At 44.7% G+C, this 71,602-nt stretch overlaps 4 protein-coding genes across 8 annotated transcripts in view; 2 read left to right on the top strand and 2 right to left on the bottom strand.

The window, feature by feature from the left end:
• Positions 1-3,652, top strand: part of LOC117645048 (mucin-5AC-like) — a 6,961-nt gene extending 3,309 nt beyond the window's left edge. The window contains exons 4-6 of one of the 4 annotated variants that reach the window (XM_034384943.1): positions 564-1,477; positions 2,061-2,180; positions 3,220-3,652. In XM_034384943.1, the coding sequence (XP_034240834.1) occupies positions 564-1,477; positions 2,061-2,180; positions 3,220-3,436 (1,251 nt within the window). In that variant the 3' untranslated portion in view covers positions 3,437-3,652. Of the gene's footprint in view, positions 1-563; positions 1,484-2,058; positions 2,194-3,216 lie in introns of those variants that run through there. The other 3 variants (XM_034384941.1, XM_034384942.1, XM_034384944.1) reach the window with 3 other exon arrangements.
• A 22,543-nt stretch (positions 3,653-26,195) lies between these two features.
• Positions 26,196-55,265, top strand: LOC117644584. Its single transcript, XM_034384156.1, has 4 exons — positions 26,196-26,430; positions 30,898-31,038; positions 54,440-54,744; positions 54,936-55,265. Exons 1-4 carry the CDS (start codon positions 26,302-26,304, stop codon positions 55,087-55,089), a joined length of 729 nt encoding a protein of 242 aa, XP_034240047.1. The 5' UTR covers positions 26,196-26,301; the 3' UTR covers positions 55,090-55,265.
• LOC117644585 lies at positions 28,829-29,447 on the bottom strand. Its single transcript, XM_034384157.1, has 2 exons — positions 29,021-29,447; positions 28,829-28,940 (listed from the first exon to the last, which is right to left on the bottom strand). Exons 1-2 carry the CDS (start codon positions 29,258-29,260, stop codon positions 28,872-28,874), a joined length of 309 nt encoding a protein of 102 aa, XP_034240048.1. The 5' UTR covers positions 29,261-29,447; the 3' UTR covers positions 28,829-28,871.
• Positions 55,266-69,322: 14,057 nt separating the features above from the next.
• LOC117644586 (carboxypeptidase B-like) overlaps positions 69,323-71,602 on the bottom strand; it is a 12,560-nt gene continuing 10,280 nt past the window's right edge. For both annotated transcript variants that reach the window (XM_034384158.1, XM_034384159.1), the window contains 4 exons: positions 71,291-71,454; positions 71,144-71,206; positions 70,793-70,874; positions 69,323-69,609 (listed from right to left, as the gene is read on the bottom strand). In XM_034384158.1, the coding sequence (XP_034240049.1) occupies positions 69,407-69,609; positions 70,793-70,874; positions 71,144-71,206; positions 71,291-71,454 (512 nt within the window). In that variant the 3' untranslated portion in view covers positions 69,323-69,406. The remainder of the gene's footprint in view (positions 69,610-70,792; positions 70,875-71,143; positions 71,207-71,290; positions 71,455-71,602) is intronic.

Genomic DNA, 71,602 nt, shown 5'->3' on the forward strand with positions numbered 1-71,602 from the left:
TCTTGTGCGACTAAGACCTAAGGCCTCCGATAATGAACAATTAAATGCATTCTGAACGGCGTGGCGTGAAACATTAACCACCTAGTACATGTTAACCAATTGTGGTTTCATTCCAAAATGGGGTACTTAGGAAAAAAGCTGGAACGGAAGTGGAGACGAAATCAAGAAGAACAGAATATGAGTTCACGAGAATGAGCGTCTGCGTCGCCGTTCTGCCGCTTCCGCGAACCTATATTCTCATGCAAGTCCGGCATTTATTATTCTTGATTTCTTCTCAAGTTCCATCCCAGCACGCTAAATGCTAATGTTATGTACAATTTTGTACGAGACATCATAGTTTTTAGGGCACACGAAATTTTGATACGAATAACTGCACATTTTTCTCAATGTTCATACAAAATTTTGTACGAATTTGTACGAAAAGTTGGTCTGCTCAAAAAACTGTGATGTCTCGTACAAAATTTGAACAAAAACATTTAAAGTGAGCTCTAATCCGAAGTTCCCAATAATGGAGAGGACAACGACAGGTGACCTCACAGTAACGCAGTGGATTCCCCTCGCAGCGTTCAACCACGTCACGCAGGCCGACAACGCAGTTGTCCACAACCCCCAGCAGCCGGACCACGCAGCTGCCCACGGGTGCGAGCAGCCCCAACACGGACTCGCCCGCGCCTACAAGCAGCCCAGCGACGAATCCACCTCCGCCTACGAGCAGTTCAGAGACCGCAACCCCTGCAACCAGCGGCGCAACGACGCCTGCGACCATCCCGGAAACAGACCCTACGACACCTGAGACCAGCCCGAAAACAAACCCTTCGACACCTGCAACCAGCCCGGAAACAGAGTCTACGACGGCAGGGACCAGCCCTGAAACTGATGCTACAACGCCTACCGCCACCCCGGAAACGGATCCTACAACAACTGAAACCAGTTCGGAAACAGTCTCTACGACGACTGCAACCAGCCCTGAAACAGACCCTACAATGCCAGGGACCAGTCCAGAAACTGACGGTACAACGCCTTCCACCCGTTTGGAAACAGACCCTACAACGCCTGAAACCAGCTCGGAAACAGATTCTACGACGCCTTTAACCAGCCCTGGAACAAACCCTAAAACGCCAACGACCAGTCCAGAAACTGACGCTTCAACCACTCCGGAAACAGGCCCTACAACGCCTGAAACCAGCCCGAAAACTGGACCTACAATGCCTGGAACCAGCCCTGAAACAAACCCTACAACGCCAGGGACCAGTCCCGAAACTGACTCTACAACGCCTGGTACCAGCCCGGAAATAGACCCTTCATCATCGTCGACAAGCACGGGAACAGACTCCACGACGCCCACCACTAGCCTGGAAACAGACTCGACGAGCCCGGGAACAGGATCCACCACAGGCAGCACGGATACGGTTTCACCTTCGATTGGAAGCACTCCAACGACAGGTCCGCCTACTTCTAGTCCGTCGCTCACCACTTCTACACTGTAAAAAATTATTGTGAATTTACGAAATTTTTTTTTACAAATTCTCTGTAAAGTAACAATAACATTTCGTTATTTTATGAAATTTATTCGTAGAGACCGTTTTATGAATTATTCATCACAGAAATCTTCTTAATTTTATGAAATTTGTTCGTGAACACCGCCTTATGAAATGGTACGAACAAAATACATCTCAAGCGTGACTAAAATACTACAACAATGTCACAAAAACATGAAAAGTTTCCTAAAATTACAACAAATGCTTGGGTAATTCCGTTGCACAAATCGCTTGTAAGATTACGAGATATGGTGATGCCTTCATCATTTTACAAGATGTTTCATAAAACAAAACAAAAACGCTGAAATAAGTTAATCTCCATTTAATCAGCGTGACAAGGTAGAACAAAAGCGGTCCACGTCATTTTGAGCGTGTAAAAAGTTTGTAATTTTACAAATTACTGCGTGAAGAATAATTCATAAATCGTTAAGAAACAAAAAGACGTTGTAAATTTACAGATAATTTGTGCAACGAAATTACCCATAAATTGTTTGTAAATTTACGAACTAATTTTTTACAGTGTAACGGCTTCGAGACTCAGCCTCCCACTACGTCGAGTCTCCCTCCATTGACTGGACCCACGATTGTTCCCACTACAACAACGCATGCGCACAGTACTCCGAGCACAAGCGGAACTCCCACCACACAGTGTGACGGATTCGCCAAAAAGAGGACAAAATTAATAAACATGAAACCGTTTGATCAATTTACACCCAAATTTGTATACCAGGCTTTTGAAGAGCGCTGAACAAGAATTGAGAATCAATATTGCTGTACAAAGTGTTATTTTCTAAATATCACACTTAAAAAAAATATTTTTAAGTGTATATTTTCAAAATTTAGTCTACACACAATATTGAGGTCACTGAAGTCGAATATAAAAGTAGTTTTCATCAGGAGCACACAGTTTTGACTTAGCACGACGTACACTTTTACTTGCTGTAGTCGTTAGATCTAGATGAATTTGAGGTTAGGAATCTCGAAAAATTGATATTTTTCGGAGAATTTCCTTGCTTTTGGGCGTGGCTATTAGTTTAGAAAAGTCAAACATTCATTTCATGGCGCCAGGGGTGTGGTGAACGTGTCTGATAGCGTTAGAACGCCTCACCTTAGACGGCGACACGCTGCCATGTCCTATATTTAAATGCTCCCGGAGCGTCGGGTAGCGCATATTAGCGCCCAAACTCAACTTGTTCCTGTAGAGGAAGGTCTAAGCTTCAAGTTGACACCAAAATTACCGCGGGACTCGGCGGGACTCGGTTTGAAACTCCAAGAGAAAATGCAACTTCTTATAACTTTTGTCGTTTTTCTATCATATTGTATGGACGCGATTTTCAAGCGATGTTGAGGCAATGATGGCTGTTCTATACAGGCAAATTGAAGAGAATGAAACACCCTTTCCAGTACACTACTCGGTTTGCTGCTAGCATGATTCGTTTTCCCTGTACGCATCCTCAAATACAAGCAATGAAACACTGCTGCGAGCTCGCCCCGGCAGCGCTCTCAAAGCGCTGATTTCGAAGCCACGGCTACGCTCTCCTGTTGGGAGCATCGACAAAATTCAAACGGCGTTTTGCAGATTAGTCTCTTGTCTACAACATGCCCTAGTCACTTCCTCTGAACCTCATACTTGAAAAAATGAATTTTGTCCCCGTTTCGGGGCATCCGTCACACTGTGCACCACCCTGCTGACCACATCACAGGGCTCGTCCACGCAGTCGTATTCCACTTCAACTAGAATCGGTACTACGCAGGCACGCACCACCGCCTCGGGCACAACGCCGCACGCTCCTGTTACGCAACAAAATAGCGCAGCACGTCAAATTGTGCTTGGGGACTTATCTATAACAAATTTGAAAATTAACGGAAGTCTTTTGAGCTTTGGCAAAAGGAAGTAGATTGTCAACAGCTCCTTTCTTCCTTGCATGGGATTATTTGATAAAAAGACTTTGATTTTAGCCTTTCCCGGTAGTCCTTTTTATGATTTTTGAAGTACTCTTTGAAGGCTGCTTTTACTCTGTGTTTCAAACGAGGACCATGCCTCCTAATTTCTGGTTTTCTAATTTTTGTTTCTTTGGTCGGTAATATTCCTCATTAAAGTCATCTTCGCTAGATTCCTGTCTTTTTCTTTTAATATTTGTATCCTTCTTTCCACCTTTCTTCTTTGGTTTCAGTCGTATTTCCAAAACGGTGAAATTTGTCAAATTTTCACCAAAATTCACAAATTTTACTACCCTTAACAATGCCAAGATGGTTCTCCAACACTTTTTGATGCTTTTCCCACATTGCTGAGTCTTCAAAACCACCTCAGAAAAATTTTAAGGAAAAAGTTTGATTTGACTATTTTTTAAACTGCTACAAAAAATAAACCATCCAAAATCTTTCCAAACAAATTTACATGGTGAGTCAGGGGCCGATACAGAATCGATTGATACCACTTGGGTCGAAATCCGACGACCTCGATTCCAAACCGTCGTTGGATTCACGTGGAATGTCCCTGAAGACATGGAAAGGTTCAACGACGTGGAGCGGCAGGTATTGAAGCAATCGCACTAGTCAGGTTTTGGCCATTTTCAGCTGCTAGCCCCCTTAAGAGCAATAACTGTAGAATGATACGCACGGAGGTTCAATCTTCGCCGGCTTTGGGCTCGGCGGCCCTGCTTGGAGTTGATTTTCAAACGATCAAACTTACATAACCATCTTAACCGTTTTAAGTTTGTCTGAAAACAGCAATAAAAACTTGAATTATCTTGACCACAGGATTTTGCAAGGGTAGGGATTTTGCCGAGATTTCACAAGAGACCACGTCAAATTTATTCCAGATTGATGGTATTTCGCTGCATATCAGCAGATTTTGGCAGGATTTCGCTGAATTCCACCAGACTTCGAAGGGATTGCACGAGATTGCTACCGATTTCGCGCAAGATTTCGGCCAAGTTTCTCGGGATACTGTCGCAACCAGGGTGAGGAACGGAAAACTCCCATCGGACAAAACACTACCAGCAGCAAGTACCTGTCAAAATACCCTGCGGTTCAGATTGAATCCTTACTTCAGACGTTGCAGGCACCAAAAGACTTGCTGCGTAGAAAGGGTAATATGTCACCATTCCTCGTCCTTGAGACTGCGCAGCGAGCCAAAGTCACCAACACCTGTTCTTTTGACAGCTTTGTGCAAATTTTGGCTGTCGCAGTCCTAGAGAGCTAATTTGTTTAATACGTGCAACGCCTTCCCATGACCCCCTCCGATTTTGACCAAAATTTTGTTCTGAGATGCCCTTATGGTAAGAAAAAACATCCTAAAATATTAGGTCGCTAAAAAATTTATTGGCCGAGAAAACCAATGTTTTCTAAATTTGCCACTTTTTTTACTTAATTTGGGAGTTTCTTTACTACTCTGAGGTTTTTGGTGCTAAGTGGCTGAAAATTAATATCCTTATGTAAAATTGCCCAAGGAACAAGAATATGGTCACAGATTTAACCTACGACCGATATCTTGAGAAATACGTACCCAAAACGACCAAATTTTACTGAAAATACCCAAATTTTGGGGAAACGGTCAAAAATATTTTTTATCCACGATCCGTTGACGCCATCTTGTAGAAAAAGAGCTAATAAAGCCAATGAGCACACGCCCATGTTTGTAGCTCAAACCGTTTAGAAGCTGTAAGGCGTCAAAGTTGGAGGTTTTTTGAGGGGGCCTGAAAACCGGCCCTTTTGACCTCTGCGCTCAATGTCCGGCACCCGAGCCGTACCAGCCATGATCCTTGCTTTCGAGGTGAGGTCTGCGTGCGCAATGGGAGTCAAGAAGAGGGTGAAGCGGCACAGCGTTTCTGAACAGGGTCCTCTTTAGAGCGCCTGAACAGCCGAGGGTTGGTAAGCTCACCAAACGGCGCTTGGAAAGCACACGCCGCACCGTGGGCTCGCTCAAGGCCGCGAACAATGCCATTCGGTGTAAGTCTAAAACTGTCGCCCTCGACAAGCTTCGGATTCTGTTGGCTGCCCCTTCCTTCTCTCTCTTTCCCACATGGTCCAAAGCCGTGGCCCACGACCCCTCAACCTGCCCCCAATACCGGATATATTGTGTGTTGATTCAGATGAATTTCAAGCTTTTTGTCGGAAGCTGTCGCCCTTTGGGAAGCTTAGGAAGTTCTTCGGAATCTGTCGGCGTTTCCCCCGGCGGTTTTCTCACTTTCCCAACCCTGAGGGGTTGAGGGCGATTTAGCTCCATAGTATTATGACCCAAATTTGGGAGTCATGATCATGACTCTTTCATTCTCAGTGTAAAATGCTCTTTAACTAGAGACAAGTCAATAACAGTCTGAGAGTGCGGTCGACAGCTCGAGGGCAACGCAAGGTTCACACGTTCACACTGGTCAGAGAATTAAGGGGAGTCATAATGAAGTAAGGGAAATTTAAAGGGGCATTAGAACTCAGGGAAAACCGTAATTAGGTTAGGGAAAATCGCAACCAGGATAGGGAAAATTTGAAAAGCTGGCATGAAGTGTAAGTAATGCGTAGTAGGGGTGCTTGCTTAGCTCATGCGTTTCGCTCCGGAAATCATTAATATCGTATTTAATACCTATTTATACCTATTTATTGAACCTTGCGAATAAAACTTGAGAAAAAGGTCAGAGAAAATATAAAGTTTCACCCTTTCAAGAAGGCCAAATTCAGGGAAAACGAAAACGGGAACCTGTTTGAACCTTCAGACAGCGAGCTAACGCCTTCGAACAGCTTTGGATTCTGTGTCGGCCGCAATCTCCACCCTCCTCCTCTCTCTTCTTCTTCTTCCTTTCCCACATTGCCCAACTACCGCCCTCGACCCCTCAACCTCCCAAACACTAAATGAATTGTGTGTTGTTTCAGACGATTTTCAAGCTTTTGTTCGGTTATGGTCCCAAGCTGTCGCCCTCAGGAAGGTTCGGAAGAGAATCGGAGGGTTGGGAAAGTGAGAAAACCGCCGGGGGAAACGCCGACAGATTCCGAAGAACTTCCTAAGCTTCCCAAAGGGCGACAGCTTCCGACAAAAAGCTTGAAATTCATCTGAATCAACACACAATATATCCGGTATTGGGGGCAGGTTGAGGGGTCGTGGGCCACGGCTTTGGACCATGTGGGAAAGAGAGAGAAGGAAGGGGCAGCCAACAGAATCCGAAGCTTGTCGAGGGCGACAGTTTTAGACTTACACCGAATGGCATTGTTCGTGGCCTTGAGCGAGCCCACGGTGCGGCGAGTGCTTTCCAAGCGCCGTTTGGTGAGCTTACCAACCCTCGGCTGTTCAGGCGCTCTAAAGAGGACCCTGTTCAGAAACGCTGTGCCGCTTCACCCTCTTCTTGACTCCCATTGCGCACGCAGACCTCACCTCGAAAGCAAGGATCATGGCTGGTACGGCTCGGGTGCCGGACATTGAGCGCAGAGGTCAAAAGGGCCGGTTTTCAGGCCCCCTCAAAAAACCTCCAACTTTGACGCCTTACAGCTTCTAAACGGTTTGAGCTACAAACATGGGCGTGTGCTCATTGGCTTTATTAGCTCTTTTTCTACAAGATGGCGTCAACGGATCGTGGATAAAAAATATTTTTGACCGTTTCCCCAAAATTTGGGTATTTTCAGTAAAATTTGGTCGTTTTGGGTACGTATTTCTCAAGATATCGGTCGTAGGTCAAATCTGTGACCATAATCTTGTTCCTTGGGCAATTTTACATATGGATATCAATTTTCAGCCACTTAGCACCAAAAACCTCAGAGTAGTAAAAAAAACTCCCAAATTAAGTAAAAAAAGTGGCAAATTTAGAAAACATTGGTTTTCTCGGCCAATAAATTTTTTAGCGACCTAATATTTTAGGATGTTTTTTCTTACCATAAGGGCATCTCAGAAAAAAATTTTGGTCAAAATCGGAGGGGGTCATGAGAAGGCGTTGCACGTATTAAATAAATTAGCTCAGACCGTCCGACATTTAGACCCTTTATTGAAGAATGTGCCAAAACCTCCTTTACTATGCAGGTAGCATGGGCGCTTGCTCATGATGGAGCCCTGAGTGAAACGGTGCGTCTTCGACTTGAAGCTCTTGCCGCAGCAGGGAGAACGTCTGGACGCGATACCGTGCAGTGTGATGTTGAGGGGAACGCACAGCAACTGATTTCGTCTCTGGATCTTTTTTTTTTTTTTCACAGACCATTTCTTGGCAATGCTCAAAGAAGCACATTTAGGAAACTGTGAGGCAACAGTTCATATGTGATGAAAATCTTTTGTCTTGTAACGGCATCGAAGTGCTTTCAGACGCAATTTTCATGGAGCAGAAGAGACAGTCCCGTGGGCCAAGATGATTTGACACATCGTACCGTAAACCGGAGTAACTTGAGACAATATTTCACGTTTTTTGAACCGTGTGCACTCTAAATGTCTTACAATGAAATTTGACCTATGTTATTCGTATGTTACAGTGGATTCGGCGCAAGCATAATACGAAGCAATATTTCTTCGTAATACGAATCTTTTCTGCTTTTTCATTGTAAGATACAAAGAAAAACCTTCGTAATACGAAGAAAAAACACCTTCGTATTATGATTGCGCCATTTTCTTCGTATTATGGGAAATTTCTTCGTAAAACATTTGGAGTGTGTCCACGATACTTCTCTCACCAACCCGAATCCCAACTATGTTTAATTTCACATGATAACAAACGGTTTGGACTCCATTAATTTTTTTGGGGTCACCGAAAAGGAGAGTAGGGCCTCTTAAGGGGGCAGTAGCGTCATTTGCACGTATTTTGACGATTTTCGAACCTCCTGTTAAGACGTTAATAGAAAGATAAGTATGAGAGACAAACGGCAGGAAAAAGAGGAAAGTTTTTACAACATTTTCAAAACAAAATATTTTGTTTTAGCATTGAATTAGGATGTTTTGTGTTCTATGCAAAAATGGTCTGCAAAATTACATAGTGTCACTGCGCGCACGATTGCAGCCAAAGTTTTTAACTTTTTACCAATCGGTAAAATGCATCTGAAAAAGCATAAAATTGCCCATAAAATGACCCTTGGGTTTCAATATTGGGCGACTCCCACTTGCGCCGCATCCAAACTGGGGTCCGAGAAACACAGCTGAAAGGTAAGTGAGGTGATTTGCAGCTCAGTGGAGCGTATCATCCTTTTGAGGGTTTTTAACGTTGAATATATCTACCCCTCTCTCAGTGCGAAGTTCTTACTTTAAGTGTCGCACCCACTTCAATTTTTTGCTCATTTTTTGTAAACTTTGCCTCTTTTGATTTTGCGCATGCCTGCTACCGTAAACCGGGGTAACTTAAGAAAATACTTCACGTTTTTTGGACCGTGTGTCCACAACACTTCTATCAACAACCCGAATCCCAACTATGTTTAATTTCACATGATTACATTCGGTTTGGACCCCATGAAGTTTTTGGGGGTCACCTAAAATGAGAGTAATGGGCCTCTAAAGTTGTCTCAAGTTACCGCGTCATTTGGGGTAACTTGAGACACACCTAGTTTTACTTTGCTTTTTCTCGGAAGTGGGTTTTTGCCAGTCCATACTGATTTTCTGAGACATTTAACTCATTTTCAATGAAAAGTACTACTTGTGGAATATATTAGAAGATTTTTTATCCTTATATTAAGATTTTTTTTATCAAAGTTACACATGGTAATTTGAGGGATAACGGCACTTAGGAAGCGCAACGATTCTCCCATTTCACATCCAGCTCGTCAACTAAGTACAGCGATTTTCTCATTTCACATCCAACCCTGACACCTCTTTAGACAATTTTCTTTATTTCTACGTACTCCATTCCTGCAAAGTCAATTTTTAAAATTTACTCAAAATCCTTGAACTATTTTTACCGTTGTTTTTCTTCAAAAAAATCGACGGTTTCTTCGGCTATAAGTCGTCCGGTTTCAATGACATTTAGCGCGTTGGAAAGGTAATTAAATTCCCCACCTTTTGAGACTTCAAGATTTATTATGTCTTATCTGGTCCGTGTGTAGTTGCGAAAACACTCCAACTCTAAGCTGCATATCCGCTTGGGATCCTCTGCGTCCTCTGCACTGTCGAAAAAAGTGATTCCCGATCAAATGCGGCTTGGTTTTGATCTTAGAACGGGGAGGTCCGTTACTTCAAACCACCCTGCAGTACGAGGTGCCAGAGTCAAGTTACGCCACTCAACTTCCGTGTCTCAAGTTACCCCGCACGGTTACCATTTCCTATCAAAGTCAGTATTACCCGATGAATGATGGGTTTCCCTCAAAACCAATGCTACATTTAAAATGTCGAAATAATAGGGTTGAAAGATACTACAGTCAGTTGGGTCTCAACAAGACGTGTTTCGAGTACCAAGGGAGACTTGTAACACTTCCCTAAAATTGTTAAATTTACTTACATTGTAAAATCGTTATAGAACTGACCAGCTTGGTCCTAACCCGCTGTTCAAACGCTAAATCGTCTTTCCAAACAAGTATGAAAATAACAGGAAAAGTAGCGATATACATCGGCAACTTTGGCCCGTCCCGTGCAATAACAAATGTGTGAATTTCGCCTTTGTTTAACCCTGACGGGTTTGAACCTGAGTCTGGGGTCAAAATATATGTTATTTTCGTCATCAGCACCCTCAAAAACATAAGAAACAATGCAAAACCTCGAATAAAAAGAATGTTCGAAATATACCCCACTGGGATTTGAACCCGGGTCCAAACTTCTCCTAATCGCTTGAAACTGGCACCGTTGGTTTTGTCTCGTCACCCCGATTCCAAAAATACCCCTACAAGCCCTGCTAGCTGTATCCGTTGCCGAAATCCTCCTCGACCCCATGTAGACCGTGATGCACCTGCAGCAGCGCCCCCGGGGCTCGGATCGGATTTGCTGCCACCGGGCGGTTCTTAGGGTCACCCAAGGAGGCTGCATACCAAATTTGGTCAAGTTTGGACCACGGGAAGTCCTCGGACGAACGAACGGACGCACAGCATGCATCACACTATATGCCCGTCCCTCCGTCATTTTTTTACAAAAAGTAAACGGGACGGGCCAAAAAGTGCTAGGGCAGTTTTGACCTCCGAATGTGCCAAGCCAGGTGGCAGCTCCAAAAAGGTGGAAAAGCAGAAGTGTCTCAGGTTACCCTTGCTGTCTCAAGTTACCCCGGTTTACGGTATCCTACCTTTCAAGAGGCACCACTGATTATTGTTGACTGTTCCAGTGAAAATGGTGTCAAGGTGTTGCTGAACACTATTCCCACTACTGTCTCCATTTTGCATAGGCCTTTTGAGCTTCTCGGCATTGTGGCCTATCAAGCAAACCATTATGTCTGCGACTGTCGACACTCTATTCTTTGTCAAAAGTTAAAGAACTTTAAGAAGAGCCAAATTTTAAAAAAAATCTTCGATGCATTCTTTGGGAATCCGAGTTAAGGTGCAAAACGTACTTTGTTCGGCTTCATTGCAGCATAATGGACTTCTCTGAGTAGGATGCGATCCATGTGCAGTCAAAATCACATATGCTCTTTGAAGACAACTTTGGGCCATATAAGGCCGTTTTGGCAAGTTTGGACCAATTCTGGGCCACTTTCTTGAAAAAAGAAAACGCATTTCTTGGCCCGAAAAAGGGGTTAGGGGACCCAAAGCAGCGGTTCGAGCAACCAAGTGTCACAGGATTTCGCGAGCGATTGCCCCGTCGTGTACACGCCAAGCGTGGATAGTCGGGGGTGGCACAGCATCGCGAGGCCTGTGTTACAAGCCACGGTCTGGCGTACACCTTCCTTCATTCCCCTGCTTTATCCTGTTAACGATTTTTGGCCCGTCCCGTTTATTTTTTGTAAAAAAATGACGGAGGGACGGGCATATAGTATGATGCATGCTGTGCGTCCGTTCGTTCGTTCGTCCGTTCGTTCGTTCGTTCGTTCGTTCGTCCGAGGACTTCCCGTGGTCCGATCTTGACCAAATTTGGTATGCAGCCTCCTTGGGTGACCCTAAGAACCGCCCGGTGGCAGCAAATCCGATCCGAGCCCCGGGGGCGCTGCTGCAGGTGCATCATGGTCTACACGGGGTCGAGGAGGATCTCGGCAACGGATGCAGCTAGGAGGGCATGTAGGGGTATTTTTGGAATCGGGGCGACGAGAGAAAACCAATGGTGCCAGTTTCGAGCAAATCGGAGAAGTTCGGACCCGGGTTCAAATCCCAGCGGGGTATTTTTGGAACATTCTTTTTTTTTCGAGTTTTTGCATTGTTTCTGATGTTTTTGAGGGTGCTGATGACGAAAACGACATTTATTTTAACCCCAGACTCAGATTTAATTCCCGTCAGGGTCAAACATAGGAGAAATTCGTACGTTTCTTAATGTACGGGACGGGCCAAAGTTGCCGATGTATATCGCTACTTTTCCTGTTATTGCCTACGTAATTGACCACATGCGGCGATGATTACCTCGAGACGCACGCAGGATTCCTCTTTCAATTATGGACGTGAATGCCTCCAATTTAGGCACTGGCCCATCACATCGATCCCGGCTGGACGACAGTACACCCGCTGATGTCGATGAAGGCTGGCGAGCATCCGAGTTCCAAGAGCGTACGCACGAGCAGTTACTGCTGAGCGATTCTCACGTTTCGGGGTAGTTTTGGCGTCTCTGATTTGCCGAAAGTGAGAAATATCCAATTAAGTTTTTCTGATTATTGGGGTCCTGGATGATACTACAGTTATGGCAATGGTATTTATAGTAAAGACCTTGTACTATCTTCCTAAAAACATGAGCCATAAGGTATTCCCATACGTTTTAGTGGGTGTTTTGATCACGGAAATTACGTTATCACGGAAGTTACAAAGTGTGAAAATCAGCTTTAACGGCTGACTCGGGCTTGCTGTGGCTTAAAAGTCGTTCCAGGGTCAAATGATACTCTAAGCCCGACATTTCAGCGGAAAATTTTTTCACCTAGTGTTGTTGCAACATTGGGTAAAGGGTGCCACGGAAGTTACAGGTAATTGTTGATACACGCCATTTTATAATGCTCTAGCCTGCTTTGAGACCGTGTACAGCATCTTAGATTTCCGCGACCCATGCAATTATATCCCAGGGACTCCACTTTGATGGCTTGTGTCATGGAAAGTTAAAAGTTTGGCTTGGGGAGAAGTCCAGAGCTGCCTTTTCAAAATTTGTGTAGTTAAATTGAACATACGGAGGACATTTTTCGTTGCAGCATAAGTACCTTTGAAAGAAGTCTGGCGTATTGGTCTTCGGTTGAAATTAGCTCGAGACATGCCAAGCTTCGAATCCCCATCGACAGTGGGCAGCATTTTCGAACCACACCGCCACACTGGGGGCGGAAAGTTCGAGTATGTTCTCTTTGGACAATCACGGAAGTTACATTTGGGGTATTCCAAACGCTACGTAGACCAATCCAACGAACGAGAACTTTTCGAAATGTGTGCGTTTAGTGGGCAATGGCCCTCCCTAACATCAGAAACAAACCCCATGTCGATATTTGCGCTCGTTTGGGCACAGGAGTCAGAAGAAACGAAACTACCCCGAAACGTGAGAATCGCTCTGCTAGTATTTTATTTACTCAGGGCCTTAATACCTTACCATTAACACGTGAGGGGAGAACCGTTTCAACAGCACTTCGGGACGTTTCACCGCATTGGATCAATGTCTTCTGCGTGGCGCAGATCGAGGGGGCAAAAACTCAGGATTTTCGTGTACACATGATTCGAAAAACGCAATGATTCGCATGATTCACGTAATTCCCATGATTTTGAATAATTAGCGTGATTTTGTCTGATCTGAAAATTTTATCTTGATTGCGCGTGATTCTGTGTAATTACGCATGGCTTCAATTGATTTCAGGGCTGATTATGCCTTATTTCGCGACGCACCAGGGTGATGTTGAGCGTGATTATGTGCAATTGTGTTAGGAAAGAGATGATTTCGGACTGATTTTGCCTGGTTTCATGTCATTCTGCCTGATTTCGGTCGATTTCAGTGATTTTGGTTGATTTCAGATTGTTTGATTTCGCGTGATTCTCAATGATTCGCGTGCGATGTCTGGGGCCGTGTACACATGGTTGCGCGAGTTTTTGCCCCCTCGGCGCAGATGAATCAGGAATAGTAACAGGATTCCATACTTTTCCGTATGAGTTATAGGATCACCTAACCGTCAAATCGAATCGAATCGGTTATTATGTCTCCTTTACCTTGCCTACTACAAATGGCTCGGCGCAGGTGCCAGAAACTCACCACGACAAGCACCTTGCTCCGTCCCTAGCAATGGAGTTGGCGGAGCTATTTCGATGGTGGCAGTCACTTATGTTCCCAGTTCGGAGAACACGGTTGGCCCGAGCACAGAGTTTCGCATTGGGTTCCAAGGTATGTGACATCTCTACAAACTGAAGCGTGTACTCAGTAGGCACATGCAAATGCACTCCAAACGTTGAACAGTGAAGATTCTCCATACTGTGGAGAAAATGTTCCATGTTATGATGGTGTAAGCTGACTTCGTAACATACCATTGAGAATTTACTGTACGTTATAGATATTTTGATGAATTTCGTTGGTATTAAGGGGCCCCTTCCGCCCCCTCCACAGGATAGGGGACGGAAGTTGTGGACTTTCTTCCGTTTCGCGATGACACCCTAATGGTACAAGGCGAATGCATAGTGTACGCACGGTCAGCACGTGTGGTGCAATGTTAATGCATTTAGTGAGATAATAGTGTATTGTCCAGCTCTTCCCTGAGCGAGGATGTAAACAACATTCAAAGAAAAGAGTCTTAATTCTTTGAGGAACGCTCTTAAATGAACTTTACACATACGGCACAGAAGAAGTGCTAAACGCGGCTGCGTGGTCCATGTTACCCGCTTTCACGGTACACTGGTGCGGGGAGAAATCGAACACCTTGTTTCCTACAATAATCGCATTGCCCAAACATCCCACCAAAGTGGTCGTAAGAATTGTATTTGAACAGTGGTAATACGAACACGCCAGTTGGCAATAAGGTACTTCGGAGAAAGCCTAGACCGGAAGTCAGCGACAGAACGCGATAAACAAAAGAGCGTCGCGCAGCCGTGCTGAGCGGTGGTGGGGGTCGAAATCGGCGGAGTGGGGGCGAAGGCGGCGCGCGCATGCTACCCCCACTCTGCCCATTCCGGCCCCCACCACCGCTCAGCACGGCTGCGCGACGCTCTTTTGTTTCTCCCGTTCTGTCGCTGACTTCCGGTCTAGGTTTCCTCCGATGTACCCTATTTCATCAGCGGGTGGAAACTCCCTTAGCGCGGCTGGGACCATGTCTCGGGCGGCTCGCCACGGCCCGGCCGGCCGCCCGGCGCCCGAGAATGGGCTGCACCGGCCTCTATTATTGCTTAAAAATCAATTAAAAATTTGACTTTTTGAAAAAGTGGCCATGCTAAGCCACAATTTAAGGACCAAGGAATCGTTTTCATTCATTGGATTTGACTAACAGACATGTTATAACAATGAATTTCTCTCCGAAACTTTTCGGCGGCGACGCGCTATCCTGCGAGCTACGGCCATCCTGCGCATAGCAAACTTAATCCGTTTCGTTCTCAGCAATCGTTCATCGCATTGCAAATCCGAGGACAGATTCGGAATCTGCGTGAAATTTCCTGTGGCGTAGGGCGTATCGTTATATTTAAGACTCTCAAGATATAGTGAAGTTATAGGAGGGAAAATAACCTAAAATGACCTTGAAAAACCGGCAAATTTAACGTATTTTTTCTCATTATAACTACACTTGATCTCGAGAGTTTTAAATATAACGATACGTCCTACGCCACAGGAAATTTCACGCAGATTCCGAATCTGTCCTCGGATTTGCAATGCGATGAACGATTGCTGAGAACGAAACGGATTAAGTTTGCTATGCATAGGATGGCCGTAGCTCGCAGGATAGCGCGTCACCGCCGAAAAGTTTCGGAGAGAAATTCATTGTTATAACATTTCTGTTGGTCAAATCCAATGAATGAAAACGATTCCTTGGTCCTTAAATTGTGGCTTAGCATGGCCACTTTTTCAAAAAGTCAAATTTTTAAATGATTTTTAAGCAATAATAGAGGCCGGTGCAGCCCATTCTCAGGCGCCGCACAGTGTGACGGATGCCCCGAAACGGGGACAAAATTCATTTTTTCAAGTATGAGGTTCAGAGGAAGTGACTAGGGCATGTTGTAGACAAGAGACTAATCTGCAAAACGCCGTTTGAATTTTGTCGATGCTCCCAACAGGAGAGCGTAGCCGTGGCTTCGAAATCAGCGCTTTGAGAGCGCTGCCGGGGCGAGCTCGCAGCAGTGTTTCATTGCTTGTATTTGAGGATGCGTACAGGGAAAACGAATCATGCTAGCAGCAAACCGAGTAGTGTACTGGAAAGGGTGTTTCATTCTCTTCAATTTGCCTGTATAGAACAGCCATCATTGCCTCAACATCGCTTGAAAATCGCGTCCATACAATATGATAGAAAAACGACAAAAGTTATAAGAAGTTGCATTTTCTCTTGGAGTTTCAAACCGAGTCCCGCCGAGTCCCGCGGTAATTTTGGTGTCAACTTGAAGCTTAGACCTTCCTCTACAGGAACAAGTTGAGTTTGGGCGCTAATATGCGCTACCCGACGCTCCGGGAGCATTTAAATATAGGACATGGCAGCGTGTCGCCGTCTAAGGTGAGGCGTTCTAACGCTATCAGACACGTTCACCACACCCCTGGCGCCATGAAATGAATGTTTGACTTTTCTAAACTAATAGCCACGCCCAAAAGCAAGGAAATTCTCCGAAAAATATCAATTTTTCGAGATTCCTAACCTCAAATTCATCTAGATCTAACGACTACAGCAAGTAAAAGTGTACGTCGTGCTAAGTCAAAACTGTGTGCTCCTGATGAAAACTACTTTTATATTCGACTTCAGTGACCTCAATATTGTGTGTAGACTAAATTTTGAAAATATACACTTAAAAATATTTTTTTTAAGTGTGATATTTAGAAAATAACACTTTGTACAGCAATATTGATTCTTAATTCTTGTTCAGCGCTCTTCAAAAGCCTGGTATACAAATTTGGGTGTAAATTGATCAAACGGTTTCATGTTTATTAATTTTGTCCTCTTTTTGGCGAATCCGTCACACTGTGCGCCGGGCGGCCGACCGGGCCGTGGCGAGCCGCCAGAGACATGGTCCCAGCCGCGCTAAGGGAGTTTCCACCCGCTGATTTCATTGTATCCCTCAGATTTGGTGTCTGAGGCTCTTCACGGTGCTAACCCAAATCCGTAGAGCAGTATGCCAAGTGAACCTCGTCACTCCATACTTGCAAGGAGGACTGGGGGCGGAGCCAGCCAGGAAAGATATAAACAAATGCTCTTTTGGCTAGTGATGTGGTCCAGCGGCCCGCAGCCCACACTGTGCGAAAAAACCACAGTGAATCCCGTTAATTTTTTTGACGGGATTTACTGTAGTTCAGAACACAGGATTTACCGTGCCTGGCTACAGTATCTACTGTACCTGGTACAGGATATTCCGTACTCCACTCCTGTGGTACAGTAAATCCCGTAGAAAGTACAGTAGATCCTGTTAAAAAAGTACAGTAAATCCTGTACTCTGAACTACAGTGACCGCTGTACTAATCACTACAGGATTTACTGTGATTTTTTCCCACAGTGCAAGGTGGGTATGTACGTTAGGCGTGGATTGTCGGAGCTGGCGCAGAATCTCGAAGGAGCCTCGGTCTGGCGTACACCTACACTGTACATTTTGGTCATTTAACGTCTTGAACGTGCCGCCACGAAGCTCCTAGTCATGACAAGAGGATTTCTTTCATGGGTTTTAGTGACATCAAAGCCTACGTCCGACAATCCTCCACAGGTGTTCCATTTTACTCCGATTCCACGTTTCGGGAATAATAGGGTACTTCGGAGAAGATTCAGACCGGAAGTCAGCGCGACAACGGGAGAAACAAAAGAGCGTCGCGCGGGCGTGCTAGGCGGTGGTGGGGGCAATAATGGGCAGAGAGGGGGTAAAGGCGGCGCGCGCACGCTGCCCCCACCATGCCTGAACTGACCCCCACCACCGCCCAGCACGGCCGCGCGACGCTCTATTGTTTCTCCCGTTGTCACGCTGACTTCCGGTCTGAATCTTCTCCGTAGTAGCTCATTGCACACTGCTTTTCTGCGTTGAGTGGGAAGCGGTACACGCGGCTGTGCTGCAGTGCTACGGTCGACGGTGAGGAGAATGGAGAGGGTGGTGGTGGTGGAGATGATGACGATGACGATGGCGGCGATCGTGAGGGCGGCGGTGAATAGGGTCCTTAGGAGATGAGCTGGGCCGGAAGTTGAGTAGAAATCAAGAGGAACAAACGCCGGACTTAAATGTGAATATAAACCTTCGGAGGTGGCAGGCCGGCGACGCAGACGCTCATTCTTTCACATTTAGCATACTTAGTTCTTCCTGATTACTTCTCAGTGACACGGACCACCGCCTCGGGCACAACTCCCCAGGCTCCTGTTGCGCAACAAAATAGCGCAGCACGTCAATTTTTGATTGGGAGCGTATACTAATTTGAAAATTAACGGAAGTCTTTTGAGCTCTAGCAAAAGGAAGTATAAATAAAATCTTTGACCGGTAAAATCCTTCATCAAAGTCATCTTCTCTAGATCTCTGACTTTTTGTTTGTTTGTGTACCTTCTTTCTTCAATTGCTAGGAACACACTGGTAAAACAAAGGCATAAAAATTACGCCCTTTAGGGCATAAATATTCTTTTACGCCCTTGCAAGGGCATACATAAATCGTTTTATGCCTTTGGGAAGGGCGTAAATGGTATAGGAATTTCAAGCAAAATTTTAATGCCCTTCCCAAAGGCATTAACGATTTATGCCCTTTAAGGGCGTAAATCGTTTACGCCCTTAAAGGGCATAATTTTTATGCCTTTGTTTCACCAGTGCAGTGCTAAAGTTGGGCTCCTACCGGAAATTCTGCAGGTCTCTGTGTTATCTGGCCACAGCCCCCAAGAAAAGCCAAATTTTGCTGGGTTTCACCCCACATTGAAAAAGAAGTTTCGCAGTGCTAGCTACATTGTCCTCCTTTAGAGCTCAAGCTCGCACTTTTGAGAGGCCAGCATAGATTGACGGACTCAAGTCATGATAATGTTCTGGAACGACTGCCATTACCACTTTAAGAGACTTCTAAGAAGCAGTAAGGTGGACACAGGACAATCGGCCTTGATAGTTGTAGAAAAAAGTAAAGAACACATTACTCTTCCGCCTCTTGTTTTCTTTAAATTTTTTCACGAAAGAAATAACATCGGACTGCACACGGTACGAACGGAACCTGGTTTTCCCAGGAACTCCCTGCAAATCGCCATGCACTCCACAAAAAATGTCCTGTCAACGCCGTTAATTTATTACCAATGTTTGCTGTTATGCAATTCACGGCGTTTCCTGTGAACTAGTTCACGGCGTTTATTGTGATCTCGGTTACAGTGTTCACTGTGATCTGGCCACAGTAAACGCCGTGAATTGGAGCCTGATTTGCAGTACTTCGGTGCTCAGCGGCGTCAAACTCACAGTGTTAACTGTACACCAGATCACAGTGAACAGCGTGCACAAGATCGCAGTGAATCGCGTGAGCAGATCACAGTAAACGCGGTGAATTGACCTACAGTGAAAACTGGTAATAAATTAACGGCATTGACAGGACATTTTTGGTAGAGTGTGTGCCCATCATAGGCTTCCTAGAACCAATGCGCATCATTCCACCAAAGACCCATACACATACAAGCATTACATTTTTGTGCTTCAACTTACGGTCACACCTGCGGAGTGCTTCTTCCTGCGAGCTTCTTATTTTCAGTTTCGATGGAGTTGGACGAATCAACAGACCACACAAAATGATTGTCTTCTGCATAGCGGTCCAAGTACTTCATAGCTTCATCCCAAGTGTTAAAACTGAGGCCGACATAAAAGTGGGGCCGCACGTGGTGGGTTGACTCGTAAACTCAACATCATTTTTAGCCATTCTTGAGTTTATGAATGTAAATCACAGATTAGGCAGTAGGGTGGTCCACTTTTTTTAAAAGTTTCAAAAATCGAGGAGCGCCGTCCAGATTCTGAAAGTAGGTGTAAAATCATGAATTTTGATACGAATATGATAAGATTTGGACCATTCTTAGGGGTCCATCAACGCGCCTGAACTTTATAGAAAAGTTGAAAATGTAGCGGTATACTAAAATCGATGCTGTTACGAGAGTCTTTGTCCGATTTTCGATTGCAAAACGGCGATCTTTTCAGAAAAGTGCGCTCTACTTGATGCTGTACATTAAATGACGATCCGACGCATTGCCTATTTTCCAGGGGCGTACAATCCCGTTTTTAGCCTCTAAATCCACCATGTTCTTGCGTTTTGAAGGTGTTTGAGTCGTCCGATCGAATTTTTTGGGTCACCGTTCGACGCGCCTGATCAAAACCTTTCGAAAAATGTCTCAGGCGTCAAAATCGGTTGGTTTGCCTACTGTACAGGAGCAAAAAACCACTGAAATTCGCTTAAAAATTGCTTTTTCGGGATACGAAATATCCTGTTTGGCATTGGGTTGGATTTCTTGTGGTGCCATTTGACGTACCTGGTCAAAAACTTTCGATTACCGTTTCGAGCGCCTGAATCCAGAGGGTCGCGTATCCTACAGACGAATTTTTCGACATTCGACATTTTTTGCTTGTAGGGTCGGCAATCCACCGGATTTGTACACCCAGGACGGTAATTGGAAGGTTTTGACCAGGCGCGACAAATGGCACCACAAGAAATCCGACCCAATGCCAAACAGGATATTTCGTATCCCGAAAAAGCAATTTTTAAACGAATTTCAGTGGTTTTTTGCTCCTGTACAGTAGGCAAACCAACCGATTTTGACGCCTGAGACATTTTTCGAAAGGTTTTGATCAGGCGCGTCGAATGGTGACCCAAAAAATTCGATCGGACGACTCAAACACCTTCAAAACGCAAGAACATGTTGGATTTAGAGGCTAAAAAAGGGATTGTACGCCCCTGGAAAATAGGCAATGCGTCAGATCGTCATTTTATGTACATCATCAAGTAGAGCGCACTTTTCTGAAAAGGGTGGTCCACTTTTTTTAAAAGTTTCAAAAATCGAGGAGCGCCGTCCAGATTCTGAAAGTAGGTGTAAAATCATGAATTTTGATACGAATATGATAAGATTTGGACCATTCTTAGGGGTCCATCAACGCGCCTGAACTTTATAGAAAAGTTGAAAATGTAGCGGTATACTAAAATCGATGCTGTTACGAGAGTCTTTGTCCGATTTTCGATTGCAAAACGGCGATCTTTTCAGAAAAGTGCGCTCTACTTGATGCTGTACATTAAATGACGATCCGACGCATTGCCTATTTTCCAGGGCGTACAATCCCGTTTTTAGCCTCTAAATCCACCATGTTCTTGCGTTTTGAAGGTGTTTGAGTCGTCCGATCAAATTTTTTTGGGTCACCGTTCGACGCGCCTGATCAAAACCTTTCGAAAAATGTCTCAGGCGTCAAAATCGGTTGGTTTGCCTACTGTACAGGAGCAAAAAACCACTGAAATTCGCTTAAAAATTGCTTTTTCGGGATACGAAATATCCTGTTTGGCATTGGGTTGGATTTCTTGTGGTGCCATTTGACGTACCTGGTCAAAAACTTTCGATTACCGTTTCGAGCGCCTGAATCCAGAGGGTCGCGTATCCTACAGACGAATTTTTCGACATTCGACATTTTTTGCTTGTAGGGTCGGCAATCCACCGGATTTGTACACCCAGGACGGTAATTGGAAGGTTTTGACCAGGCGCGACAAATGGCACCACAAGAAATCCGACCCAATGCCAAACAGGATATTTCGTATCCCGAAAAAGCAATTTTTAAACGAATTTCAGTGGTTTTTTGCTCCTGTACAGTAGGCAAACCAACCGATTTTGACGCCTGAGACATTTTTCGAAAGGTTTTGATCAGGCGCGTCGAATGGTGACCCAAAAAATTCGATCGGACGACTCAAACACCTTCAAAACGCAAGAACATGTTGGATTTAGAGGCTAAAAAAGGGATTGTACGCCCCTGGAAAATAGGCAATGCGTCAGATCGTCATTTTATGTACATCATCAAGTAGAGCGCACTTTTCTGAAAAGATCACCGTTTTGCAATCGAAAATCGGACAAAGACTCTCGTAACAGCATCGATTTTAGTATACCGCTACATTTTCAACTTTTCTTTAAAGTTCAGGCGCGTTGATGGACCCCTAAGGATGGTCCAAATCATATCATATTTGTATCAAAATTCATGATTTTACACCTACTTTCAGAATCTGGACGGCGCTCCTCGATTTTTGAAACTTTTAAAAAAAGTGGACCACCCTATTAGGCAGCTCAAAAACAATATACAAGACACGACTACATTCCCAGGAAGTCGTCGTTACCTTAACACATTTGGTGGCTGCAGGGTGCACTTGGTCCCACATGCGTAGGGCGTAGTCAGGCACAGCAGCGTCACCCTCGCAATATCTGTTGGCGATTCTGTCTGACTCGACTCCGCCGGTGGCTGCAGGGTGCAAAATTGGTCCCACATGCGCAGGGCGTATTCAGGCATAGCAGCGGCACCCCCGCAATATCTGTATGATTCTTTGTAAAGTCTTTGTAAACTTTGAAAACTCTCAAGACTGCGAACCAAGTTCACATAATATGTATAATGACGGGAAGGAGCCTCTGAATATAATTTTATCAGGACCATAGTCTGTGAAAGGGAAAAAATGCAGTGGCATGAGGTTATGCCTTCCGCAGGGGGAGTGTTCTCAAACCTGTGGGCGTACTCCACCTGCATATACTTTATGTCGTCAATAGAAACAAAATTCACAGTTGTAGACCCCAAAAATTTCCTGGGCGCAGAGGTGCGTGCGCATCGCAGAGGCATTGACCAGTGTGACCTGGGCAGTGCGTCTGTGATACTGCCCATTCATAAAGTTGGTGGGCTGACTGGATACCATCCCTGCGAACTCTGCGCGAGCTGTCTTTAGCAGCTTCTCGCTCGATGGTACCACCTATTCCATCGCAGGGTCCTTTCCCATGGCACGAGGCAAAAAACTGCCACTCAGCAAGAATCTCAAAATCCTGAAAGTGCATTTTTAAATTTATTGAGTTTTGCTTATTGTCAACTACAGCCATCACACTTCAAAATCAAATGTGTGCTTAGTACACAGTTGTGGGAGTATACTTGCAAGTACACATCTCATGCATCAATAGGAGTGTGCTGTCAAATAGGTGACATGTATGTGTGCTTGTCTAAGTAAACAGCTATAGATGCATGCTTGCCCAAGTATACACATCTGTAGATGTATGCTTATCAAGTACACACCTATAGATGTGTACTTGCAAGTACACTCCCACAGCTGTATACTAAACACACATTTAATTTTGTAGTGCACTTAAGCAATTATTTTTTTTTTTAATATTGGGCACTTTACCTTTCAAAGACTATTAGTCTCTGCTAGAATGTGTAGACAGCTATACTGTCGTGAGACAAGTGATCAGATATCACAGCAAAAATATACATCTTTGGCTTTGAATCCTCCTTATAATAACAGACAAATGGGTGAATAGTAATTTGGTTCTTCTTCCAATGTTCAGATTGAATTGCATCTTGAGTCACAGGGGTATAATTTTCTAAAAAATCACCAGTCACAAAACATTCTCCAGGCTGCAGTTTTTCTTTCAAATCAGAAAGAAATTAAGCCTGTCATTTATCAACAAAGTGATGCTTTAACACACTTGGAACCATTCCCAAAAATCTATCAATATATTGATCAGTTTTCATAACACGTTAAAGTGCGGCGCTGTTAACGAAACCCCATTGTTTGTACTCTACTCTTGCTTTTTTCCAATTCCTCCCTTTGTGGAAGTGTTCCCGGACTCTGCGAGCACTCGCCTTGATAACACTCAGGCTTTGGTTCATTACAAACCATCATCTTTCTTGAGGTCAGCTGCATATTAACAAAGACAAGTTTTCAGTATTCAAAAAAGCATTTTATTGCATAATAGTTGTTGAGTTTACAGAGTTAAAGAATAATAAAAGGAAGCTTTACATTTTGTGGTACTTCATACCATACATACACAGACACTGTGTGTACCGCTCTCTCCTCCAAGGACACTGTGCAGGACGTAGTTGGGCAAATATGGAAAACGATTAAAGTTTGGCTCCGGAGTTCCTTTAAAGTATCTTCAGTGTCATTACAGATTCACACGATTCATATTTACAGTAGCATCATTTATCACAGACTATAAGTGGCAAAACTCAACCCCGCCGTCGTCAAGCCTGCGCCGCCGCACAAAACCAGCCATGCGGAGTATCACTTTGGTTGGCAGGTCCACCTCCTCTTCTGTGTCGCAAAATAATGCCTCTATTAAGTTAACACTTGATTATCATGTACTTTTTTTTTGTGCAGCTTTGCACGAAATTGACCATGCGGTTTGATATGCACGAATTTAGTGCGCAACAGCGCACACTTTCGTGCTGAGTTACGCTCAAATACGTGCATTTCGAAACGTGTGCTCAATTTTGCCCGAAGCTTATGCACAAAAAAAATACATATATTAGTGTGTTCGTATTTCAAAGCGGCACTTCGCATACTGTAAATGTCCCACGGTGAAAGGCAGCTGGCGGAGATATTCTCTATAATACCAATGAAATTCGTCAAAATATCTGTAAGGTACAGTGGTTTCTCATGGTATGTTATGAAGTCAGCTGCACCATCATAACATGGAGCATTTTCACCATAATATGGAGAATCTTCATCGTACAACACTTAGTCTGCACGGCAAAAGTACCGCCTGGGATTCCCAGGCGCATCATGGGGAAAAGGGCCTATTTTCCAGGCACCGCCTGGGAATCCCAGGCGGTACTTTTGCCGTGTGCAGACTGTTCCTCTGCACATGTCCAGTGCAGAGCGTCAGTAGATCTTTTGCGCCCGCAGCCCTTTGCTTACTTCCTGGCCGGCCTGGTGGCGAGCATCTTCCTGGGCGCGTTGATGACGGAGGGGTCCGTCATGAAGATCTTGATGGCGCTCCGCCTGCCCCTGTCCATCTTGCCCTGCTTCGAGGCCGTGCGCTTGTTCGCCTTCCAGCGGAGGAGGCTGCAGCGGCTCCTGGCCGAGGGAGCCGAACTCGCGACGAACATGGCTTGGGACAGCACGACTCTGGCAGCGCAGGTACTGTCGAGCACTGCAAGAAGTGTGAACAGTGATCCAGGAATTCGACTTATCTCCAAATTGAGCTTTTATCTTCTTATTGTGCCTCAGGATGGTTTGCATCTTAACACCAGATTGTTTGACCCAATTCCTGACCGTTAAGGAGAATATCCACATGAAAAATGGACGTAACTTAACCCCTTTTACTGTCTAAATTTTATCGGAAATTGGAGGTAACCCAACCGAACTTAACATAACTCCATTGCACAAAATGGCATAAGGAGATAACTCAACTCAATTTGTGTGTTTACGAATGTTATGTAAAAAGAATCAACTCAACTTAACTCCCCATCGCACCAGTTGGATAAAAGAGGTAACTCCAAAAATGTACCACAGAAATATAGACTCTACGCAGACCTCAGCTCCACTTGAATTGTCTCCTTAAGTGCGTGCCAGGCATGCACTTCTTGAGGGGAGAATAGGATTGATGCAAAACAAACACAATTCAATATCAAGTGAAATAAGTTTAATAAACTTCTGAATTATTGCGTAATGCAAATTATTTAAAACCAGTTTTAAAAACTTATGAATTATTGCGTGATGCAAAATCAAGCAAAAATAAGTTTAAAAAAAACTTCGGAATTATTACGTTATTAAAAATCAAGTAAAATAAGTTTTAAAAACTTTCAGAATTATTCGAAAAAATTAACTTATTGCTTCTTTAGCCTATGGCTTCATGTCTCGTCTCCACTGCGCCAGTTTCTGCTCGGGTGTCTGAATACACCAAAAAGCATATTAGGTGAGAACATTTCAAACAAACAGATGTTGACTTAAAAAATATTCCCTTACACGGGGAGCTTTGCGTTTCGGGATACGGGAATCAAACCACAGTGCTCCAAGGTCAGAAAATATTTTTATTTTCAGGTATCAACAATAAATATGTCACTAAAGGGCATCACAGGACGGCAAATTTGCTACAAATAAACTCCAAAAATTAAAAAAAAATATACAAATTTATCACAGATACTAGTCAAAAACTTAACAAATTCATAAATGGTCCAAATCACCAAACCACTATACCACCAAAGAAAATTAAAAAATATTAACAAATTTCAACAAATTTTAACTCAATTGGAGTGGAACGGAACGTCAACTTGAGATACATAATTTGTGGATAGATCAGTCAGGAGGAAAGGAGAGCCGATTGGAGGTGGAACAGGATCCTTCTGCCGCGGGGTTCTTTCATAATTTGCATGGTCAGATGTGGAGGGTGTTGAGTTTGGGAAGCTCCTGCACTGGTAAAACTGAAGCGTAACTCTATGCTTGAATCAAGCATAAAGTTATGCTTGAATAGGTTACGCTTGAAGTCAAGCATAGACTAGAAATTCCTCCATGCATTTAGATAGGGGGAATCTTGGCGGATGAACCTGTTACTCTTGATTTCAAGCGTAAACTGATTACGCTTGAAAACAGTGGGTAATACCACGCTTTAGTTTTACCAGTGTGTGTTTTGTCTCACAGATCTCAGCCAGGCGCCTGCTGATTCTTTCGCGCAACGGCTACCAACTAATGCAGGCGTGGAGCGTCGTTGCCGCGTTCAGTGTGGTGGCCCCGGTGGTGTTCCAAGGTCGGCTCGCGATGGGCATGTGGCCTTGGTTCCCCGGAACTCTCGGCCTGGGGCTGGGAGGACTCGTCCAGGTCGGTCCTTCACTGGTAGAACTAAAGCGTAATTCTATGCTTGAGTCAAGCATAAAGTAACGGTTGAAAACATTACACTCGGAATAAAGTATTTGCTGGAAATTCCCCCATGCATTTAGATTGGGGGAAACTCGGCGGATGAACCTATTACGCTTGATTTCAAGCGCAAAGTGATTACGCTTGAAAAGAGAGGGTACCGTGTAACGGGGTAATTTCGGACACTCGGTGTAACTTCGTACATCTCTGCCCGGAAGCATTGCGATGATGCTCCCATCTAACGGCGACCTTTGAGGCTTGTCCCGTTTGCGCGCATCGCATCGGCCACACTTTAAACCATCTAATCACTCACCCGGAGGTCAAAACAAGGGCAAACTTCTGCAGATAAAGTGGTTTCTGTATTTAACACTTTTTACCTAAATTCGCTTTAGGCGTAAAAACTCTGCCTGGCAAGCCGAAACTGTTCATGGACGGTTCATGAGGTGATTGTTTGTCGGTTCAAACATGTTAAGAGCATGCTGTGTCAAATTTTCAATCACCTGGGTCAAATAGTTCGGTTAATATGGGCTCAAAACTGAAAAATTGTTACTCTCCGGGGTAATTGCTGTTTGCAATTTTACACAAAAGGTGATTGAAATCTTGGACCTTAAATGAAACAGAGTCTTCTTCTAACAGGGGACATGGTGGTTATAGTCAAGATTGTGGCACCTCCAGGCAGCATCTTAAGAGCTTTCATGAGTTTCCTCATCGTTACACGAAGTTTCTGCGAAATGATTCTTTTGGGTACATTTTCCTTTTGAAAGAATAGTAAATCATTTATTCCACACATGAAAAACAGATGTTGTGTTGGTAAGCTATGCAACAGTGAATAATGTATGCTTAACAAATTACCACCTCATATTACATGACCTTGTCTTGTTCCAGGCAATTTTTTTAAAACACGTAAAAAGTTGCTATCACCAGCTAACATTATGTTTGGAGTTAACAATGATGCTGATGCACTGAGAATCCAAACGCTATGAGTATAGCGTCAATTGGTGCAATGCAAAAGCATTGCACATGAAGTGCAATGCCTCCCATTTCCCATGCATTAGCATAGGGCCTTTTCGGGAAGCATTGCACCAAAGGTGCAATATGGCTGAGGCATTGCACGTATGGTGCGATATCACAGCGCATTGCACCATACGTGCTATACTCATAGCGTTTGGGATCTCAGTGTGGGCTTAAATCTCCAGTTTTATAGCGCCATATGTAAATGTTTACTTGAGATTTTTCAAAGATGTTCTTCAGTGATTTTAAGACCTCATCTTGGGGTAGTTTATCAAGTCCGCATCCGATGAGTGGGCATGATATATTTAGCAAGCCGATTGTCTCACTGGTTATGTGCATACGTCTTAATGCCACATTGAAGTTCTCAATGGTTGGTGTAGCGTAACTTTAAGACTTTGTTAACATAGCTAATATTGTTCTTTCTTCCTTGATGACGCCAACGTCTCCAATAGTTAACTCTTGTGTTTTCAAAGCTTCAACACCACCAAACTTGTCTTTCATGAGCTTTGCAAAACCTCTGTGCCGAGGTCAGTCATCACTCTATCTCCTTTTGAAAGCCTGTTGAGCAGTCCGCTTTTTATTATGACTTCCTTATCAGACATGCAACCTTCCATACCATCACTACAGAAGATTGTTGCTCCGGTACAGGAAATCCCAATGGAAAACAATAGGACATTGTGGCTCTTGTACAGTGAAAATGTGTTGCCCTGTTGTTCAAAATTAGATGGGGTCTCAATAAAAAATGACGCTCCATCTAACAGGACTCGCAAGTTATGGAAATGACGCATCTTCGTAGGCTTATTTTTCTTTTGATGCTCTGCGCTGACAAACATCTCCTCTTCCATGGCCTTGAAGGTCAGATAAATGAGCCTTGTCATGGCAGAAAAAAGTAAACTAATCATTCCCACACTAAGGTTGAAAATCTCACTCATATCTTCCAGTGGTAGTCCTCTTCTCAAGCGCAGAAGAAACAAGAATAACTTATCTTCACACGATAGGGTCGTTGGTCTCAACTTAACAGGAGTGTCTTGGTCATAGTGCAATTTTAAAGTTCTGATAACTTTAGCACCTCCAATTAGGTTCAACAGTGCATTGAAGTCTTCCACACTAAGGCCGGTGAAAAATTGAAACTTTGGACTGTTTTTGCAACGCTCATATGATGCAAATCCACTGCAGGAAATAACCACAACAAAAGTACACACATTTCTGGCAAATTTTGTATCAGGTTTTTATTGTACTTTCAAAGTACAACAATTGTTGTACAAAGTACAATGGAACCGGCATAACGAGTGCTGGGCAGTGCAGGCCTCGTTGTGGTTTGTACAATTCTCGTTGTACTTTCTACAATCCCTGTTGTACTTTTATTCCACAGTTTTTGTTGTACATTTGTTGTACTATTCACACTTTTTCTTGCAGTGTCGCATTGGGATTGTTTGAACAGCTTTGTCAATTGTCACGGGTACCTAGTGCAAAGAAAAGACAATAATCAAAATTGAAAAGAAAACTCAATACTTACATAATCAATTTAAAATTTAGCACTTACAAATGTTTGAGTAGATATGTTTCGCTTGCTCACTGGGGTGTTTGGGTGGGAACTTACTCCATCACTTGGCAGGTCTGGTGAGGAACGGTCCAGTGACGACATATATAGTGTTTCATCAAATAGCTCTGATAGATTTGATACCTCTGGGCTGCCGAGGGCAGCTCTATTCCTTGTGCAGGTGGCAGCACAATCCCTTGAGCAGGCGGCAATTGGAGCAGGGCGATGTCCGTCGGCTGCCATCTCTCGGCGCGGTTGAATTCGGGGAAGTCCCTAATGAATTTAAATAAACACAAATAAGACAAATACTATTTTTGTGAGAAACGATAAGAGTAAGCTCAAAGAGGCACCTGACGAGCCGGAGCATCCGAAGGCCCGACTCGTTCTCCTTCAGGGCCCACGACTTGAGGAACTGGGGCACATCTGCGAACGACAGCAGTGACTCTTCAAGATCCTGACGTCACTGAGAATCCAAACGCTATGAGTATAGCGTCAATTGGTGCAATGCAAAAGCATTGCACATGAAGTGCAATGCCTCCCATTTCCCATGCATTAGCATAGGGCCTTTTCGGGAAGCATTGCACCAAAGGTGCAATATGGCTGAGGCATTGCACGTATGGTGCGATATCACAGCGCATTGCACCATACGTGCTATACTCATAGCGTTTGGGATCTCAGTGGTCGGTCTTGAAGAGCCTTATTGTTCTTCCTTCGCTGCGCAGCTGTTGGGCAGCTCTGAGACTTGTGCCAACTCCTTTGTTCATCACCTCTGATTGTTGCTGAAAACAAATTTGTGGTTCACTAATACGTCACATATTTATGCACATTTTTTTATGCTTCCCTTCCCATGTCCTTTTAAAACAATGGAACTTACTGTGAATGGCCCGAAAGGCGGGATGCTTTCCATTTTGTGAATTGAACCAGCAGTGAGTCCCCTCCAAAGGCGATGTGGTGGATTTCAGTGGATTGCCGAACACTGACAATTCTTCTCTCAGTCCTTGGTAATAGACGGTGTCAAAGTGGGCAAATAATTTCCGGACTTTAGCAGACCAAAGCCCCTTGTCGGTCAGGAAGGGTATAATGATTTGATTCAGGGCCGGAGCAATGTATAAACCCTTACTAATTTCACATATAACCATGTAAGCACTTTCGAAAGAGACAATGATCGATTTTGAGACCAAAATCAGAACAAAGAGTTACTTTTTCCAGGGGTGTCCGAAATTACCCCAAAACACGGGGTAATTTCGGACACCGCTTCGGACTCTCCACTGTAAAAACGGTGAGGCGCAGATACTTGAAATTAGCGCCAAATCGAAGGTAGAGGTGGGTAGATGATAAATTTTAACCCTCAAGTCCATGACAACACCACAACTTTCACAATTTCAAAACAAAACCTCTCTTAAGTGTCCGAAGTTACCCCGTGTCACGGTAATACTACGCTTAAGCTGTACCAGTGATCGCAATACACTGTTTAAAATATTTCGGGCTGAGCGATAGCACTCCTGTGGGGTTAGAAAGTTTTGTCTGTTTCTGTATCGCCCTTTCTTGGCGATGCTCTTATGCATCGCCAATATTTGGTCAACAGTCTGTCCAGCCAAGTTTCGGTGAAATTATTTTCAGTCACACTTCACCTGTACACTCAAAATGTCTTACAATGAAATTAGACCTATGTTATTCGTATGTTACAGTGAATTCGGCGCAAGCATAATACGAAGCAATATTCCTTCGTAATACGAATCTTTTTAGCTTTTTCATTGGAAGATACAAAGAAAAACCTTCGTAATACGACGAAAAAACACCCTCATATAATGCTTGCGCCATTTCCTTCGTAATCTGGGAAATTTCTTCGTAAGACATTTAGTGTATGGGATGCGTTTCAGGCGGTGTCGGCGTACCCGATGGCCTTCCCCGTGTACGCGGCGTTCATCCTGACGTGGTCCCTCACGGAGGCCCTGGCCGCGCTCTTCCTGGTGGCGGGTGACCGACTGGCGCTGTCCACCAATCGGCGGCAGGTGCAGGAGGTGAGAGAGGTCCTTTCCATTCACTGAGAAAACCTTACAAACTATTTTGGGCCTTACAAAGAAAAGTAGTTTGTATAACAAAGTATTTTGAGCATACGTAAGCTTCCAAAGAAAATACTTCGTAATTTACGAACTATTTCTTCGTATAAACAACCCGAGTAAAAATAGAAGGCTGCAGATAGGCTGACGCTTGGCTGACGCATGGCTGTATAGACCGTTTTTTGGCTGTATGCATGGCTGCCGTGGCTGCCTTGCAGCCATGTCGCAGCCATATCGATGTCCTGGACTTGCAGCCATCCACGCTGCAGTGGCTGGCCTGGCTGTTTCACGGAGCGCTTTGGCTGTGGAACGCTTCAGAAGCTGCGCACAGAAGCCTTTTGGCTGCCCGAAGCAGCCTATAAACGCTGCCACGCACAGCCAACTTAGCTGCAATGGCTGTAGGCTGCGCGTCGCAGCGTGTTGGCTGCTGGCGCCAGCTGGGCCGTGGCTAGACGTTACAGCCATGTAGGCTGCAATGGCTGTGGGCTGCGCGTCGCAGCGTGTTGGCTTCTGGCGCCAGCCGGGCCGCGGCTGCACTTTACAGCCACGAAGGCTGCAATGGCTGTAGGCTGCGCGTCGCAGCGTGTTGGCTGCTGGCGGCAGCCAGGCCGCGGCTGGACTTCGCAGCCAGGCGGGCTGCAATGGCTGTAGGCTGCACGCTGCGCGTCGCAGCGTGCTGGCTGCCAGCGACAGCCTGGGCGCGGCTGCACTTTCCAGCCACGTAGGCTGCAATGGCTGTAGGCTGCGCGTCGCAGCGTGTTGGCTGCCGGATGCAGCCGGGCTACGGCAGGACTAGACAGCCATATAGGCTGCAATGGCTGTAGGCTACGGATGCAGCATGGTGGATGCTGGCGGTATTCAGGCGCACTCCTTGATTAAAGGGTTATAAAAAATAGAAAAAAATAGAATGGGTGCGTGGTATGCTGATATTTGAGTTGAATACGTTAACATACATAAGCCATGCAAGTTTCGTAAAAATCGGGACACTTTTTTGTTATCTTTGATATCTTGGGAACGGAAAGTCCTTGGCAGATTTGGATCTGGAACGGTGTTGGGACCCTAGAAAATCTACTAAGGGATCCATAGAACTTCAAAGAGCGTAACAGGCACCCTCAAAGGTCGTCATGGGGACCTTCATGTACTAAGGAGTGAAGCCTAGTAGCGATGGATGCTGCCGATGGCATCCACGAGGCTGCAGGATGCGGCCGAGATGTGGCTGTGACCCGCAGCTTCATAGCTGCCGGGGGCAGCGTGGGCCGGGCGAAAGAAGGCTGCCTGGAGCATCCTGAAGGCTGAGGGGTGCAGCCTACAGCAGCGCCTCACAGCCTCTAGTCTTCCGGGGGCAGCGTGGCCCGGGCGAAGGAAAGCTGACTGGGGCATCCTGAAGGCTGCGGGGTGCAGCTTAGAGCAGCGCCTCGCAGCCTCGTGGCTGCTGGGGGCAGCGTGGTCCGCGAAGGAAGGCTGCCTGGAGCATCCCGTAGGCTGCGGGGTGCAGCCTAGAGCAGCGGGGAAAGGGCCGACTCGGCTCCTAAGGGACACTTCAATGGCTGGCCAGAGAGGCTGCAGCGGCTGTGGATGGCTGGATTTTGGCTGACGTATGTCCGAATACAGCCACTGTCTGCAGCCATCCGAGATCCATCCGAGCGCTCTCAGGCACCCGGAGGAAGCCAGCCTGCAGCCTATAATTTTCTCTCGGGAAAGTATTTTAGTTTGTTATACGTATGCTTAAAATACTTCGTAAGGTTTTAAGAGTGTTCCACACGCCTTCTCAACCAATCATGACGCCACCACATACTAACCACATCACTCTGAAAATGTCACAAACTATTTTAGGCTTTACAAAGAAAGGGAGCTTCTTAGAACAATGAAAAAGCCTCGAAATTTATGAACTATATTTCGCTTTTCCAACAAACTCAATAATTTCACTGGTGGAACAAAGGCATTAAAATTGTGCCCTTTGAGAGCGTAAACGATTTACGCTCTGGGAGCGGCGTGAATCGTTATTGCCTTTTCCAGGGGCATTTAAATTTCGCTTGCAATGCCTTTATCATTCTCACGCCCTGCCGAAGGGCAGAAAACGATTAACGCCTTTAAAATATAGGAGTATTTACGCCCTGAAGGGCGTTATTTTGGCATACAGGACGTGAGCCCCGATGGTCTGAGCCCTGACCTGATCCCCTGAGTCCGGGTTGAGCCCCGACCCAAGCCCCAATTTCCAGAGCCCGGATTGAGCCCCGACCTGAAATCACGAAATATTGCATGATTTATTGCCACGGGGCTCAAGTGGGGCTCACATAAGGGTCAAACGGGGCTCAATCCGGGCTCTGAAAATTGGGGCTTGGGTCGGGGCTCAACCCGGGCTCAGCTTGGGGCTCAGGTTGGGGCTCACACCTTTGGGGCTCAAACGGGACGGGGCTCATGTCGCCGTAATTTTTACGCCTTTGTTGTACCAGTGTTGTAAGTACCTTTCATTAATGATCAACATGGTAAGGTTGTGAGCGTGATTAAGTTCCGCGCCATTTTAGCACTCAGCAAATCCTTTCCGTGTCAAAACTTCCCTTAATTTGAGAAGACGACATAGTTGTAGGAAGATAGAGAAAACCGGCCGAAGTGGGGTGTGCGGAGTTGCTAAAGTCGGAGAAGGGTCATTCCATCCTACTTTTACATCCCGTTACATCGACCCCCTCCGATTTGCTCCAAATTTTGGTCAAATGTTACCTACCTGTAGATAAGTCGTCCACCAAAAAGTTAGACCTCTACAATGCATGGTTTGGCTAAAAACGCATTTTTTCATTTTGACCATTTTTTCTTAAATTAGTGTAGGTTTTTACGAAAACGGCTATAACTTCCTTTCTAATCGCAAGACTCCGTTCAAACTTGGTACTCCCACTCAAAATTGAACAAGGAATCCAAATCTGCCGTCGGAATTGACTTAGGGTCACCCAAAGTTGGTCATATGTCCAAAATGCGAAAAAATTTGACATTTTTGTCAATATTCAGCTGCAACACTAACAGGGCTCCTAGACAGCTCAAAATCTTCAGAAAAGTGCCCTCTTCAAGAATCTGAATGCAGAAGTCCCAGTATATGCTTCCTAAGGGTCAGCTTTTGACCAAAACGCGAAATACCGCCCAAAACCGCTTGTTTCACCCTCCTACGTACGCCACTTGGGCGGCACGGGTTCCTCCGCGTGTTTGAAGGACTAGCTGGGTCATTTTGGGGTGCAGGTGGGCACCCCGCACTGTAAAGTACTCTGGGACGAAGGCCCACGCGCCTCCAAGGTCACACAATTGGCCGCACATCACGTATTTTGCCCAGATTCGGAATGAGCAGCGGAGCGCCTGGAGGTAGGCCATCCCGTCGACCTCTGCAGTGTTGTTGGTGGCCTGCCCAGGAAGAGTGCTTCTGGCCGCTGGTGAGAAGGCTGAGAATAACAGGAAAAGTAGCGATATACATCGGCAACTTTGGCCCGTCCCGTACATTAAGAAACGTACGAATTTCGCCTATGTTTGACCCTGACGGGAACTAAACCTGAGTCTGAGGTTAAAATAAATGTCGTTTTCGTCATCAGCACCCTCGAAAACATCAAAAACAATGCAAAAACACGAATAAAAAGAATGTTCAAAAAATACTCCGCTGGGATTTGAACCCGGGTCCGAAGTTCTCCGATTCGCTCGAAACTGGCACCATTGGTTTTCTCTCGTCGCCCCGATTCCAAAAATACCCCTACATGCCCTCCTAGCTGCATCCGTTGCCGAGATCCTCCTCGACCCCATGAAGACCATGATGCACCTGCAGCAGCGCCCCCGGGGCTCGGATCGGATTTGCTGCCACCGGGCGGTTCTTAGGGTCACCCAAGGAGGCTGCATACCAAATTTGGTCAAGATCGGACCACGGGAAGTTCTCGGACGGACGGACGGACGGACGGACGGACGAACGAACGGACGCACAGCAGGGATCATACTATATGCCCGTCCCTCCGTCATTTTTTATACAAAAAATAAACGGGACGGGCCAAAAATTTGATGGGAAGGGTAAAATTGAAGAACAGAGAAAATTTTTCATTGTGTCTCTTTTGTTTTTTATTAATATTCAGATTAATTTTGTACACCCCATATTTTCTACGCAGCAATTGTTGGCGGCTCCTGGCATGCAAATTTAAACTACACTACAAACCTTACTGCCTACTAAGTACACACTTACAAATGCATGCTTACAAGTACGCACTTACAAACGCATGCTTGGCCAGGTACACAGTACACACTTACAAATGCATGCTTGCAACGCATGCTTGACACATGGAGTTATACGGCGTCAAGCATGCGTTATGGAGTTATAACGGCGCCAAGCATGCGTTTGTAAGTGTGTACTTGCAAGCACGCATTTGTTAGTGTGTACTTAGTAGACAGTTAGGTTTGCAGTGTATGAACTACGAATGTTGGCAGTTCAAATTGAACATCATTTTACTCAATCACGTTCACTTTACACAAAACTTCAGGGAAAGGTGCAACGTACACCATATAATCAGAGGTCCAGCTAAATTTTGTCGATTGAAGGGATGGCAGTAAGAGAGCTAGATCCGAATTCCGAATCTAGGCAAAATACGTGATGTGCGCCTAATTGTGTGACCTTGGAGGCGCGTGGGCCTTCGTCCCAGAGTACTTTACAGTGCGGGGTGCCCACCTGCAACCCAAAATGACCCAGCTTCACTGTTAAAAATCCACTGTAATATTACAACACAATCACCTACAGTAATGCTGTTAAATAACAACAGTATTGTTTTGTGTCTGAACGGGAAACCAATCCAGAAACAGCACTTTCGTTTCATAACAATTTCCTTGTCAAGTAACAACAATGTAATCGTGATTCAAAATAGTTGTGTTGTCGCTGCCGTGAACAAGTTCATAAATTTAAAAAATACTAACAATTTTTTCGTTTACTTTTTTTAAATAGGTAAATATTTCTACCAAAGTCTACTATTTTAAATGCCTGTTCACAAAGTTCGGTTTAAGTGCGATACCCCCCCGGCTCCAACTATCTACGTGCACTGTATCGAGAACCGACCATCTGCGCGCGCTATCCTAGGACCTCGGTTCGAATCCCGGTCGGTGAGATAGAACAAGACCATTTTCTTTAATTTTAAATTTAACGTAAATGACATTCACTTACACCAACTGCGATGAGAATCACCTTAAGAACTCACTTGAGACCTAACATTAAGTCAGACACCTACCGAGGGAAGCTTTGGCCTTTTCAGCAGGGGGCACTGCCTTGGAGGGGTTGAATTCACCCTTTTCAACCTGTTTGGAAACTGTAACAAGAGAGAAATGTTCATTTATATTAACTATTAAAAAATCTTATTCAGTTTTTTCATTAAATTAGTTTTTTTTTTAGACAATCATTTTTATTAAAAATGGAAAAGTTAGAGCCTCTTTCTACTTATTAAAGAAGCTACTTTCATCTAGGGCTAAGTTTTTAAGGATGCTGATGACGTAAAGGACATTTAAATACACCAACTGAGATAAGAACCACATTGGGCTAAAATACGAAATAGTTAAAACGTTAAGATATTGACAAAGATGTTACACTAAAGAAGGTTTTTCAGCACACTTACCAAGATATTTGGCAACCTCCTCCACGCGTTCCACCTTACATTCGAGGCAAACCCGCTTCTCAGAAAAACCCTCTCTTGCAGGTTCAATGATGTCAGAAAATTCAAGGAAATCAAAGAGATCAAAGTTGCAGATCACGCAGCGGATGCCATCTCTGGACGCAGGCTGAAATTGGCCGATACCTACAAAAAAGCAACATTAAACAAATGTGACAAAAACCACATAGTTGCCAAACACTGTTAAAAAAAATCTTAAAATTCAGACCAATTTTGTAAGACCTGGTGGTCTGATTTCTTAATTAAGACCAGAAGTATTCAAAAGAAGAATCCTCGGATGAATTTTAAGACTTTCGCAGTCTGAAAGCAAATTCAGACCCTCCAGACAAAAAGTCTGACAGGGGTGACTGAAAATTCAGACTAAGTACAAGACCATGTAGTCTGAATCGCCTTTTCAGACTATTCTCCTGAAAAGGAAGACCGATTGATCTTAAATTTCAAACTGGTTGTGTATTTTCAGACCATGGGTCTGAAACGGGAGACGTATTGTTCTGAAATGTCAGACTGGTTGCCTCATTTGACCAAATTTAACCGCAATATTTGAGCGCTCGATACAGAATCTTAAATTTACGAACAGCCCAAATTGTCCGCAGTTTAACTCCCGCAACGCGCGCTTGGTTTGTTTATTTGTGGCCTCCCAGCGTCCAGCGAGCGCGCTTGGAGTCATCGGCATCCTGCAGCCGTGCTCTCAGCGCGGTCCCGTGGTGTAATGGATAGCCCGCAAAGCCGACGAGCGAGGATTCGATGGTTCGAATACCAAGACATTCGGAGTTTCCGAGTAAAGAGAACGGCCGATAAGTTACGCGCAAGTTCTATCAAAGACTTCTCTCGCAAAAGAGTGAAGGTTCAACGTTACAATTTTGTGCTTTTGTCTGAATTTTCTTCAGACTGGCCGTGTCCAATAATTCAGACCACCTAAATCTTAATTTTCAGACCACCCAATTCTAAACTTTGAGACCACCCTATTCTAAATTTTCAGACCGCCGAAATGGTCTGAAATTTATGACCCCCTTACTGTTAATTAACTTCAGTCAAATTTTGTCTGAAATTTCAGAATATTTTTTTTCACTGTTAAAAAAAATCTTAAAATTCAGACCAATTTTGTAAGACCTGGTGGTCTGATTTCTGAATTAAGACCAGAAGTATGCAAAAGAAGAATCCTTGGATGAAATTTAAGACTTTCGCAGTCTTAAAAGCAAATTCAGACCATCCAGACAAAAAGTCTGACAGGGGTGACTGAAAATTCAGACTAAGTACAAGACCATGTAGTCTGAATCGCCTTTTCAGACTATTCTCCTGAAAAGGAAGACCGATTGATCTTAAATTTCAAACTGGTTGTGTATTTTCAGACCATGGGTCTGAAACGGGAGACGTATTGTTCTGAAATGTCAGACTGGTTGCCTCATTTGACCAAATTTAACCGCAATATTTGAGCGCTCGATACAGAATCTTAAATTTACGAACAGCCCAAATTGTCCGCAGTTTAACTCCCGCAACGCGCGCTTGGTTTGTTTATTTGTGGCCTCCCAGCGTCCAGCGAGCGCGCTTGGAGTCATCGGCATCCTGCAGCCGTGCTCTCAGCGCGGTCCCGTGGTGTAATGGATAGCCCGCAAAGCCGACGAGCGAGGATTCGATGGTTCGAATACCAAGACATTCGGAGTTTCCGAGTAAAGAGAACGGCCGATAAGTTACGCGCAAGTTCTATCAAAGACTTCTCTCGCAAAAGAGTGAAGGTTCAACGTTACAATTTTGTGCTTTTGTCTGAATTTTCTTCAGACTGGCCGTGTCCAATAATTCAGACCACCTAAATCTTAATTTTCAGACCACCCAATTCTAAACTTTGAGACCACCCTATTCTAAATTTTCAGACCGCCGAAATGGTCTGAAATTATGACCCCCTTACTGTTAATTAACTTCAGTCAAATTTTGTCTGAAATTTCAGAATATTTTTTTTCACTGTTAAAAAAAATCTTAAAATTCAGACCAATTTTGTAAGACCTGGTGGTCTGATTTCTGAATTAAGACCAGAAGTATGCAAAAGAAGAATCCTTGGATGAAATTTAAGACTTTCGCAGTCTTAAAAGCAAATTCAGACCATCCAGACAAAAAGTCTGACAGGGGTCACTGAAAATTCAGACTAAGTACAAGACCATGTAGTCTGAATCGCCTTTTCAGACTATTCTCCTGAAAAGGAAGACCGATTGATCTTAAATTTCAAACTGGTTGTGTATTTTCAGACCATGGGTCTGAAACGGGAGACGTATTGTTCTGAAATGTCAGACTGGTTGCCTCATTTGACCAAATTTAACCGCAATATTTGAGCGCTCGATACAGAATCTTAAATATTCACGAACAGCCCAAATTGTCCGCAGTTTAACTCCCGCAACGCGCGCTTGGTTTGTTTATTTGTGGCCTCCCAGCGTCCAGCGAGCGCGCTTGGAGTCATCGGCATCCTGCAGCCGTGCTCTCAGCGCGGTCCCGTGGTGTAATGGATAGCCCGCAAAGCCGACGAGCGAGGATTCGATGGTTCGAATACCAAGACATTCGGAGTTTCCGAGTAAAGAGAACGGCCGATAAGTTACGCGCAAGTTCTATCAAAGACTTCTCTCGCAAAAGAGTGAAGGTTCAACGTTACAATTTTGTGCTTTTGTCTGAATTTTCTTCTGACTGGCCGTGTCCAATAATTCAGACCACCTAAATCTTAATTTTCAGACCACCCAATTCTAAACTTTGAGACCACCCTATTCTAAATTTTCAGACCGCCGAAATGGTCTGAAATTTCAGAACCCCTTACTGTTAATTAACTTCAGTCAAATTTTGTCTGAAATTTCAGAATATTTTTTTTCACTGTTAAAAAAAAATCTTAAAATTCAGACCAATTTTGTAAGACCTGGTGGTCTGGTTTCTGAATTAAGACCAGAAGTATGCAAAAGAAGAATCCTTGGATGAAATTTAAGACTTTCGCAGTCTTAAAAGCAAATTCAGACCATCCAGACAAAAAGTCTGACAGGGGTCACTGAAAATTCAGACTAAGTACAAGACCATGTAGTCTGAATCGCCTTTTCAGACTATTCTCCTGAAAAGGAAGACCGATTGATCTTAAATTTCAAACTGGTTGTGTATTTTCAGACCATGGGTCTGAAACGGGAGACGTATTGTTCTGAAATGTCAGACTGGTTGCCTCGCTTGACCAAATTTAACCGCAATATTTGACCGCTCGATACAGAATCTTAAATATTTACGAACAGCCCAAATTGTCCGCAGTTTAACTCCCGCAACACGCGCTTGGTTTGTTTATTTGTGGCTCCCCAGCGTCCAGCGAGCGCGCTTGGAGTCATCGGCATCCTGCAGCCGTGCTCTTAGAGCGGTCCCGTGGTGTAATGGATAGCCCGCAAAGCCGACGAGCGAGGATTCGATGGTTCGAATACCAAGATATTCGGAGATTCCGAGTAAAGGGAACGGCCGATAAGTTACGCGCAAGTTCTATCAAAGACTTCTCTCGCAATGGAGTGAAGGTTCAACGTTACAATTTTGTGTTTTTGTCTGAATTTTCTTCAGACTGGCCGTGTCTAATAATTCAGACCACCTAAATCTTAATTTTCAGACCACCCAATTCTAAACTTTGAGACCACCCTATTCTAAATTTTCAGACCGCCGAAATGGTCTGAAATTTCAGAACCCCTTACTGTTAATTAACTTCAGTCAAATTTTGTCTGAAATTTCAGAATATTTTTTTTACAGTGTACAGAAAACTCGATTTTACGCCGTTTTTTAGGTGTTTTCCGGCTATACTGAACCAGTTGAGCTAGGATAGTGAAATTTCGCGTGTGCCGAGCCAAGGACATGCCCAAAAAGTGTGCAAAATCTCACCGAGATCGGCCGAGCCGTTCAGGAGGAGTAGTGCGGACACACACACACACACACAGACAGACAGGAAAAACTTTTCAACCCCAATGGAGTAACAGGCTTCGCTATCGCTCAGCCAATCAACACAAATGTTGGGAAAACATCGTCGAAGACTCCAAAGAAGTATTGTTTTATTACAATCGAACTGTCAGAAAACAGCACCGAGGGCTACAACATGCTTGTAATAAAACAAGTCGTGCTGCTATCAAACTTAACAGCATTAGTACTGTTAATTTACAGCCCTTTTTTAACAGTGTAGTCCTTCAAACACGCGGAGGGACCCGTGCCGCCCAAGTGGCGTCCGTGGGAGGGTGAAACAAACGGTTTTGGGCGGTATTTCGCGTTTTGGTCAAAAACTGACCCTGAGGAAGCACATACTGGGACTTCTGCATTCAGATTCTTAAAGAGGGCACTTTTCTGAAGATTTTGAGCTGTCTAGGAGCCCTGTAAGTGTTGCAGCTGAATATTGGCAAAATTGTCAATTTTTTTCGCATTTTGGACATTTCACCAACTTTGGGTCACCCTAGGTCAATTCCGACGGCAGATTTGGATTCCTTCACTGAGAATCCAAACGCTATGAGTATAGCGTCAATTGGTGCAATGCAAAAGCATTGCACATGAAGTGCAATGCCTCCCATTTCCCATGCATTAGCATAGGGCCTTTTCGGGAAGCATTGCACCAAAGGTGCAATATGGCTGTGGCATTGCACGTATGGTGCAATATCACAGCGCATTGCACCATACGTGCTATACTCATAGCGTTTGGAATCTCAGTGTTGTTCAATTTTGAGTGGGTGTACCAAGTTTGAACGGAGTCTTGCAATTAAAAAGGAAGTTATAGCCGTTTTCGTCGTTTTTAGCCAAACCATGCATCGTAGAGGGCTAATTTTTTGGTGGACGGGTGATTCCGCGCGTAGAGGGCGTTTTCGTGTCCACACCCTCCCCAGGGCAAATTTATTCGAGTGCAGCCCATTTATGCACTTAAGAATCTTGTTTGGCACCAGACTAGCTTGTTCCCTTTGTATATGGACTTTCAAAGCCAACATGTGACGCGGGAGGGGGGCCAAAAGGGTCGATTTTGTAAGTTCCGTCATGTCCATTCGCACCTTGCACCAACTTTGCGGCTCTGTAACCATTTGTTCCACTCTAATCTTCGAATTTCACACACACCCATCAAATCTCTAACGTATAGTGACTATCTTGCTTGAATTTTAAGATCGTATATTGATTGGAAGTGTCCTTTCAGAACGCGTACAAAATGTCCACCGTACTCCGACTTTTGACTTAGTAGTTTCAAAGTAACCACCATAAAAACTACTAGGAGTGCTCCCTGCTGAAAACCGGCGCCGTATTTAGAATCAGCACGGTCTGTTTACCCTAAAAAGTAAGGGGGCTGAGTGTGCGAGTGGAAGTTGTGTGTGAAAACGGTGGGTTGTAACAATTGATGTAATTTCCGTATGCCCCTCTCGCCCCTCTCCTATTGGGTTTAGAAAGTCAGCCTACACGTGAAAAGGCGTGTCTTGACGTCGGACTAGTGTGCCAAACTTAAAGCATATTTCTGAGGCGATGGGCATTTGCAGTGAGCTAGAAACATCTGTTTGTAATTTCCGTCGAGCGTAATTTCCGTCATATTTTCAGTAAATTTCGTCATATTTTATAGGGGGAGAAAACGAAAGTCAACTTGTAGCTCGCCCACGCTCAGTGTGTCGTCCTGGTGTCCTATTGACGCCATCTAGGCAAAATTCATAACAAGCAAGATTGATTACGTGACTTTCTAAGGTGGCTAAAACGGCCCCTACGTACGGAATCACCCGGACGACTTATCTATAGGTAGGTAACATTTGACCAAAATTTGGAGCAAATCGGAGGGGGTCGATGTAACGGGATGTAAAAGTAGGATGGAAAGACCCAGAACAATATCTGTCCGTCGGCCGTCACGAAAGGTCAAGTTTTGACAAGGAAACCGTTTTTTCCCTTGAAATTAAAACGTTCGACGTACTTCACTGTACGTCTTGACCACTGGCTCTTTATCCAAAATGTGGTGCCGAGAGTCAAAATAAAACTTCCGTGCTGTCTTGGGCCCTAAAACTTCCTGTTTGGGCGCTGCCTATGGCCAAAATAGGGAACGGGTGACAAGGCCGTGATCTGCGATTTTGTTGTTTTCACTTTTAGTTATTCACACAGTCACTGTAAAAAATTCCGTGGTTTGGTACGGAAAATGGGGTACGGAAAAGGTACGGACCTTCCGTAGTGGTTTTTTGTGGTCTCCATAAGGATCTCATGTAAACTGGTACGGAAAACATGTACCGAACTTCCGTGGTTGGCAAGTTACGGACGATCCAGGTAAAAAATTGACAAGACACGTTCCATACTTAAACCGTACTTTCTTTTCTACCAGTGGTCAAACTTCTAAATGGAGAGTCGTGTTGGGTGTGTTGCGCCTCGCTGATAGGCAAGGCACAAGGATAATTGGCATTTCAAACAGCTACCGCAGCGCCACGCGCGGCCGGCGCGCGAACTAACGAATCCGTGACCCGACCGCCCGCTTCCCCTAGGCAAAGCGGTACTTTCCATCACTTTCCAGTCTAATTCGGCACAATGAAGCCGTTGATTGACCTAGAACACATTGTTGATGCCCTTCAGGGCTTCAAAAGACCTTTAAGAGAAGGTCGCGAAGCCATGAAAAACCTTGTGGTGGTAGGAATCGCCGCTAAAAGTGCCAAGGAGGTGACGGTGGAGGCGCTGTGCGTAAGGGAGGGTGGGGCACCTAGTGACAAAGCTCTCCCCAGGCTAAACCCAAGCATCTACGATTCAAATGTTTGGCGCGAATTGAAGCTCTTCCGGTAGGTACTTGTTTGCAAACAAGGCGGTGGATGTGGGCGTTGTGTCATGGCGACGGTGTGAGGGCGAAAATACGAGTTGGCCAAATTTGGGTAAGTTTCGACTTTTCGCCTTTTAATTTCGCTTGATTCTGGCTAGCTATTGAACGACTCGGTACCCCCGGCTGTTTTCTTAGTTTCCTTGGCCCTTTCTGATCGAGATTCAACTCAGTTTTTTCCACTTACCTTGATTCGATAACCTCCGGGGCACGTTTTCATTCAAAGTGACTGTCGGGGCACGTAGTGACATTTTTCGCCGGGGCACCAAGTGACAAGTTATTTTCCCTTTCTTTTCGATTTCCCTGATGTATTTTGACATATTTTGGTTAGATTACATGTGAAAATATTCCGTGATGCTTTTCGAGTTGTCAAAACAATAACATAACCCTAAAATGTGTAAAGTTGGTTTTGAAATAACAATATATTTTGTGTTGCAGCATTTTCACCATGGTTCGAAACTACAAACCCAAAACAGCCAGAAGGGTTACTACTCCAAGAAAGATTCAAGCAGCCATTGATTTGGTTAAAGCAGGATGGAGTCTTCGCAAAGCTGCTGCTGACAGAGGTCTGAATCGTCAAACGCTGTTCAAGGCAGTCAAGAACACAAAGACGGCGGAAGATGCGGAACAAGCACCCATTAGTCTCACATTCAAAACAAGACAAGTTTTCACCACTGAACAAGAAAATTCCATTGCTGAATATTGTATCCAAATGGCAAGAATGGGATATGGCCTCACAGTGCAAACTTGTAGAGAATTGGCCCTGGAAGTAGCCGAGAAGAACTCCCTGAAAGTTCCACCCAATTGGACCAAAGCTAAATTAGCTGGCATCGACTGGTTCCACGGTAATGTAATTTCCCCTTTAGTTTCATTTTGAACAGTAATAAATAGTACCCGAGTATTTTTTTAACACTTGTGATTGAATTTTTTTGTAGGTTTCCAGAAGCGGCACCCTGAAATATCAATTAGAACTCCTGAAGCCTGCAGTGTAGCCAGAGCCATGGCTTTTAACAAGACAACAGTTGAAAATTTTTTTTAACAAGTTCTCTGAAGTTCGTACCAGGCACCCTTCTTTTGAAGATGGAAGCAGAATCTATAATCTTGATGAGACTTGCACATCAACTGTCCAGAATGTAAGGAAAATACTTTCACCTAAAGGTGTAAAGCAGGTTCACAAAGTTAAAGGGGCTGAAAGGGGTGTGTCTGTAACTACCTGTGTTATTATTAATGCTCATGGATCAGTACTGCCTCCAGTGCATATTTTTCCCAGAAAAAAATTTGTGCCTGACCTTTTGATAAATTGTTTTCCTGGTGCTCTAGGTCTTAGTAATGAAAAAGGGTACATGACCAAGGAAACTTTCTATGAAGTGATGAAGTTTTTTATAAAATGTACTGCTTCTACTAAAGAAAATCCCACGCTTTTAACTCTTGATAATGTTGGAACCCATTTCTCTACTAAAACTCTTGATTTAGCCAAAGATCATGGGGTTACAGTGTTCACCTTTCCACCTCACTGTACTCACAAACTGCAGCCTCTTGATGTTGGATTTTTCGGACCATCACTGAGATTCCAAACGCTATGAGTATAGCACGTATGGTGCAATGCGCTGTGATATTGCACCATACGTGCAATGCCACAGCCATATTGCACCTTTGGTGCAATGCTTCCCGAAAAGGCCCTATGCTAATGCATGGGAAATGGGAGGCATTGCACTTCATGTGCAATGCTTTTGCATTGCACCAATTGACGCTATACTCATAGCGTTTGGATTCTCAGTGATTCAAGACTTATTATGACAATGCTATTAATATGTTTATGTTAAATAATCCTGCAACCTCTCCTACTATATACCGTGTTGCCGGATTTGTGAAAGATGCCTTGTCTAAAGCAGGAACACCCATGAACATTATTCGAAGTTTTGAAGCTGCAGGTCTTGTCCCATTTAATCGAGACATTTTCTCTGAAGCGGACTTCATCATGTCGACTGTCACTGAGAAGCCACCTCCTGTTGTGGGTGAGAGTGTCGCAGAAAACTCAATATTGGAAATTGACAACACAGCCACACTTGAAGAAATTGATTCTCCTGAAACGCCTACTCTTGATGCAGGAGCTGGCACGGAAGAACCAAGTGAAGGAGGTGGTGAGTCTTCATCAGCTTTTCTAGGACCTGTTGACATTCGTGGATTTCCAAAGGCAAAGCCGAATGAAAACAAACCTAAAAGGCGCAAAGGAAAATGTATGATAGCAACAGACACTCCGGAAAAAAATGAAATTATGCAGAGGGAAGCTCTTCAGGAAGAAGCGAAGAGGAAGACTGAGGAGAGGAAGAAAAAGAGGCTAGAAAAAGCTGCTGCCAAAGCTGAAGCAAGGAAGACTGCCCCTAAGAAAAAGCAAAAAAATGCAAGCAAGAAAACAGCAACTAAAAGAACACTGGTGTATGCCAATAGTGATGAATCCGATGCCGAGCAAGTTGATGATGTTCTGCCACCATCTCCCAAATCCAGCAAATCCAAAGCTTCAAAAAAGAAAACAAACCCTGCTAAAATAACAGGAAAAGTAGCGATATACATCGGCAACTTTGGCCCGTCCCGTACATTAACAAATGTGTGAATTTCGCCTTTGTTTAGCCCTGACGGGTTTGAACCTGAGTCTGGGGTCAAAATGGATGTTATTTCCGTCATCAGCGCCCTCAAAAACATAAGAAACAATGCAAAAACTCGAATAAAAAGAATGTTCAAAATATACCCCACTGGGATTTGAACCCAGGTCCAAACTTCTTCGATTCGCTTGAAACTGGCACCATTGGTTTTGTCTCGTCGCCCCGATTCCAAAAATACCCCTACATGCCCTGTTAGCTGTATCCGTTGCCGAAATCCTCCTCGACCCCATGTAGACCATGATGCACCTGCAGCAGCGCCCCCGGGGCTCGGATCGGATTTGCTGCCACCGGGCGGTTCTTAGGGTCACCCAAGGAGGCTGCATACCAAATTTGGTCAAGATCGGACCACGGGAAGTCCTCGGACGAACGAACGAACGGACGAACGAACGGACGCACAGCATGCATCATACTATATGCCCGTCCCTCCGTCATTTTTTTTACAAAAAATAAACGGGACGGGCCAAAAACCAGACCTGCCTGCAACAAAAAAAAATCAACAAAAGAACCTGAAATGGAGCCCACTCCGAAGCCGAACAACCTGCCTGTACCAAGCGAGGGTGACTATGTTCTAGTCCAATTCCGTGTCAAAGACACAGACACACCAACTTATTTTGTAGGAAAGATTATAGAAAATTTGGACTCAGAAAATGATTTACAAATTTCCTATTTAAGAAAGAATATTAATTCTGAAAAAGGTGTATCGTTTTGTTTGCCATCTGTACCTGATCTCAATTCGGTGCACATTGACGATGTGAAAGCTATCTTGCCAAAGCCAACATATACAACTGGCACAAGGCGCCAGAATGCCATGACTGTTTTTAACTATGACTTTTCTTTACTCAAGTTGGGTTAGTGATAAATAGGCATATGTATTTGTTTAATTGAATTTCCTTTCAAAGGAATAATGAATCGTTCTAATCGTACTGACCTGTGATTTTCCAAGTTCCTTATTTTTATTTAAAAATTTATTGGACATCAAGTCCAAAGTTAGTTAAGCTTACAAGTTGTAAGAAGATCATATTTATTTGTTATGTTTTAAATACTTCTTAATAAAGACTCCTTATCAAACACAATATTTTTGTGCTTGTTTTATTTTTTTTCCTGCATTTTAGTTCATTTTGGATTTTATTTTCCTTTTTTTATCTTTAAATGTGATAAGTAACCACATTCTGAAGCCAAACCCTCTCAAATTTGGTCACTGGTAGCCCTTTTACTGTCTGTCACTACCTACCCCAAGGCCTGTCACTAGGTGCCCCGCTATGGGGCACCAAGTGACAAGTGCAGAGGTCCACTTAAGCCCCTCTGATACCAGATAGATGCACATTTGAGCAAAACTGCTGATGGGTTTTCATAGAGGAAGGTTCAAAGGAACTAACGCCAACAACTTTGGTCAATTATGTTTTAAAACAGAGCCGCCAGAGTGAAAATCCAAAAATTGTCACTAGGTGCCCCACCCTCCCTTACGTACCACCAAGATCAGCGAACCACCAGTAAAAATCAATGTCCGCATTCAGACTTCAACTAAAGTGAAAGTGGAGGAGAAAATACTGTCTATTAGTTGTTCCTGTCCGTCCGGGTCATCGAAAGAACATTGCTGTAAACATGCTATGGCATGCCTATTATACCTAGAAAGGTTAGAATCCTTGTCCTTATTTCGTCTTTATTTTGATGCTTAAAATGCATTGAACCGTAATTTGAACCCCTCGTTTTGATTACAGGAACGACGAATCATCACTGGAAACAATGACATGCACTGACATGGAACAGCGTTGGGGAAAACTTCAAGAGAAGACCATGAGTGAGTTTGAGCCCATACCTTTGGCTGAGTTTTGTCACATTGGGCAGCCTAAGTCTCCTTACCGCCGTCCCATTATGGATGAAATTCCAGATGAACTTGTGGCAGATTTTAGAAAGATTTTATTGGAAGGTATGTACTAATTTTTTACGCATTAAAAAAAATACTAGCGGGCTCATTGGGCATTGAATGTCGTGTGTGCTCACACATCCTCTGATCTAATTTTTTAAAATTACAGCCCAGCCAGAATGTGAAGCTGCAGTTTTCTTAAGTGGTGTGAGACACAACATCAATCCAAACTCAAATCCTGATGACCCGGATGATATACCAGTTGATTTAACTAGTTCTGCAATCGTTGAAAACGCTCTCCAAAATCCAAGTTACATCTTGAAGCTGGCTCAAGAATTAGGACAGTCTCTTTATGATAAATGTACCCCTGAAGAAAAGCAGTACTATGATAAATACATAAAATTCAATGAAGACCAAGTTTTGGATGCTTTTGTATTAACATTGGAACAATCTGAAAGTGACAACTGGCATGAATTAAAATACGGAAGACTGACAGGAAGCATTAGCTACAGCTACCACACCTACTATGAGAATGCGAAGAAACATTCTGATACTGATTGGAATAATAAAATTAGTGGTACATTCAGTCCTTCTGGTTTCTCCAATCAAGCCATGGAAGATGGAAATTTTTATGAACCTGACGCTTTGAAATGCTATGAAAAAAAAAAACCCTGGAAAGAAGATTGAAAAAGCAGGTATATTTATTAGTCCCCTTGCTCCTTGGCTGGGATACAGTGCAGACGGTGTAATATTTGAGAATGGGATACCAGCTCGATTGTGGGAAGTCAAAACCCCAGTGAAAGGGGCAACACATAATGCTGCCACCATTTGCAGTGTTACACCTTGCATGAATGGAAATAAGCTGAAGGAGAAGCACAAGTTTCAGGGTCAAGTACAACTTGGTATGTTGCTCTTGTCATTGCCTATCCGTGATTTTACATTGTACTGTCATAAGCCTGATGAGGTATTTGTGGATACTGTAGTGTTCAATGATAAATTCCTCCTAAAATATGTAAAGCATCTGACTGGTGCTTTCTTCACCAAAGTTCTGCCATGGCTGGCCTCACATGTCGAGAACTAGAATGTAATTCAATGTTTGATGACTGAGTGATTTTCTTGTAAAGTGCAACAGCCTGTATTTTTATCTGTACTTTCAACTTTTTGACGAGGATAATAAATAATCCTAATGCATTCAATGAATAATTTTCCATTTATTTAACATAGAAATTCCACCGTAAGTGATACAGGGAACAAAATGTAAACATTACAACATTCAGTACTTATCAATATTCATGATAGGCTTGCTAAGGTTTACAAGACCAGACACAATTATTACCAATTCATTGATGTAAGGAACAACTGTCCAGGGAATTTTGCCACACATAAGTCCATACTCTCTTACTCTCTGAATTACTCTTTCCACATGCACCCTAGCTCTAGCAATTTTGGCACATTGAACTGATTCTGATCGGCTGTATTTCTTGTTTCTTTGGAATGGTGGTCGGATCAAGTTGATCAAATTATCATTACAATCTTCATCAATGTTAAAACCCTTGTCTACCATGAGAGCATCACCAGGATTGCATAATTCATACACACCAGTAGATTTGGTTACAACTCTATCAGAGGCCCTGCCTCCAAAAGCGGGACCACAAAGACTGATGAATCCACTAGGAGTACAAACCATCATTATTTTAGTAGTGAAATTTTTCTTATAATTGGAATAAAGCCTAATTCTACATCTAATACACTTTGGTTTTTCTACACCTATTTCATAAGCATCAAGAATTGCTCTAGTTGACTTAAACTTATTGAATGACTTAGGCATATTTTTCAGAATGTCCTCTTTGTCAGGCCAGAATACTACAGATTTTAAAACTTTAGCCAAGACAATAACTGTGTCATAAAAATAATTTGCAGCTGTTTGACTGTTGTTCAGATCAAAAATAGCAGCTAAAGCTGAGTAAGAAATATTAAGTTTCATCTTCATCATTGTTAAAATAATTCGATCACGAGAACACAACAAAAACTTCTTGAAGTTGCTTTCAGGTGCAATTTTATCACAGCACTTGGCTAGGCCATTAAGGCGGAAGATCACGCCGCGCACGAAACTAAAATCCGCCAGGCTGCGCCACCGTCTGCAGCCGAGGGACGGGCTGGCTGCTCTGCCGGGCGGCACGTGCTGCCTGCGTAGCGCTCCGGCCGATACAGTTCACCTGCTGTCACTATTCCCCAAACAATGGCGAAGTCATTGCAGTTTACTTTCCTGTCCGCTCGCCCGGGGCGGGGCGGGGTGGGCGGGGAGCTTCAGGTAGTCCGGCTAGCCCAGCGTGGTGCACGCGGCCGGCTGCGGCCGGCCTGCCGGCGTCTACCTGGCCGCCGGGGTGCGTCAGCCCCGCCGCATGTGTCGCCGCATTGTCTTTGTCGCACTCGCAGCAGCAAGTGGGAAAGACAGAGACGGACAATGACACCGCCGGGACTAGCTTCCACTACGCCACCCAGGGAAACCCGGCAGCCCAGCGGAGAGCCTGGCGAGATGTCCGTCGGCCTCCAGCGGGCTCCAGTCGGCGGGCAGGAAATTTTACAAGTTTAGAGATTTGGGTCAAAAATTGTGTATTTTTGTATACTATCCCAAAGCGCGTTTCAAGAAACGCTGATTATTTCTATACCCATTTCCCCGAGATGGATTTGGGTGAAGGAGATGGTGCTTTACTTGTTTTCGGCGCTATATGAGTTGCGCGGACATAGACAGTTCATAGTCCGCTCCACAGTTTTCACTGAAATTCGACAGGGGCGTTACAAGGCGCTTGGCGGAGGGGGTGGTATATTTTATTTCAGGTTCAGACGTCTTGTCTCTTTTTGGTGAGAGGTCAAAGTGTTGCATGGAGCCCTGCGTTGTACTTGTAAAGGTATCATCTGCTAAAAAAAATACATGATGTAGCGCTTTACATTCAAATCCTTGCGTGACACTGAAATAAATATTAAAAAATGAGAGTTAAAAAATGGTACAATTCTTTTGGACCGGGCTTCGGGGGACACTCTGACCGCCCATCAAGTGGTGACTAGACATTTGACCGAATATTGAAATACATACAACCCCCCTCCGCCAATAGCCATAACGCCCCTACCGAATTTCCCTCGAAAAATTCAGATTCAATTTTGAACCGTATGTCCGCGCAAGTGGTAAGAACCAGCGTGGTACTCAAGTGGAGCAGTTCCCTGCATCCACTCATCTGGGAGAAATAAATGTGATGTCCTGTCTTGAAACGCGCTTTAAAATGCGCCAAATGTTTTTAAACTCAAATCTCAAAATTAGGAAAATTTTAGGCCAATGATGCAGCATGGTGCCGGGCGAAGCTGGCGAGTGTCGGCGACTGGTAGTGCTAACGCGGCCGCGGATAAAATTAAAAATTTTCATGACGCACCTCGTGTCGTTGAGATACGGTCTGTTGGCGCAAGTGCGACCAGGGAATTCCATCTGAGAGCTCGCAGCGACTCGCATTGGCTTCGCCGGACTTCCCTGGCCGCCATGGAGTCTAAGGCTGCGCGCCACGGGCCGACAGACCGTCACCATGTGGGCCCCTAAAGAGTCAGCAAAAATTAGATCAAACCATCCTCTCGGCTCACTGTTCCTCTACGGCCCTGTCAAATTTCAGCCTAAAATTCCAAGCAGTGCCTGAATGGTCGATGTCCGCGCGAAACTGCGCGTCACATTTCTTCCCTGCGGCGGCTGGTACTGCTGCACGCACGATTCGAATCGGCGCGCGAGCGCGCCAAAGCTCCGAGCGGCCGCGTCCGGGAGGGCAGCATTCCGTCCTCCCCGCACTCCCTCGTTCCGCGCAAGGAGCGAGCGACGTGCTGGCCTGCCAGGCAGCCAGCCTGGACGCGGCCGCCGGCCGATCGGTCTGTCTGCCTGCAGCGCGCTGCAGCGGCAACCTGGCCGTGCCGAGCGCAGCCAAGCCGTCGCCTGCCCCCCGGCCCCCGCCACCACCCCCCGTGCTGTGCGGGCGGGTATCAAAGATATCCAGGAAAGTCGGGGGCTCCGGAGTGCTAGTGTTTGCGCGGACATAGACCACTTTCGCTCCGCTCGGAATTTTGCGATGAAACTTGGTGGCTGCATCGAGCATTAGTTTACGCAGGGAATGACGTATTTTATTTTCTCCTGAGGCTTCAGGGCGCTTTGCAGCGTAAGATCAAAACACAGAGCGATTTTCAAGGTTTTTCAAGGGCTCTGCAGGGCGAAATAGGCCCTTCCGCGAAATATAAAATATGTCATTCCCTAGAGGAGGTCAAGACGAACCGGGGGATACCTCAAAAATGCCACAAATGTGCAGATTCTAAGAGTGGTCTATGTCCGCGTAAGTGAATTTTCACAACTTTAACAAGCTTTTCCGGAAAAACTAAAAACTTTTTCGAGAAACCGATACCAGGGCGTTAACGTACTCAGCGAGACCTTTCAAATGGTGTATTCACCTAAAAAAATTTTGATCGTGATCTTCCGCCTTAAGTAACGCAACTGAATGAATACCTGTAGTTGCAACCAATCTTCTGTCACTGCTCAAAAGGTTTGACACAACAAAGGCCTCTTCTCCTGGAGTAACCTGGATACCAGCATCCTTCATCTTGGAAATATCTTCTGCACGGATTTCTGGAACATTCTGCCACTCACCACCACCCTCATTCTCACAGCCGACCACACCATCCATGCACCCTCCATCTCCTGGCACATTTAGAAATCAGACATTTAAAATCTAACAAGCAAGTTCAAAACAATTCACTAAACATTAAAAAACTTTGCACTATTCATAGTAATTCATGAGTATTCATACTGAAATATTTGATAGTCTTTCAGCATTAAATTTAAAAAAAAAAAAGGGCAGTGAAATACAATTGCCAATTTAAACATGATTGGAGATAATAACAAAATAGAACACATTATGCAGAGCACACAGTTGATTGGATGATTCAAAACATGACAGAAAAATCATAACAAGAGTACCAAAAGGGTACATCAGTCTTTTAAAAAATAAAGGAAAAATTAATCATTTGAAAATATTGCTGTTGCTCGAGACAACTCTATCCAAACCTGAGAGCGATTCATCGCTCTTTGACTCTTCGCTCATTGACTTCTTAGATCTGCAACAGATAATAAAAGAAATAGTGATAGAAATCTAAATGATAGCTTGAGATAATACACACAGTACAAATCATAACAAACCTGGCTGCTCTCTTTAAAGCCCTCTGTTGACGCATTTCTCTTTTACGCTTCAGGGGTGAGGCAATTACTTTGTCATGGGTTCTCTTTGGCAAATTTTGAGAGGGAACTGAACCAGGTTTCAGACGTCGCTTCTTCCCAGTACCACCTGCAAGAAAACCCATATTATAGCCCTTAAAACTGGACATGGAGTACACAAACATGGGGTAGTTAACCTAACGCGCTGCTGTTTATATTTACGAAATCATACTCACAAGTTTTGATGTAGTCACTTTCGAGAAAATGATTACTGCAAACGGTCATTCTAGGACCCAAATTCTCTCCTGTCTTAATAGCAACAGACCATTTATGACGTTCAGCGTCATCTTTTGGTACCTGGTGCAGATGCACATTTTGTCCAAGTAAATTGTGGCACTGAGGCACGCAGCAAATGTGCCTTTCACGCTTCTTCTTCTCTTGGACCTCTGGGGCCTGTGGGCCATCCATTTCACTACTTTCCATCCCCGGAAAATTGGAAGAAATAAGAAATACACGCGAAAGTACACTGTTTACCAAGGAAGCCTAGGGGAGGCGGGCGGTCGGGTCACGGATTCGTTAGTTCGCGCGCCGGCCGCGCGTGGCGCTGCGGTAGCTGTTTGAAACGCCAATAATGGTCAGGATTTAGGCGCATTACGTGCCTTCCCTTGAGCAGAGTGCAAGTCCACTCACACAAGCTCACGCATATGGATTCGCGGAAAGCCCCGCATTCCACGGCGGCGCGTGACTTATGGCACGCCATGCCAAGCCGTGCCACGACATGGCACGATGAGCATAGGTGCCCTGGCCGGCCATGAGCTGGACAAATCTGGTTACCCCCCACTCTTCCAATAGTCTATTGTATAAATACGGAGGGCAGTCCTCATGAGGGTCAGTCGCTCCAGAACCACGACAGAGGAAGGATGGGTGAGTCTTGATCATCTGTGACAGCCAGTGTTAGGCTAGGGACCATTACTATAATAAACCACCGAACTGCATTGAACATAGACTCTCTATCGAAGTCCCATACCAAAACAGGTGTTCTTATTTAGCGAATTCAGTCTGTCGGGACATTCAGCGTGCCTTGAAGCAAAGCATTTTCAGTGAACCCTGCTCGATTTAGCATGACGGTCGCTCCGCATTAGTTCCCTGTTGCAGGTGGCGCATCGCCACGCCGACCTCTGCCACCTGTCGAAGGCCGTGGCCGCCCTGCTGGAGAACCAGCTGACGGTCATGACAGTGGGCATGCTCTTGACGCCGGCCCTGTCCACCGTCATGGCGGTGAAAGGCACATTCGATGTGTTCTGCGCGACCTCTATACCCTTCCTCCTGCCTTTCTACATCATGTGCCGCGCCGGGGAAAGGCTGGAGGACGCCAGCAGGAGCATGAGCCAGGCCGCGTACACCTGCTTCAGCAACTCGCTCGACCCACATCGCGCATCCGACGACACGCGCGAGCACAGGTGCGTGTACGAGCACTCCGAGCCCGTTACTGACTTTTTCCTCATTAATTACGGATTCGTATAAACAGCAATAATACATAATACTTTCGAAGTACGTATGACTAATTTCCGTTGTAAAATTATGTACAAAACAAAATTCTGTAGTACAAAAGTACTGTGGACAGTTAAGTGTAGTAAATTGACTGTTCTAGAGTGCTGCTGGTGATGATGACACGCGCTGCGAGACAGACAAGCATGGAGGTGTTCCGTGGAACAGTGCGCTACAACCTGCACACGTGCCACGAAGCCTTCAAGTCCTGGTACTCCATGTTGCAGTATCTACTCAACGCGCCCGACGGATCTTGAAGAGATTCTACAATTCGTTGACTGTGGTTAAACTTCGCTTAAGAAACAACGAGAAAGGTGTCGAGACAAATTCATAAATACCTTCAGTCAAGTTCCCTTAACGGCCAGCGTGAAGTGCAATCTTTCATTCTCTAGAGCATGGCCCTCCTGATTTCAAAACAGAGCAGGCAATTCTTACAGCTGGTGTAAGACTCAACGCATTCTAGATACTAAATCATTCAAGTCATGCGGCTGCCCATGAACTTCAGGGTTTCCCAACTAATGAAGTACTCTGTTTGACGTGTAACTGTGGGTAAAGTCCGTACCTGGTCACTGGACCACGGTTGACGGGGGTCGTAGAAGCACACATGTTATTCGCTCTCTGACTCGTAATAGACTTTCAGTACGGTATTGTCATTTAGTCTTTTTTGTGGAACGATAATATGTACTTTTCACTTTTGTTCTTCTTATATTCATCTTTGTTAGTACTTGAAACAAAGAAAAATTCCTAAATAATTTTAGGCAATTGTTTCTATCTAACGAAAAAATTCCAAATATTATTGCTGAAGGCTATAGTACCTGGTAACTGACAAGAAAGTAAGAGGCTGAGAGTGCGCACAATTTAAATTCAAAAGCATCAAATAAGCAAAGTCCGAACAAGTAGTTCTGAAGAGTGAATATAATGAAAATTGTACTGTTAATGACATTAATCTAATCCGTATTTTCCCCCTCTAAGATTACCTACATCTCACGGTATAAACGGTACCTGGTTTTCCCAGGAAGCCTATGGTAGAGACATAGGCGGTTTCCAGGGAGTTCCTGCGAAAACCAGGAACCGTTTTCACCGTGCTCTTACCTCAGATACATCTCGCTTTGACTAGTAATGGGCGCAAGAGAATAAAAATTCGATTCAACGAGATGACACTTCTTTATTCCCCACACTGTAAAAAATCCACTGTAATATTACAAGACAATCACCTACAGTAATGCTGTTAAAAAACAGCAGTATTGTTTTGTGTCTGAACAGGAAACCCATCCAGAAACAGCACTTTCGTTTCATAACAATTTCCTTGTCAAGTAACAGCAATGAAATCGTGATCAAAATAGTTGTGTTGTCGTTGAACAGGTTTCATGTTTAGAAACAGCCTTTTGCAATCTTAAAACACATATTGTTGTCAGGTTACAAGGGTCTTGTTTAATAACAGCACGATGAAATCAACAAAAATGTTGGGAAGACATCGTCGAAGACTCCAAAGAAGTATTGTTTTATTACAATCGAACTGTCAGAAAACAGCACCGAGGGCTACAACAACATGCTTGTAATAAAACAAGTCGTGCTGCTATCAAACTTAACAGCATAAGTGCTGTTAATTTACAGCACTTTTTTTAACAGTGCAGGGTAAACCTATGACAAGGGCACTTACCTCACAGGCATGTCGGCTGGCCCCTCCCAAGCCGTTCTGCACACACCTCGGCCTGAGCCGCGACTGCCGGCCCGACATCGAACGCAGCCCATTGTCAAGCGCAGGGAATTTCCTTTCGGGAGGGCCGGTCAGACGCTGCTCGGGCTGGGTATTGCAAAAAATGAGGGGCCGCACCAGAAGGAATTTTTTCTTGCAGGCAGTTGATGTGAGGCACGAAACACGATTATAGTCCGCGAGGCTCGCTCCTCGTCTGTGCTGGGGTTTTTGAGAAGGTCCCGAGAGCAGTTGACGACCTCATAGCCAACCAGTCCACAGCCTTGATAAGGAAAGGTAAGCAGTTGTAGGGGGAGCCAGGATTGCGGAATACCAGTGTGCTCATTCAGGCGATGAGGTCGTCAGCTGCTCGTGAGACGATCGTCATGTTCTTATCGCGACCTCGGACATCCAACTGCCTTCGTCTTCGTCATCGGTAACGTCTTGGGGCGCGTGAGCTGTGATAAAGGTCATTCATTCATTACGCTGCGATAAAAAAACAGGAAAAGTGGCGACTCAGATCGGTGAGTCACATATGTTATCACACCCAGCCCAGCGTTACCACCAAAGCGGGTCACATGGACCACCAGTAGGTAGTGTAATGAGGGCCAACCCAGAAATTCATCTACACCCCAAAAAAATGACTTCTTGGATCAAGAAAAATTCAACTTTCCTTGGTTTTTGCAAGAAAATTTTACTGAATCCAATTATTTTTCCTTAAATAGAGAAAATTTTTCTTGTGTCAAGATTATTCTTCTTCCAAAAACCAAGAAGATTAAAAATAAAGAAACCATTTCGTTGGGTGTAGGTGCCATTATTTTGGACTTCCGAGACCTTTTGCAACCTTATTCCTTTGAGAAAATTGTCTTACTAAACCTAATTAAGTCGAAACGAAATAGAGATCACACTAGACCACGTTTGGTTGTTCGGTGAGGTGACAGAGAAAGTGAGTTTTTGAAAATAAGATTGCAATCAAATGGCAACCAAGTTGAGCTAGGCGGCTGAAGTTTGGAGGACTACGAGGACAACATTAGAGCCAGCCTACTCGCATTAGTTTGAGTCCAAGCTAGACATTGCAGTCACCGGCATAGATTGCTTTCAGTTCAACGGACTTCAGGAGTGTGAAAGAGAGTGGTCTATTCATGGCGCTATTCACAAGAAACCAAGATATAGAGAGGTTTCATAAATTAAATGTCTTCAACCGAAACCTTTAGTGCCTTAGGTACAAAGACAAATAGAAATAAAACCAAAATATTAGTCCTAGCAGCAGTTTTTGTTGTCTTAGAGGGGCCTGGAGTGAAGAACAAGAAGAAGAACATGAGCCGGAAACAGTTGCCAAATTACGCTTATTCCTTATGGCGAATGTTTATTCTCAATCTAAAGATTAACGTGATGAGAAAGCAGCTAGCGCAATGCAACCTTACGTTAGAAACAAGCGCGCTTGAGACTTACCTGCATGCTGCTGCAATATCTGTTCGAATCTATAACGGCTACGTCGCAAGTCTTGAGGAATGGGAAAAGACAACTCTACAAACTGAAGTGTGTACAGATGCATACTTTTTACACTGCAAGAAAAAGTGTGGATAGTACAATAAAAGTACAACAAAAACTGTACAATAAAAGTACAACAGGGATTGTAGAAAGTACAACGAGAATTGTACAAACCACAACGAGCCCTGGACTGTCCAGCACTCGTCATGCCGGTTCCATTGTACTTTGTACAACAATTGTTGTACTTAAAAAGTACACTAAATTCCTGATAAAAAATTTGCCAGAAATTTGTGTACTTTTGTTGTGGTTATTTCCTGCAGTGTAGTACACACCTACAGATGCATACCTAGCTGAGTACACATCTACAGATGCATACTTGACAGGTATGCATCTGTAGATGTGTACTCAGCTTAGTGTGCATCTGAAGATGTGTACTTGATACTGGGCATTTATATGGTGACAAGTACACCCCTGGGCGATTCCATGCCAAACCAACGAACGCTTGGAATTTCATCTCTCCGATTTTGATGAAACTTTTTTTGGGGGTAGGGGTCATCATAAAAAGACCCCCTGCCAAAGGGTTTTGCGATATCTCACCCCGTGTGCCTGTGGCAGGATATCAAAGTTTTAGCTTTAGTCAAAATCATAATATTTTCATAAATTTCCTCTTTTCTGGTTGATTTTTTTTGGATTTTTTTCCATAGTGTTTTTTTACGTAAAAAGAGCTGGGGAACACGATGAAAACGATTTCAAGACAATTGGGTGAAGTTTTGATGCCAAAATTTTCATTTTTCGTCGTATTTTTTCGAAAAATTGCCATTTCCAAAATAGCTCATCTTCGATTTCGACCTAACTTTTACCAAATGATCTCCTAACATAGTGGAAGAAAACCCTAAAAGGGTTTGGTCGGCCCGCCAATAGAATCTGAAAAATCGCAAAAACAAATTTTGAAAAATCACCAAAATTGTGTATTTGAGGTGGTGGTGGTCTTGGTTCTTGCCTGCGCTGCGCAGCCGTCTGTCTGGTCAACATCGACTTCCCCGCTCGGCGTGCGAAGGAAAACCACCCGCCAGGAGCGCCTGTGAAGCTCGGATAGGCAACCCGCAGGCCAGAGTGCGCATGTGCGTGCGTTGGGAGGGCAGCACCGGGATACGCGCCACGATTTAGCCAGGGGAGCGCCTCGGAGTCTGCCAATTTCGCCCATAACTTCTTTGTCCCCCGTAGTGTAAGCGAGCCGATTGTAGGCAACGCTGCTAGCTTCCCAATAAGCTAGTTTTCATACATGTGCGATAATTGCAGTGAGAGCTATAAGTCAAAAAAAGCATCTGTGCCGGCTGCCGCCTGGCTGCTAGTGGCGTATATCCCAGTGGCGCCCCTAGCGGCGAACGTCTGCAGTCGCTTTCCCCATGTTTCTTCTGTTAAAATGGTGAACAATTCATGTTGTAGAGGCGGAAGAAAAGGGGGAGAGTTAAATTAGATAACGGTAAATACCCATTATTTACTCAATTTTACGCAAATGAAAAAAAAAACAACTCATTTTTTCAATTTTTTAGAGTTGATTACTATATAACTCTGATCTTGTCTATGCTAGATAGCATACAATATGGTTTATTTGGTGGAACAAAAATATTATAATTGAAATTTATTATTTTACCGCTGTGGATTTTCCAACTGTTAAAATCTTGTTTTCAGGTTCCATCTATTACTATCTAACGGACAATATTGAAGAGCCTGTGCAGTGCAGCTTGAAAATGTTCTAGCTAAAGTTGATATTATTAAAGTACCAAATAAACCATATTGTATGCTATCTAGCACAGACAAGATCAGAGTAAGATAGCAACTTCCAGTAATCAACTCTAAAAAATTGAAAAAATGAGTTGTTTTTTTTTTCATTTGCGTACAAAATTAAAATTGAGTAAATAATGGGTATTTACCGTTATCTAATTTAACTCTCCCCCCTTTTCTTCCGCCTCTACAACATGAATTGTTCACCATTTTAACAGAAGAAACATAGACTTGTACACACGATTGATTGTGGTCTAGCCTTTCAAGTGAAGTTCAGTTAACTGATGTGTGTTCTAGCCCTTGAGTCTATGTAGCTTGACCCACCTCAAAGTTGACCTACCTATATATTAATTAATAAAAATATTAATATAAATATTAGAATATAAATATGGGAATATAAATAGGAGTAATATAAATATTACCAAAAAAAGTTGACCCACCCCACAGTTGACCTACCCTATATTTTTGACTTGACCGACGAAGCGCGACGGCCTGGCGGCAGGGGAAGCGCGACAGTGTCGCGGCAGGGGAAGCGCGACGGCCTGGCGGCAGGGGAAGCGCGACAGTGTCGCGGCAGGGGAAGCGCGACAGTGTCGCGGCAGGGGAAGCGCGACAGTGTCGCGGCAGGGGAAGCGCGACAGTGTCGCGGCAGGGGAAGCGCGACAGTGTCGCGGCAGGGGAAGCGCGACAGTGTCGCGGCAGGGGAAGCGCGACAGTGTCCCAGTGACAGTAGACGATACTTTAAAAAAATTTATAATATAAATATAGGGTAGGTCAACTGTGGGGTAGGTCAACCTTTTTCGTTAATATTTATAACACTATTATTTATAGTCCCATATTTTTATTCAAATATTTATATTAATATTTTTATTAATAAATATATTGGTAGGTCAACTGTGAGGTAGGTCTAATGAACAGCCCCGTAGCCCTTAGTGGTAACGGTAATGGAAGGTAGGCAACCCAACGCACGCACATGCGCACTCTGGCCTGCAGGTTGCCTATCCGAGCTTCACAGGCGCTTCTGGCGGGTGGTTTTCCTTCGCACGCCGAGCGGGGAAGTCGATGTTGACCAGAACAGACGGCTGCGCAGCGCAGGCAAGAACCCACACCACTACCACCACCACCTCAAATACACGATTTTGGTGATTTTTCAAAATTTGTTTTTGCGATTTCTCAGATCCTATGGGCGGGCCGACCAAACCCTTTTAGGTTTTTGTTCCACTATGTTAGGAGATCATTTGGTAAAAGTTAGGTCAAAATCGAAGATGAGCTATTTTGGGAATGGCAATTTTTCGAAAAAATATGACGAAAAATGAAAATTTTGGCATCAAAACTTTACCCAATCGTCTCGAAATCGTTTTCATCGTGTTCCCCAGCTCTTTTTACGTAAAAAAACACTATGGAAAAAAATCCAAAAAAAATCAGCCAGAAAAGAGGAAATTTAAGAAAATATCATGGTTTTGACTAAAGCTAAAACTTTGATATCCTGCCACAGCCAAACGGGGTGAGATATCGCAAAACCCTTTGGCAGGGTGTCTTTTTATGATGACCCCTACCCCCAAAAAAAGTTTCATCAAAATCGGAGAGATGAAATTCCAAGCGTTCGTTGGTTTGGCATGGAATCGCCCCCCTACTAATGCATACTTGCCAAGTATGCACCTACAGATGCATACTTAACAGGTATGCATCTGTAGATGTGTACTCAGCTAGGTATGCATCTGTAGGTGTGTACTTGTAAGTATGCATCTGTAGATGCATACTGAGTACACACTTCAGTTTGTAGAGAACCGTCGTCTCGTAGAATCCGTTGACAGCATGCACGCGGGCCGACTCGTCGACCGAGGTGTCTCACGTTCATTCGTCCTCGCAGACGTGGGCCGACTCGACGTCCTCCGTAACAGCAGCCGTCCTCGGAAAATTGCCAAACCTCCGGCTCATCGAAATATCAGGAACACAGAGATCAAATATCGGCAACTTTGGGCCCGTCCCGCACATTGTTAGACTGCACTTCTGCGATGTGACTGTCAGCGTTCGGACGTAAGGAAACATTTTATATGCCGCCGAATCAGCTTTCCTGTCGCGTGCTTCCTAGTTGCCCCAGGGATCGCCCACGCGACGCGCTGACTCAGAAACAAACAAGGCAGGGGGCAGACAGCGCGATAACACGCATCTGTGCTTGGCGGCATTTACCTCAACCTGCGGAGATAGCCTGCCTTTGAGAGCCTCCCTAGCACAGTGTAAATATTCTTCTGAGCTTTTCCTTCGTGAAACGAACAGAACAGCAAGCTTTGTGTTTTAAGAGCACAGCGGAGGTTGTACAAGGCATGTGTACGCCAGACAGTGACTTGTCATAGGGGGAGGGGGTGTCAAATGGCCTGACAAAGCGTTACGTATTTTACGGACGGCCCCTTACAACAATCCACGCCCAACGTTTACACTGGGCCTTGCGGGCGCGTGTGCACTGCAAGAAAAAGTGTGAATAGTACAACAAATGTACAACAAAAACTGTACAATAAAAGTACAACAGGGATTGTAGAAAGTACAACGAGAATTGCACAAACCACAACGAGGCCTGTACTGCACAGCACTCGTCATGCCGGTTCCATTGTACTTTGTACAACAATTGTTGTAATTTGAAAGTACAATAAAAACCTGATAAAAAATTTGCCACAAATTTGTGTACTTTTGTTGTGGTTTTTTCTTGCAGTGTGCGGGGGCTTGTAAAACTTTCTAGCCACCTGCAGACGCTGCATTTTCACCGGGCTTTGTGAACCCGCGAGAGGCTTTGGCTCCTGCAAGTAAAAGATAATAGCCTGCGGCGCTTCAGGCTTGCCTTCGGCAAGCTGTTACAGAAATTTATGTTGATGCACGGCAAGCCATTTCAGAAATTTATGTTGATGCAATGAGAAGAGCATTCCGTGATAAAGGGTTCAAATTCAAAATGAGTAAACAACTGAAAAAAAAATAATTCTTGCAACAACAACACATTATTCAACCTCACATTGAACGAAAATTCAAACTCGCATAGGGTATTTTAACGAATCCCTGGCCCGGAAGTCAAAGAACAAAAGTAAGAACCAAAACGGCTTCTGCGCATGCGCAGACGCTGCCTCAGAGTGGAGGGGGGACGTCTGCGCATGCGCAGAAGCCGTTTTGGTTCTTACTTTTGTTCTTTGACTTCCGGGCTAGGGATTCGTTAAAATACCCTATTAGCACCATCCAAAACCTGGGCACACTGACGCCAGAGGTCTCTGTGGTGACATAGCGTTTGAAGGGGGCTTCTGAGGGGGTCGGCGCACAAGTGTTACTTAAAGTGCATAGTCGCATCAAAACTTCTTCGCAAGGATTCGCTTAAAAGTTGTGCTAGCAAAATAGTTCTAAGCTATGATCGGATTTGTCTGTATCTTACAATCTTTTTCTGCAAATACAAGTTATGTGTACGCCATACCGTTGCTTGTAACAGGCCTCGCGACGCTGCGCTAGTTCCGACAATCCACGCCTGGCGTTACACCTACCTTGGCACTGCGGCGCTGGCCTGCCTCCGGGAGGCCTCGTCCCTTGCTTTGCTAGACATCGGCATAAAATCGTCAGTTCGCTAGTCTAAACAAGGTAGGTTTACGCCAGACCGCGTCTTGTCGTAACAGGCTTCGCGATGTCTCGCTGCCTGTTCCTCCAATCCACGCCTGGCGTACCTACCTTGGCCTGCGGCGCTAGCCTGCCTGCGGCAGGCAATGGCTCGTCCATTGTCGATTATTTTTTTTAACTTGTTGAATGCTGGGGGGCTCCGCTCCCCAGACCCCCCTACATTCTAAATAGAGTTGTTTTATCTACAGATAACACGATCTTGACCCTTGTCGCTTTTAAACTTGTCGAGGCTGGGGGGCTCCGCCCCCCAGACCCCCCTTTCTCCAAGCCAGAAGTGACCTATCTGCAGAAAGCTCTATTTTTCGCCGTTTTTTTAGGTGTTTTTCGGCTATAAAAACTGAACCAGTTGAGCTAGGATGGTGAAATTTCGCGTGTGCCCAGCCAAGAACATAACCAAGAAGTGTGCAAAATCTCACCGAGATCGGCCGAGCCGTTCAGGAGGAGTAGTGCGGACACACACACAGACAGACAGACAAAACTTTTCAACCCCACTGAAGTACTAGGATGGTGAAATTTCGCGTGTGCCCAGCCAAGAACATACCCAAGATGTGTGCAAAATCTCACCGAGATCGGCCGAGCCGTTCAGGAGGAGTAGTGCGGACACACACACAGACAGACAGACAGACAAAACTTTTCAACCCCACTGAAGTAACAGGCTTCGCTATCGCTCAGCCAACAATATTCGGGTTTTCCGTTCTGGCGGGGGCTCCGCCACCTAGACCCACCTTTCAAAGAGTTTCCGGGCTTCCTTGCATTACTCCAAGACACCTATGAGTTTGGCACCCTCGAAGACGTTAAACATTTTGAAAATTGGCTGGCTGAAAATTCTGGTAATTATTTGCCCAATTGTGATTTCAATCTGGTTCGGGGGTCACTGGCCCTATGTCAGTCGTGAATCTTCCGGCACTCTAGGGAGGCGAGTAGTGAGTGTAACCATCCGATTACATAGTAGTGGTTGGAGTTCGTGCACAGACATCCCCTTTGCAATGGCTGGCCTTAGCCATGTGACGGGGTGACTAACCCGGCCTTTGCCCCAAGACGTGCTAACCGTTCATAGGACGTGCCCTGAGATCCGCAACAGTAATGAGTCCCATTCACTTCGGCCTGACAATGCCGGGCCTTGTATATCATTCATACATACACCCCTCCCGATACGGGAGGGGTAGAAAGACATCATATAGACCCAACCTTTGCCTCAATCGGCGTCCGACGGGGCCTAGGTGGCTTCGTTTTCGGTGAGAACGCATGTGTCGTTTCCTGCTGAGCAGTGCGTTTCCCTGCAAGCCTAAGATGCCCTTCCGAGATCCGGACGCGATCGGGTCTCGCCTTCGGATCGCGGCACGCGTAGACGTGGAACGTAAGCCAAGCGTGGCTCTTGCTTTGGCCAGTCCACGGCTGAGCCGCTATGGACAAGACGTGGGCCAGAATGTGGATCCGTCATCGCTTGCGGCATGTTGGCGTTCATGGCCCGTGGACGGGGCTGTGTGACTGACATAGATGCTTCTATCGTCCAAATCCTTTTACCTGCAATAGTGAACTAAGTTCCTCTTCTGCTTAGCACCTCTGCGGGGCATTAACTTCTGGGCAACCTTCCCGACGGGGCCAAATGCCTCCAGTCCGGCCCTGTGGATGAGCACTGTTAAAGAAGGAGTTTAGTCTGCGGTTGATGCTCTCCAGACCACTTGTAATATTCCCTCCGAACACTGATAGCTCTTCTGCAGTTTTTCTCAAAATGTATTGCCTTGTAAAATAGGCAAATACTTTTTGAGGCCTTTCATTCCGAGTTTCCTTGCAGCATGCTGGCATGCTGCTTAGATGAGTTTGAGGGGAAGCTTTGTTTTCAATGCCAGGAGCCTCATAAATGTCCTTCTTCTGAAATGTTGACTCCAGGTTTCAAGAATCGTGACAGCCTAGTTTTATTTGCCTTTCGGTACAGTGCCTGAAACATGCAAATAAATTAATCACTTACACAAATAGTTACCAAGGCTTCCCATCCACTTCACTGATACTTTGACATAAAGATGAAAGTCCACAATTTTGATAGAATGAGATTGTTGGATCTCTTCTAGCTGCAGTGAAATACAATTTTGATCCGAACGCGCTTTTTCAGCTTTTTGGGTAAGCTGTACAGAAGCGAAACGGAGCTCGCGCTGTTGTTCGGGTTAGGCTCGGCTCCCCCTCTCCCTTCCTTGTTGCTTGACGAGTCGAGTTTTGTCATGGAAACAGGGATTTTGACAGCAAATTTCTGAAAACTGGACGGTAACTTTTTAACCATATTTCAACATAAGAATCACTGTTCGAAGTTCTACTAGCCTTCCAAATCTCATTAAAAAGCTATAGAAAATTTCCAAAATACATTGGGGGCTTATTGAATCTCGCGCCGGCTGAATCCTGGGGATACTATGATGCTACTTCGTGCCTAAGAATGCCAATTTGTGTTGCTTTGTTGTGAAATACTGGAAAGCTACTTGAATTCCAATTTCAAATAGGCAACAATTTTTCGGAATTTTCCCAGTTATTGTTCAGTTAGCACACTTTCTAGCGACTTAGGGCAAGGAAAGTGAGTGAGTTTTCCGCATTATTGCAGTTGGGCCTCAAATAGTTAGACGCGTCTCAAAAACCTCAACGTCTCGAAACATGTTTGACATCAGATTGTCCTTGCCCTGCAGTTTCTTGTTAAGATCATTTAAGTGGGCAGTTATGTCAGCAAGAAAAGCCTGCTTGGCAACCCACGTGGTGTCACTCAATTGCGGCACGGGAAGTTTTGTTTTAAGGAAATCTCCAATTACGTTTTGTAAATCAAAAAACGCCCTCATAACTGATGCACCTGGTCTTGTTGTAGTAGGGAATGTCTGAGTAGTCTCTCCCTACTTCCTCGTGAAGGGCTTTGAACACTGGCTTTGATATTCAAGCCCTGCGCCCTTGTTGACGGCCTTGGTCACAGCGTCCATGACGTCGTCTGCGGGCAACGACGCGGCGCTCAAAGCCTCCTGATGCACGATGCAGGGGACGTGAGGGAAAGTGGCAGCGGGCGGGGCGCAGCTTCTGCCTCGCCGCTACTCATTATGTACCACTTATAAAGGGAGTATGGGGCGATTTGTAACAGATTTCGGAATTTTCTATACAAAATTAAGAACATTCTGCATATCGGTGTCAAACTTGTGCCAGTCGAGCAGTCTGGCCCTTCATCTAGACTGTGCAGCTCCATTGGATCAATCTGGAGTCCGTAATCTTTGAAATCTAAGACGCTTTCCAAACCCTTGCATGCTGTTACGAATCGCCCCAGCATGGGGTGATAGGTAACAGCCATGGGGCTTTTCATAACATCCTACACATTAAATGAAACATCGTCGGGAATGATATCTCCTCCACCAGTTGTTCTTCGGGTGTCCTGCAGACGTCTAAAAATCTACATTACAAGCTGCCGTTGACCGCCTCAGCATTAACTGATAGGCTTTGTCAATCCTAACCTCACTTTTTTCAATTTTAGAGGAAATCATAGAATAACTCGCTTTAAAATGCATTTCGAGCTGTGTAAATGTATTGGAATAAAACAGCAGATGATTCGAGAAATAATTCAAGCATTTAACGGCAAAAACTACTCAAATTCTTGTTTTTATACGGGTCTGTTACGAATCACCCCAAATGCCTGTTACGCAAGAAATCCGTCCCTAACTATCACTGGACAAAGTAAAAGCAACTTATGCCACGTGTTTACATTGTAAAGAGGTCACGCTTCAAGGCCCCAACGGTACTTCGATGGTGATTCATACTTGGGGAGCCTCAGACAGAAACTTCCTAGAACTCAAAATAAAAGATTTGCCTGTTTGCCGAGGGGGCCACCACTCTCATTTCAGGCGTACACGAGATTACGGGATTACGGGATATTTACCAGGGATTACGCGTGAAATTTTCGAAAATTGGTTCGAAACCGTTGAAAAATAGCTCAGAAACGTTGAAAAATGACTAAAAACGTTGAAAAATGACAGAATTTTGTCAAGGATTACGTGATTACGCCATGGATTACCAGCCAATTTGTACACAGGATTACGGGGGTGGTGGCCCCCTCGCTGTTTGCCGAAATTTCGGTGTACCCTATATTTCAGACCCCCTCCAAAACTATACCTGAGCACCGATCACATCCGCTTCGATTGTTCAAGGACCCTGTACTTGAAGCGAAAGAGGGGCCATACTCAGATTTTCCTCTGCTCCCTCCACTTAAATTAATAAACGCATTTGTTACGATTCGCCCCTGTTACAAATCGCCCCTGTTACAAATCGCCCCATACTCCCTTAAGATCAAATATTTCTTTCTTGTCAACTGCTTTCTCAATGGTAGCATGCATAGAATCTACTTCCATATGTGTATGCTCAACTCGCTCAACTTCTAAGAAACGGTGGAGAATCTTGACATCAAACTTGGCACTGGCTACCAAGAAAATAGCAAAAACAAAACTGTTTTTGTTCTGTGAAGATGGGTTGTCTGAATAGAATCGGAACTCCTTGACACCAAGTTTACTCTTTTCTTCAATAAAAGCAAAAACACTAGAAGCAACTTCACTTGAGCTTTTTTTTTGCCTGTATTTCATTCCACAGATTGCAGACACCCAACTTGGGTCCCATATCAAAAATGGTCACTGCAAATCCAAAGGTCAGACTTCTCGCCACTCCAGAGGCAAGACATAAAAGTCTCGCCAGGTTTTGGTCAGATCTCAGAGTCTCGCCCAAAATTTGGTCAGACAAAAAAGTCTCGCCACCAAACGGTCAGACACAAAAGTCTGACCACAAAATGGCGAGACTTTTGTGTCTGACCACGGCCTTAAGGCCGTAACCGTCCGGCGCATTACGGCCTTTAGGTTGCGGTCAGACACAAAAGTGTCGCCATTTTGTTGTCAGACTTTAGCGTCTGACCGTTTTGTGGCGAGACTTTTCTGTCTGACCAAATTTTGGCGAGACTCTAAGATCTGACCTACACTTGGCGAGACTTTTAGTTCTCGCCATATTTTGGCGCGAAGTCTTTCCATCCACATTGCAGTGGTGAAATTGTAGACAGATAGCTTGCTTACAAGGGAACATTTTCAGGTGTCAGTAGCCGATTGCTCACATACCTCGGGATCTTCAAGGTCACCTCATGAAAGAATTTTTGGCACCCACAGTTCGTGCTGAAAGTCACTAAAACGACTTATTGGTCAAAAACTTGATTTAATTTTTCTTTTTGAAGTTTTTTTTTACTTTTGACGGGACATATAATTTTTTGCTCCAAAATAGAAGAAAATCATAATTTTGGACGTTTCAGACCACTTGAAAAAATTGAGTTTTGGTACAATTCAGTTTTGGGACATTTTCATGAAAATTGGTCAATTTTCAACTTTCACTTGGAGACGTTGTAGTGACTTTCAGCACGAACTGTGGGTGCTGAAAATTCTTTTTTGTGGTGCCTTTAAAGATCCCGAAGTATGGGAGCAATCGGCTCGTAATGACGTTTGAAAACATTCCCTTGTTAGAGGCACATGGGCTTGCCTACACACTGAAAATTTGGTGTCACCTTACACACTGAATTGAATGTAGGGACATCATCGTTTCTACTGCACACGAACTTTTCGTATATTGTTTATGCCAAAAACTGCACATATTCTGTGCTACTGCCTCGTATTTCACTGCATTCTGCTGTTTGTTTTTCTTTGAACCCCGAACATGCAACTGATTCAGTGCCCACACAGGTTCAGGCAAGATATGAGAAGAACCCATATTGCCTGTTGCCTGTGTGCAAGGAGGGAGTTGAGCTCCTAATGTCAAGAGTACTTATAAAGTACTCATTTCCAAGCCAATAATCCGGTGCTGAAGGCATCTCTAATGGCATTGAAAAAGGGTAAGGCCTTTGATAAACTTAATCTTTAATCAGGACAGTATAATTGACATCAACATCAGGTGCTTTGAGCGTAGCTAGACCACCGTTCTCATCACTGTGACAGCGGCTTTGTGGTGTACTTGACAAAAACTTTCATCGCTCCCAGCACCTCCTTTGAAATTGGAAGGATGCTGGATGGCGGCACGGCGAAACCTTGTTGCTTGTCGGGCCCTCCTGCCGGCAGCTCCATGCAGAACGACTGTGCCACTCCGGCCACGCCACGCACCCAGTCGGACACCGTGCCTGTCGCAGGATCTGCCCCGAAACAGAACAGCGAACATTGTGACTTGCCTTTCATGAACGCAAACTGAGGTCACGTACCGTAAAAGCGGGTACTATGGACCACCAGTGGGTAATGTGGACCACCCCTCGACTTTTTCTCTATGATCGGTTCGAGCAAGCTCGGAGGATGCGGGTGGCAGAAACGGTTTTAGAAGACTCCGCTACGAGACATCACTTATCAGACAGACGAATTTATTGGGTGGTCCACATTACCGACTAGTGGTCCGTAATACCCGCATTTACGGTATGACATATTTGAGGTAACATTGAGGTTACAGAAGTCTAATTTTAATTTATGCAGTAACATATTATTCTCGTTTCATTTGAAGAATCATGCCTGTTCAGGTTTACGTCGAAAGACGCTATCGTCGAGGAAAGTGAACGTGTTTAACTGATAAACCCAATGACCAAATTGGAGGTTATTGGTGCCAATTGCAGGTAATTATTGGTACCAAACCTCCAATTCACATGTGAATCAAGTTGCCTCAATATTTTCTTTAACTATACCCCAGTTATCAGCACGATAAAAAAAAAAAGTTCCGCCAAGGCAAGCTTAGCAAAGCGGTCTTGCCGTGGACCGGCCGGGGAAGCCGGGCAGAGAGGGGGCAAGGAGGGAGGGGGTGGCTGTGAGGAGTGGGGACTGGCGCGGCGCGGCGGCGTGGCGGCGCAGGCGACGACGACAGACGAACCACGACCATGCAGTCCCCTCCGAGCGCGCTGAATGGATGGATGGGTGGATGGATGGGATGAGTGGGATCGTATGCAGAGCTAGAAGCGGTAGCAAGACCGCTTAAAAAGTTCCGCCAAGGCAAGCTTAGCAAAGCGGTCTTGCCGTGGACCGGCAGAGGAGGCCGGGCAGTGAGGGGGCAAGGAGGGAGGGGGTAGCTGTGAGGAGTGGGGACTGGCGCGGCGGCGCGGCGTGGCGGCGCAGGACGACGACAGACGACGACCAACACGGCCATGCAGTCCCCTCCGAGCGCGCTGAATGGATGGATGGATGGGATGGGATGAGTGGGATCGGATGCAGAGCTAGAAGCGGTAGCAAGACCGCTTAAAAACTGGTTTTCTAGTTACGATGTAGGTGATTTCCAGGGAGTTCTTGGGAAAACAAGAAACTTTTATGACCGTGAGTGGCGTCTGAGAGAAGGTTACTTACAGTCGGCTGCCATGGTTTCGACTGTGAAGGCTCTGGCACCGGCAGCGACAAGGGCGCTGTTAGCTTCTTTGGCGATTGTCGTCTGAATTACACAAAAATCAGGTGCGTCCATATTAGAGCGTGTCTTCATGTATATACAGAACAAAAACAGTTCCTGGTTTTCACAGGTAGCAGATAGTAAAGACAGGGAGTTCCTGAGAAAACCGGGAGAGATTTGATGAAAATGTCACCAATTTTTGACGAGATTGTCATCATTTGAAGAGTTCACTCAAACATAGCACAGATTTTATTGTAAGACACTTTGAGTGAGTTGTTGCATGTCTAACGTGAAAACAATGAATTGTACAGTACCAATTGCGCGGTATCCGGCACCTTCGGAGCCGTCGAAGAGTAGCCCCACGGAATGTAGATCGACTGTGGCATCAAAAGAAAGAGCAGTGCAAACGGTAACTATTGTTTTCGTCACAAATACCTCACAAATGTTAATGTTACGCTGACCTGCTCCGGATTGTGTAGGTTGACGTACATCTTGACTCTCTTTCCCGCGTTCAGATTGCGGACGAAATTCTGGTAACTGATTGTCTCTGGCTCGGACGCAGCCTTCGGACCAGCATAAGTCAGCTCGCATGGGTCACTGCTCGCCCCGTTGTTCGACCTAAAGTCTGGAAATTAAAAAAAAAAAAAAAACATAAGCGGCCCAAGATGATATAGGTACTCTCTACTCCTAGGCTCAATTAAATTTTTGAACGCGCGAGCTGTCCCTACTGTTTTGGTATGGGACACATGTAATAAAACACAAAATTATTTGTA

The sequence above is a fragment of the Thrips palmi genome, unplaced genomic scaffold, assembly GCF_012932325.1.
Source record: "Thrips palmi isolate BJ-2018 unplaced genomic scaffold, TpBJ-2018v1 HiC_scaffold_18, whole genome shotgun sequence".
NCBI classification, from domain to species: Eukaryota; Metazoa; Arthropoda; class Insecta; order Thysanoptera; family Thripidae; genus Thrips; species Thrips palmi.

Coding starts and splice junctions, on each gene's coding strand:
- LOC117644584 (XM_034384156.1), top strand. CDS start 26,302: ATGCAGGCGTGGAGCGTCGTTGCCGCGTTCAGTGTGGTGGCCCCGGTG. Junction 26,431..30,897: donor GGCTGGGAGGACTCGTCCAG/GTCGGTCCTTCA, acceptor GATGCGTTTCAG/GCGGTGTCGGCGTACCCGAT. Junction 31,039..54,439: donor ATCGGCGGCAGGTGCAGGAG/GTGAGAGAGGTC, acceptor TCCCTGTTGCAG/GTGGCGCATCGCCACGCCGA.
- LOC117644585 (XM_034384157.1), bottom strand. CDS start 29,260: ATGGCAGCCGACGGACATCGCCCTGCTCCAATTGCCGCCTGCTCAAGG. Junction 28,941..29,020: donor ACATATCTACTCAAACATTT/GTAAGTGCTAAA, acceptor TCTTTGCACTAG/GTACCCGTGACAATTGACAA.